Source organism: Convolutriloba macropyga, chromosome 9 (genome assembly GCF_964194025.1).
Source record: "Convolutriloba macropyga chromosome 9, txConMacr16.3, whole genome shotgun sequence".
NCBI lineage: Eukaryota > Metazoa > Xenacoelomorpha > Acoela > Convolutidae > Convolutriloba > Convolutriloba macropyga.
Window position 1 is genome coordinate 14,649,960 of NC_134476.1, and position 64,729 is coordinate 14,714,688.

General features: G+C 36.2%; 1 protein-coding gene across 1 annotated transcript; it reads right to left on the bottom strand.

Moving 5' to 3' along the window:
* Nucleotides 1-31,156: 31,156 nt before the first annotated feature.
* On the bottom strand, nt 31,157-41,518 carry LOC142345627 (cohesin subunit SA-1-like). Its single transcript, XM_075397775.1, has 2 exons — nt 38,323-41,518; nt 31,157-31,742 (listed from the first exon to the last, which is right to left on the bottom strand). Exons 1-2 carry the CDS (start codon nt 41,468-41,470, stop codon nt 31,438-31,440), a joined length of 3,453 nt encoding a protein of 1,150 aa, XP_075253890.1. The 5' UTR covers nt 41,471-41,518; the 3' UTR covers nt 31,157-31,437.
* Nucleotides 41,519-64,729: the final 23,211 nt, after the last annotated feature.

Genomic DNA, 64,729 nt, shown 5'->3' on the forward strand with positions numbered 1-64,729 from the left:
CAAAAGGGGAATATTAACAAGAAGGCTCGACAAAATAACCAAAAATACGCCAGAATAATTAAATTTAATGGGAATTCCAATAATAAAATTAAAAAATTAATAAAATTAAACAACAATTGACGATATTTTGGCCCAAATATAAGCAAAAAATTACCACTAAATAAACACAAATTATTCATTTTCTATAACTTTCAATGTACTAAAAGCAATGTTATAAAACTTTCACACATTTATAAAATTTTACAGAAACACTATAAAAAATTAGATTAACCGTTTTTTGCATGACTTATATACAGAAGGAAGTGGGTCATTTGAACATTAAAATTAAAGAAAACAATAATATTGGTAAAGTTTCCGTTTATATAACTAGTCTTAATAAAACATACTTAGCTATATTCTTCCAATTTCCTAACGATACTAGACAGCGTATTTATTTAACATTTAAACATTCAAATTCTAATTTCAGTGAAGTTTTGTATGCTTTAGAAAACCAAAACACATTAACAGAAATACCTAACTCTGTAAACGTGTATGAATAACTAAAAGAAATTACTACCTTTTGCACTAAAAAATCTCAATTTTTAAAAGCCAAAATTTTACGACACATGCTTTGATCAACCTGAAGACTTACTGGATCAACCCGAAGACTTAACAAATTTGCTACAATTAATAATAAAGAGAAAGTGATACAAATAAAGTTTAGCAGTATTCAAGATTATTTGCATTATTGTATTGAGATTGAACACTCGGACACTACATATCCTTGGTTATTGAAATACACGGTTGAACAAACTGATAGCCATTCTTGGGTAGAAATTTTTGGCACAGATAAAGGAAAACATTTCGATAAGTACTTACAAGTACAGATAAGTACTTAGTGTAGTAATATTATATAAAGTAAAACATAAAAATGGCAAACTTTGTAGCCTACCCGGACATAGCATTAGCAAAATTTACGGCACTCGGTCCGTCAGAGGACGCCCAAGAATTCTTTATTTTAATACACAGAAAAATACAATTTTCACTTGGCACAAGAGATCCAGCAGACGCAGGCCTCCAAGCAACGTACGATGCGCGAAGATATCAGCTATTCGATGAGTAGTGAATTCACCGGTACCTCATCCAACGGTATAGATAACAAGTTAGAAATTCAAGAAATAAGACAAGAACTTAAAGAACTCAGCAGCCTTCTGAAAGATCACAAAATAAACGCCACGTACAACAATAATAACCAGACAGAGAATCCCAGGTTCAAACAAAATCAAACTAGGTTTTGCAAATTTTGTAAACGTTCCGGACACACCATTGCGTATTGTTTTAAGTATAAAGATTTCAAGAACGAAAATCATTCACCACCTCAATATCGGAAAAAATTTACTGACAATTATAGAAGAAATCGAAGTCAATCACCCGGCCAAAACCGACAAAAACCCTATAAAGAAAACAGAAATCAAAATTTCCAGGAATCTAACAATAACTATTCTAATCAAAATCAATCATCTAGAAAATATCAAAATAATTACTCCACGCGTAGTAGACATCAGTCTCCACACCAGCAAGCCAGTTTAATCAATCTAGAGTTTACCATAATTAGAGTCGGTCACAAGATAGACCAAATAATGATAGATACAATAGCAATTACCAAACTAACAGGCCCCGTAGTCACGAAAGGCAAATCAATAATAATCCACACTACGATAGATCACGGGAGAGAGACCAAAATCGTGATAGCCGCGATAGAACCCCAAACCGCTCAAGTGAACGAAATAAATCTAGGGACAGAAGCCGTGGACAAAGTCCCCGAGTACACTGTGAGCTGGACGCAGGGATGATACTATGTTGACAAAAATAACGAGATATTTTTAAAATAAATACGTCTCCGTCGATAAATACTACTAATACCAATACTAAAGACACTTATTCACATATTTATATTAATTTATACCAATCCGTCGGAGACTCAAATAAAAATAACGGTTTAGAAACTCAATTCTTATTAGACACAGGAGCATCAAGTTCAATTATTAACTACCATACTTATTTTGAACTCTCCAAAACACAAAAACTTGAACTAAAAAATTCCAAAACCAATACTCTTGCAGTCAACGGCGCAAAGTTACATCTACTTGGTCAAACAACATTTCAAACCTCTTTAGAAGGCAGATATTAGGTATCTCTCTCCGCGTGGGTATCGGCTAAAGATCGTTGCAAACCAAATCTACTGGGAATGGATTTTATTGAAAATACCTTAAAATCAATTGATATTGTCTCCCCAAAAACTGAACTAAAAACTTTCACCGAAGTCTGTCTTACTTTCTCGATTCCAAACAAAAAGCTACCCTTACATAAGTAAATACAAATTTGTAACTCTTGAAAAACCATTAACCTTAGCACCAAAATTTACACGCATCATTTCCATCCGACCCCCAAACGAATTTTTCCGAAAAGGGAAATCATTCATAATAGGAAATAATCTTCAGGACAAAGGTATTTACACAAACAATGTCCAGTGTTTCAGGAAAGAAAAAACTTCCGATTATGCTAAATAACCCAAATAATAGCAAGGTTGTTATTAGAGAAGGACCAATTGGTCACACGTTAGAAGTGAAGCAAGAACCTGAATTCTCGGTTGTTGATAACATTGCTTTTGTCAATCACTTAATGAATAGTGATACAAACTGGGATCAAATATTTCATGTAAGCAAGAAACAAAATGCAAAGGTGAAATCAAAATTGGATTTCACGCAACTATCAAAAAGGAACGAAAAGCTTAAGAAAACTGAAAAACGGAAACGCCAATAGGATTTTACAGATCAGTATGAACTTGAAACAGATTCTAGCAATGATCTGAAACACCTGCAACCACAATTCGAAAAAACTGATGAAAACATTCGCCCAATCGACCTACCAAAAGAACACCTTAGGGGTTTTAATAAAGACGACCAAACATTCCTAAAAAAATTTGACTTCAGCGAGTCAGATATTAGTGATGAAAAACTACTTCAGTTAATGAAAACACTAATCAATAACAAAGACGTGTACTCACAGCGCAAGTACGATGTGGAAAAAAAAACAAAAATTTCATGTCAAGCTTCTACCAAATTCAACTCTTGCCAAACAGAGACCCCCTAAGGTACCTTTACATTACCAAGAAAAGTTAGAAAACCTACTGGAACAATTATGTAAATCAGGTATCATTCGGGAAATGGGTAATGATAAAGAAATGGGATCAGAATTCATTAATCCAATTATTATCCTACCCAAAGGTAACACAGTTAAATTAGTGATAGACGCTAGGTATTTAAATCCAATCACAGACTTAAGTAGAAATTCCTGGCCTCTAGAAATCATCGGAACTTTGCTTACTAGATTAAAAGGAAACTTTACTACGAGTGATTTTTGTTCAGCTTAAAATCAAGTACCCCTTACAGAGGAAACCAAACAACTTGTAAGCTTTCTAATTGGACCAAAGCAGTTCACATTTGAACGAGGATTCTACGGTCAATGCGGACTCCCTGACTTCTTTAGTAGAATAATGACTATTCATTTCGCACCACTAATTAGGAACAAACAAGCAATCACATACATTGATGACACAATCATGCAATCACAAAGTGAAACAGAAATGTTTGAAAATATTAAAAAGCACCATCACCTACTAAAAAAAATCAGGATTAAAATCACAACCTGAGAAAACAAAATTCTTTCTAAGAAAGGTACAATTTCTTGGACATGTAGTAGGAAAAGATGGAAATCAACCAGTGAAAAAACGTGTTGCAGATCTTAAAGCATTATTCACCAGAAAGCAAGCGTGATGTTATGAGAATTTTAGGGTGTTTAGGATTCTATAGCATGTAAATCAAAAACTTACATGTAGATTGTGAGCCATTTTACGAATTAACACGATCTGAAACCAAATTTGCTTGGACACCAGAACACGAAAAAGTTTAATTATATTAAAAACAGAATTAGCGAAGATACTATCCTAGCAATACCTGATACTAAGTACCCATTTCATGTGCATGTAGACGCATCATCGATAGGCGTAGGATCATTATTGGCAAGAACTCCCCGAAGGGAAAAGAAGTGTCATTCAATTCCAGAATTTACAATAAGGAAGAACAGAAAATGAGCACAACAGCACGTGAACTTTGTGGTGTAATATCAGCATTGCAAACCTACGAACATTACTTAATTGGGTCGCCCCATCCTGTTTACGTCTATACCGAACATAAACCTTTAATGTATCTATGGGTCAGGCGAGGAAAACTCTCACACAGATTTTTTTGATATCAATTAGTAATATCTCAATTCCAAAAATTGAAAATAATCTGGACTGAAGGTAAAAACTTAGCTTTTCCAGATATTCAAAGTCGGAATGTCAAAATCAAAGACTTAGATAGATACCAACTCAAACAAGAAAATTCCAAAAGATATCAGTTTTTACGATCAAAATGGCTAGGAGGAAAAATACTTTATTCTACGAGATACGTGAAAAAGGCCCCCCAGACGATTTTTTCCCAATCCCTAAACAAAGCAAAAAAGGAATAGACAAATACATCTTCAAAAACGATAAAATGATTAGACAACACTACAATCCGAACCAAAACAAACTTTGTTCATTAAACAACGTTTCAGGAAACTTTGCTTATGGCCCATCTATAAACCACTATAGAGGCCATCAAAACCACTACATAATACCAGTAAACGAAGAAGACGAATCTGATAATTCGGACCACTACACTGAGATTCGGTTTGATGATGAAAAAGAAAGCGACCAAGAAATGGATTTCAGAAAAGAGTTTTAACTATTTAATGAAGATTCCACTCCTCAAACTGAACACCCATCAGAGCAGATGGAAGAAGTATCAGCAGAAGATGATTCTTATTCACCTGTTGAATATGATAAAATCTTCCTTGCAAAAAGTCCCTGATGAGACTGGAAATATCAAAAAATTACCAGACCCATCAAAAATAAAAGACGCAAAAGAACTAAATGAAAAACTTACAACTTTTTCTAATGAAGTGAATTTAAACACCGAAGTAATCTTAGGAACAATTAAAGGATCCTGTCTTCAAACAAATTCGACACATTTTCGATCCGAAAACAACAAGAATGAGAAAAACATTGAATTCCGTCAATCAAAAGCAATAATGGCTTACATTAACAAGTTTGAAAAATTGTGTTTTGTAGGCAATCTATTATGTATAAAAGAACATTCAGAAGACCCACACATTGAATATCTAAAAATTTGCGTTCCATTATCCCTGTTTGTCAAAGTTTTTTCGTTGGGACATTGCGAATTATCAGGACATGTAGGACTCGACAAAACACTTGCAAATATAAAACGATTTTTTACTGGCCTGGTTTTTACAAGTGGATAGAGAATCTAATTGCTGATTGTTTAGAGTGTCAAAGAAACAAACAAACGCAAAAGTCTATATGAAGCACCATTAGAAAAATGGACTGATACGGTACCTTTCCCATTCCATACGGTACACATTGATCATAAAGGACCATTAAATCCCCCATCAAACGGAAAAAAACATTGCTTAATTATTGTAGACTCCTTTTCTCGATTTATTCAAGTTTACCCAGTGCGTTCAACCGACGCTGTTGATACCATCCGAGCACTTGAAAAATTTATTCTCGAATTTGGAATACCACAAAAACTAGTCTACGATGAGGGTTCCGCATTCATGAACCAAGATTTTACTAGTTACACCCATGAACTAGGGATAACTCATGCCTCCAGAACAGCCTTCTCTCCATGGACAAATGGAAAGGTTGAAGTACAAAACAAACAATTAGGTGCTCATTTTAGAATTTTTCTAGACCAAGCTCAGGGTCGATGGGATGAGTTACCGCCAAAATTTGCATTCGCCCACAATACAATACCTAATGCAAGCACAGGTATTTCTCCCTATGAGATTGTGTTTGGACAAAAACGGCAAATTCCACTTTCTCTAAAACTTGGATTATAAAGAGACTCTAAACTAACCTGTAATTCAGAGTGCTTTAAAGGCCTTCCATTGCATAGACACACCCTTCAGACTTCGAAAAACAAAGTATTGATAAATTACTAAAGCCAACAATAAATAATTCTCTTGCAGCGAGAGAACCGCTTCAAACAAATTTAAAACAACGCCTACAAACAAAGCTTAGAAAGCAATAACAGAGCCCATAAATACCGAAATAAACATAAATTGGGTAAAACACTGGAAATTGGTCAAAAGGTACTTATGGAAAATCATCAAACTGATTTGGGTAAATCCAAAAAGTTACAAGAATTAAGATCTGGACCATACACAGTAACAAATAAAATCACCAATGTAAATTATGAAGTAACTTTGGATAGCAACACTTCCCTGATAAAAATGGCACATAGGAACCACTTATTTGAGTATTACCCTGCTGAGGAGACTATACCAGAACTTACTTTAGAATATGGAATTGACAGCAATAATTCTGACATCTTTTATAAAAACTTAATGACCAGTCAAATATCTAAATTGAATAGTCCTTTGACTAAACATTCCTTCCAAAACCCGTGTGTTACAGAATATTTGCCAGTAGAGAGAATATCACCAAAAGTTCAAAATCTCGACAAGGAAGCCGATTCACATAGAACACCTAGCAAGTCCGATTCAGATTTCAAAGAAAGTGTCCAAAGTGGCCCTACCTTCACATCCGGAAACAATAGGATTTTAGTAGAAACTCATTCGAGTACTCCAACTCCCTTGAATCAGAGCTCTCTAAGGCGACCTGACTATCTGAATTTAAGTCCTATACATCGCTTCCAATCAAATAATAATCAAAACTTTCAAAACCAAAATCCTCAAAACACTCAAACAGATAATCATACAAACGTTAGATCTTCTAACCGCTCAAAAAAAGCCCCCTCCCGCTATCAGGCCGGATTTACTTAACTTTGTTTTAGGTACCAATAAACCCAGACGAGTAACTGGACGAACCTATCACTATCCAAACTTAGGAAACCTCTGCCAGCAAGGTAGCTGACAAAAACAGGATTAACAGAAATCCTCGTTATAACAAACTTAGCTTTATTTTTTTAATGTCATCAATTTATATTTTCTTACCTTATTTAGTTCCAGCAGAGCAAATCTTATTCCTTCTGACGATTTAAACGATGTATCTGACAAGTTAAGAGTTATTCATTACGAATGCTCCCAACCAGGAGAAAATAACATGTATGCCTTAAGTAAAGTTGCGCCTTAAAATTACCCCTGAAAAAAATCAAATGGTAGATACACAAGTTACACTCTATCAAAGATCTCATCGAACGTTTGTAAAAGCACTAATGTGTAGAGCTAAAGCAATGGTCTTACGTTACAATTGTGGTATGTGGTCACATTCATCAATAGTACACAATGCTCCAGTCATTACTTATGATCTTATTCTGTATCCCGAACAATGCTTACAAGCTAACAAAACAGGAAAATTAAAAGTTACAGAATTTTGTGACGAAATAGATGTCGATATAAAAGACGAAGTAAGTAAGGTGACCTACCACAACAGAGGAACAAAATTCGATAATGAATCCCCAACATCGTGTGATGATCGTGGACAAATAAAACATTTTTCCTATGAGACTTTGATGCATCAGGGTATATTGGACATTGACATAAAAGATAGATCCATTTACAACAGTCAAGGACAAAAACTTCCTTGTGCTCTATCAGAAAATGGTTGTTCTTCAACATCACTCGACCCCTTTGCTTATAATTAGGAGGCACCGGAAAATTGTATAGTTACCGAAAGACTTTCACAAAATGCTAAAATGCTAAAACATGAAAACGAACCTGGTAACGTACAGTATTTCGTAGTGAGTGATGAAAAACCCGAGACACCATATGAAGGCCCAGGAACGTATTCTCCTGCTGAAATGGATATCAAACTTAGAATAGTTGATGAAAAGGAAAAGGTGTGTGGAAAACCTGAATCTATATAGAACCAATTTAGATTCTTTATATGCTTCTTATACTGGCGGATTTAATATGAAGACTGGCGTACCAAATAAAAAATTTGTACAACAATTTTTCCATAAACTTCGTGTTGAACCTGACAATACTTTAAGTGTTAATGGATTAAAAAGAGTGCCGTCTGCTGATTAAGATAATTCAGCCTCCTATAATGGTTTCCAACCTGCAAAACCCGTAGGAAAGGATAAACTGGATTATGACCTTAATCTCGCGGTAAAAATGGACATAATTTATCATAATTACTTGCAAATAAAACATGCATGGAAAAGTGGGGTCATGAATAAATGCGAGCTTGATCGCACTCAAAAACAAATGACACTTATGTTGGCCACTCAAAATAATCGTTTGGCTGGATTCATGCTAACCGGCAACCGCTCGATGTTTTTCGACACTGATGGTAGCATAGGTTGGTTATACCAGTGTTATACCAGTGCATAGGTTGGTTATACCAGTGTTATACACCACTTAAATTTCTTGATCAGTGTTATGATAGAATCCCTATCCATTATAATGACAGGACTATGTTTGTCAATCCAATTACCAAGCAAACTTATCCTGCAGCTAATGAAGTAAAATGAGTTGGGGACTACAAAAACGCTTACCAACTTGATATTGATGATTCTTGGTACCATTTAATGCCAGCACCTGTTCCTTTGCAACCGCCTAGAATATTTGCACCAAAACTTATAGGTTCTACACCAAAATTTACCGGATACGAATCAGAACGAGCCGGTATTTACACACCTATTCAACTAAAAGCATTTTGGGAAAGCATTTTGGGAAAACATTTTACACTCAGACGCATCAAAGGCAGTTCTGACAAAAATTTCTAGGGAAGTCTTAATGGGTAGACATATTGATCACACACAAAATGACATTTTTGCTTCCGCAATGGGGATTAATAGACAAATTTATCTTGATTCCTTGTTATCTCAATTCTTCTCAAATAGTTTCAAGCGCACTTTCGGCACAATAACTTACTATCTTGAAAAAATTGGAATGTACTTTGCATGTTTTCCTTGTTTAAAATTTATTACAGACATAGTAGTTGCAATAGTTAGAGCATTTGAACTTCATACGATCTCCAACAAAACTTTAGGATTTTGGAAAATTATGTTAGGAGCAATATACAATCTATTCATTTTATCCCTTTTACACCAGTTTTTTCAAATGAAGAAAGACCCAGTGCTCCTATTACGCAAAATGCAAATCAAGAAAATTACCACACGTATAGAACAATAGAAAAACAAAATAAGTGTACTAATAAACCCATTGTTGAGGAAAACAAAAAGGAAGAAAATCAAATGTATCCTCAATTACAAAACGCAAACAATCAGAACCAAATCCTACCCCCCTAAAAGGCATAAAATAATTTTTTTTTTATTTTAGGTATGAAAATTTGAGATTTGGTTATGGACAAGAAATTTATCAAACAACCCAACGTCTTGTTTATTCAATTTGGTGACCATACTGGACAAATATTTGCTTCGAGTATCTCTTGCAGAGACAAAAAATATTTTGATTAAAGTTGCTTCTATTTACTATGCTGATATACTCGAGTTAGTTATACCACCAGAAAATTACAATTTTTTCCTTCTATTACGATCACTAGTTGACGAAAAAATAAGCATTGTAAATCTAGGTAGTAACTTCGAACCTACCCAAAATCCGACTTTTTAAATTCCTAATTAGTTTTTAACAAAAATTACTAGCAATATAATTATTCTTACTTTACATTATTAGGCCAAACCAATACTTACAGTTTGGTATGTACTTTCTCTTCAAGGATCGTCTAGTTTCGATCTATCAAAAATGAAAAACTTTTGAACAAGAACAAAATTTTATAACCCGGCTATCGGTTTGACTTTGAATTTTGGGATACTTGAGAAACTTGCAGTTTAGCAATAACACCTGAATGCCCCTATTGGAAATATTTTGCGTATTTAGCGCTATTTAAGCTGAACACTCTGCCAACTGATTTAAGCTCTCAACAATGATTCATTAATAGAAAGGAATTTATCCATAAAATTCGATAATCAAGAATTCTCGCTATTAGCAATACAACACGTTGACACACATATGGTAATTTTGTTTGTAATACTTCCAAATAGCATTCTTCACAAAACACTAGCAGTAATGATAAGTAACCCCAAGTCTCTGGATTTCGTTTTTTTTTCTTATCTACCAGACAAAACAGTACTTTCAAACTCCCTCAACCGGTCTAAATTTTCTAAACAATATGATCTTTTCTTATAAAGACTGTCTTATACAAATACAATTTTTTGAAAAATCCTTCATAACAACAGAAAACGATCAAATCATTCCTTTATTGATTTTGCATTTTGAATACTTAGAAACTTGGACTGATGATTCCATTACATTATCACCAGCTTCTACAAATCGATGTGACACTTTGGATGTAACGAATCCTATTCCTTTTGATTTAGATCTGCTATAATGCTCTTCCATTTCAATGAGCGCTTGGTTGACGTCACCGAATTTAAAAAAATCCTTCGCTACCAACCCAGCTGGAGAAGTTAAACCGTGTATTATCATTCACTAATCCGATTGGGAAAATGGTAGAACATACACTACCCAAGTTACGATGGGAATGAAATATTGAGACTTCTTCTTGACTATCATCGATCTAGAGGAGCCATTTCCCAGCCAGCTGAACACATTCCTCTAAAAAGTATACCTTTCACCATGATTTTGAACCATTTATTTGACAAAAATCAAAAAATTAAATTAATAAAAAGTACAACGCTGGTTTGAACAAAAACAAAACGGTCAACTGGCACCTTGTTTAAGAAAACTACTTCTCTATTTGAGCAATGGAGTGACTGATAGTTTTGTCGTTTATCCAGCTGACGTTAACTTCAAATTTTTCCCTGATATTTCCGAAACAAGTACCACAATACAAAGCATCATCCAATAAAATTAGATTTTTTGCCTCTCCAAAACGAAATTTTGCCCTATTCCCTCTTCTTTTTCTTCCGTCAAAGTAGCGGTATCGAACCAAATAAACTGAAATCAGCAAAATGTTTCCTCATTTCAATAATAACTTGGTAAAGATTACGCTAGTTGAACGGGACTTTACGATGACAAACTTCGGATTTATACCATATATAAAGATTCATTATTGTAAAATTACCACCAAAAAATGTAAAACTATAACAATAGAACTAGATCACCCCCATTGGGAATTTTTCTTCAAAATATTAGACTTAAAATCACCACTTCCAACTACATTAAACCATTGGTAAAACAATTTCTCTTTTCAAAAAAACCTACATGGGAAACGTATTCATCACTTTTCAAGCACCCCAAATTGACAAAACCCCCAAGGTCGAATGCCCTATTTGCTATTTACCCTGCAGAACTTTCAAAAAAAAAATTACAGAAACCCTCAAAAATCAACCTCCTCATTTCGCATGTATCCCCTGCAGAAATCAATTATTTTATTATTGGGAAAAACCAAATTGCCCCATTTGTGTCACCCCTATTTATACTTTGAGTAACTGACACTATTTTCAATGCGATAGTTGCCAACAAATAAAAAAGTATAAAATAGCCCATAGTCATTTCCCAAACATGCACCCTAATGAACTTATATGTTGCGACTGTCTGCCATTCGACATTACCAAATACCCCTTGTGCAAGGAAGCGATTGACCCAAAAAATCCTTGGTAAGAGCATCCCTTAAATTAATGTCCCCGTAGTACAAAAATTTTTTTCATTACCTTTCTTCGATTTAATTTCATTATAACGCTTCCTGAAACTTTATACACTTTCCTCATTGATATTTTTTTAATAACCTTAGCTTGCTACAGTGGTATTTTAATCTTCTTCCCTGTCGTCATTAGTCTCCCTTTTACCCATCTTCTCCTCCTCATTGCCATCCAAGCTCCACAATTCCCGCAAGAACGACGAGCAATAACCTAGAAATAAAAAATCCTTACAATTTTCAAACATGAGTACCCAACACCTCCAAATAAAAAACCAAAACCCATACAGGGACCACTTCAATGTTTGCTTTGTCATGAAGTAACCGTTTTCAAAAATTACATGCAGAAGATGAAAATGAACAACCACATGTATCGTGCTAATATGTTACAAACATGTAATTACAGATATGGGATATGATATGTGCCCAAAATTTACAAAATTCAACATCATTTTCTCAATCTTCCTATGGTTCCAGTGTGGATCCTGCAAAGCAATAAAATTAGTACTCCATTGCAAAAGTCCTTCATATTTCAACGCATAGTCCAGTTAACTACTACAAAAGTTGTGCTAATGATTACTCAGCCTGTACAATATGCGCTAAAACATTAAACATCTAAAAGATACTAACTTCCCATAAAAATTTCCAGACCAAAAAAACCCCAACGTCTTGTTTATTCAATTTGGTGACCATACTGGACAAATATTTGCTTCGAGTATCTCTTGCAGAGACAAAAAATATTTTGATTAAAGTTGCTTCTATTTACTATGCTGATATACTCGAGTTAGTTATACCACCAGAAAATTACAATTTTTTCCTTCTATTACGATCACTAGTTGACGAAAAAATAAGCATTGTAAATCTAGGTAGTAACTTCGAACCTACCCAAAATCCGACTTTTTAAATTCCTAATTAGTTTTTAACAAAAATTACTAGCAATATAATTATTCTTACTTTACATTATTAGGCCAAACCAATACTTACAGTTTGGTATGTACTTTCTCTTCAAGGATCGTCTAGTTTCGATCTATCAAAAATGAAAAACTTTTGAACAAGAACAAAATTTTATAACCCGGCTATCGGTTTTAGACTTTGAATTTTGGGATACTTGAGAAACTTGCAGTTTAGCAATAACACCTGAATGCCCCTATTGGAAATATTTTGCGTATTTAGCGCTATTTAAGCTGAACACTCTGCCAACTGATTTAAGCTCTCAACAATGATTCATTAATAGAAAGGAATTTATCCATAAAATTCGATAATCAAGAATTCTCGCTATTAGCAATACAACACGTTGACACACATATGGTAATTTTGTTTGTAATACTTCCAAATAGCATTCTTCACAAAACACTAGCAGTAATGATAAGTAACCCCAAGTCTCTGGATTTCGTTTTTTTTTCTTATCTACCAGACAAAACAGTACTTTCAAACTCCCTCAACCGGTCTAATTTTTCTAAACAATATGATCTTTTCTTATAAAGACTGTCTTATACAAATACAATTTTTTGAAAAATCCTTCATAACAACAGAAAACGATCAAATCATTCCTTTATTGATTTTGCATTTTGAATACTTAGAAACTTGGACTGATGATTCCATTACATTATCACCAGCTTCTAAAAATCGATGTGACACTTTGGATGTAACGAATCCTATTCCTTTTGATTTAGATCTCCTATAATGCTCTTCCATTTCAATGAGCGCTTGGTTGACATCAGCGAATTAAAAAAAATCCTTCGCTACCACCCCAACTGGAGAAGTTAAACCGTGTATTATCATTCACTAATCCGATTGGGAAAATGGTAGAACATACACTACCCAAGTTACGATGGGAATGAAATATTGGGACTTCTTCTTGACTATCATCGATCTAGAGGAGCCATTTCCCAGCCAGCTGAACACATTCCTCTAAAAAGTAAACATTTCACCATGATTTTGAACCATTTATTTGACAATAATCAAAAAATTAAATTAATAAAAAGTACAACGCTGGTTTGAACAAAAACAAAACGGTCAACTGGCACCTTGTTTAAGAATACTACTTCTCTATTTGAGCAGTGGAGTGACTGCTGGTTTTGTCGTTTATCCAGCTGACGTTAACTTCAAATTTTTCCCTGATATTTCCGAAAAAAGTACCACAATACAAAGCATCATCCAAAAAATTTAGATTTTTTGCCTCTCCAAAACGAAATTTTGCCCTATTCCCTCTTCTTTTTTCTTCCGTCAAAGTAGCGGTATCGAACCAAATAAACTGAAATCAGCAAAATGTTTCTTCATTTCAATAATAACTTGGTAAAGATTACGCTAGTATAACGGAACTTTACGATGACAAACTTCGGATTTATACCATATATAAAGATTCATTATTGTAAAACTACCACCAAAAAATGTAAAACTATAACAATAGAACTAGATCACCCGCATTGGGAATTTTTCTTCAAAATATTAGACTTAAAGTCACCACTTCCAACTACATTAAACCATTGGTAATACAATTTCTCTTTTCAAAAAAACCTACATGGGAAACGTATTCATCACTTTTCAAGCACCCCAAATTGACACAACCCCCAAGGTCAAATGCCCTATTTGCTATTTACCCTGCAGAACTTTCAAAAAATTACAGAAACCCTCAAAAATCAACCTCCTCATTTCGCATGTATCCCCTGCAGAAATCAATTATTTTATTATTGGGAAAAACCAAATTGCCCCATTTGTGTCACCCCTATTTATACTTTGAGTAACTGACACTATTTTCAATGCGATAGTTGCCAACAAATAAAAAAGTATAAAATAGCCCATAGTCATTTCCCAAACATGCACCCTAATGAACTTATATGTTGCGACTGTCTGCCATTCGACATTACCAAATGCCCCTTGTGCAAGGAAGCGATTGACCCAAAAAATCCTTGGTAAGAGCACCCCTTAAATTATTGTCCCCGTAGTACAAAAATTTTTTTCATTACCTTTCTTCGAATTAATTTCATTATAATGCTTCCTGAAACTTTATACACTTTCCTCATTGAGATTTTTTTAATAACCTTAGCTGGCTACAGTGGTATTTTAATCTTCTTCCTTGTCGTCATTAGTCTCCCTTTTACCCATCTTCTCCTCCTCATTGCCATCCAAGCTCCACAATTCCCGCAAGAACGACGAGCAATAACCTAGAAATAAAAAATCCTTACAATTTTTAAACATGAGTACCCAAAACCTCCAAATAAAAAACCAAAACCCATACAGAGACCACTTCAATGTTTGCTTCGTCATGAAGTAACCGTTTTCAAAAATTACATGCAGAAGATGAAAATGAACAACCACATGTAGCGTGCTAATATGTTACAAACATGTAATTACAGATATGGGATATGATATGTGCCCAAAATTTACAAAATTCAACATCATTTTTTCAATCTTCCTATGGTTCCAGTGTGGATCCTGCAAAGCAATAAAATTACAGTACTCCATTGCAAAAGTCCTTCATATTTCAACGCATAGTCCAGTTAACTACTGCAAAAGTTGTGCTAATGATTACTCAGCCTGTACAATATGCGCTAAAACATTAAACATCTAAAAGATACAAACTTCCCATAAAAATTTCCAGACCAAAAAATTCCGATAAAATTTATAAACATAATTTAGAATGTTTAACCAAAATTTCATCCATTTAATCACCTCCTTCATGGCTATTTCCACGACTATCCTAATTTTTTGCGCCATATTTCAATTTCTTTTTCCCTTCCTTGAAGAGGGACTAAATTCATCTTATGGGCTTATATCTACGGTGGTTCACTAACACGATAAAAATCCCGAACAAATTCCTTCTTTCAGCTCAGCAAGGTTGTCTCCCCAGCTGCACGGGTCGTTGCAGCAGTGTATAGTGTGACACACTCCCTAAGTTCACACCTACGGGCAGCGGAGAAAGACGTACTTGTGTCAGGGCTGCCCGCCTGACATAAGTATAATATTTTTTTTGACTCCCCCTTTTTAATCAAAACTTGCAAAGTTTTCAAAAAGCCCTTATCTCAAAAATGGAAATATCCCCTTCATCCTTCCAAATACCCCGTTGGCTTACTCATAAATCAAAAATTAAATGTCCTAATTGCTCTCAAGATTGCGCAAAATTTGAGAAAATACATAAACCCGTACCAAATGAGAACCCGCACTACATATGCATGCCATGCAAAGACGCCCTCTATAAAAATATCCAAACCCAAAATGCCCAGTCTGTTTAAAACCATGTTTGGCATTCACAATCACATAATATTTTAAACTAACAGTTCAAACTAAATAGTTCAAAAAACAATTGAAATATTTACAAATTTTTTACATTACTTTTTACTCTCATTAGCAAGATAATTGCAAGCAATTATAAAATGCCATAATATGTGATATTGATGACACAGGCTAACCAAAATCAAAACATTTTAGATCATTAACAAGGAAACACTCACAATGACTGCCAGACCCACACTCGCAAGCGTGGTAATCCCCAGTCAACATCAACAAATGACAACACAACAGGAACAAATGCAAATCCATTCTTCTCAGCCTCCTATTTTCTCAAAGCCTCCATTTAAATCTCAGAACACACAGCAAGTTACTACAACCATTGCACCTCCATCAACTTCCAGTCAATATGATCCGCAAAACAATTGGATAGTCAATCGCAAGAGACCAGCTCTAGGAAATCATCGAACCGGTCACGCTGAAAAAGTCAAGAAAATGTCAAATATTGACGATCTGTTAACGGAAGATGATAGAAATAACATCGCTCATTGCCTAGACATACAGAAAACAAGAGAAGCGAAAATGAACACTGAAAACCCCAGGTTTGTTACAAACCTCAAATATGCGCTTAAAACTGAGTATAATAAATTCGCCGTATCCGAAAGAGTTAAAGTTAGCAATATCATTACAGAAGAAGACCTCTTCATGAAAGCAAGCGAACTGCCAATTCTAAAAGTCTGCTCTTTGAGCAACAACCAAAAATTATGGAGGATTAAAAACCGAAATCCGACCACCAAACTGTATAATATTACGAACAATCAGCTGGACATTTACGCTAATGTACCATATGCGGCTATAAATGATTTCCTTTCAACTAATGAACAGAACGAAATCACGAGAGAATCCTTAATTTCGGAAAATACGAGATTCAGACAGGAATTGTTCATCAAAGAGACGGAATTGCAGGAACTGCAAATAAAATTCGAAAGTCTGCAAATGAACAATACAGAGAAAGAAAAAACAACAAATGATGACTACTGGAGAAGGCAGTACATTCTAACAAAACAGTTACAGAAAACAGAAGAAAGCAACCTGAAGCAAATTAACAAAGCATTTGCTCAGAAGCATCTTGAAATAAGGTCGGCTAACAAAAAGTTAGGAATGCCAAACAAGAAACTAGGTGAACAAATCAAACAATTGACCTGCAAGTTAGAAAAAGAAAAAAAGAACAGGCAGAAACAAAAAAAGCTAAGAAAGTCACAGATCTCTCAGCACGAGAAGACCCCAGAGTCATACGATGACAGTCAAGATGTCCAGGAAGCCCATATCCTTGACAATGAATAGATGTGGACCAAGAGTAACTTTAGTCAGATGACGCTAACGTGAACCTTTAACTGTTAAAACTCATCTATCCTGAAGCCGATCCATTTTCAATATAGAAACTTAAAATTTTATACTCCGACTTGCAAATCGCCTTTTGCGATTCACTTTTTACAACCACCGTTCATCGCCTTTTGCAATCAAATTTTTTCTATCGCGCCTACCAATGTGGTCATTTGTGTGTACCCAGTTTAACAATACCCAGTTTAACAGTATTGACCATCTGGCCGCCTTCGTTTTCGAGAACCACTCTCCAACAACAACAAATTCAACTCTACTCGGCAACGATGCCAGTCATTGTACAGCACCAATGTACCAAAGACTGCGAATAAAAGAGAAAATAAACCCTTCTTTAACCCCCTACATGAAATAAAATTATATACGATGCAGTATGTTTCTTATTTTTATTCAAATTTTTCTTGAGCTGTAGTATTAGAGCCGCTATATTAAGAGCGGTTAATTAAACAACCCGGCGTATTAAACGCATACTTTAAAGCGTTAACTACCACTACTTTGAACACCCGCCTAACAAATCAACGCGCGTTTAGGCTAACAATATATTAACATTTGAGCCTTTAATTTCTAATTACTAAACGAGCCTCAACTTAGGCCTGGATTATCCAGGACCAAATTCAAACTGGAACTTGAATTAAATTTAAGTAGGCGCCGATAATACTGCTCACTTCCCCTGCCTTTTGAGTGACATTTGCAACTCAGGGAAATTGCTAAGAACGATGCAGGTGGATCAGGGGAAAAGCAATAGTTCACCCAACAGAAACCTCCCTTTCATCTGGTTTTTTAATAAGCAGAAGGGAAGATATCACGCGCCTACGCAAGGATGAAACAGGCTCAAAGGCTCCCGCTTTTTTAATATTTTTTAAAGGAAAAAGCAATAATAATTTCATGAGATGAGCAGAGTTAATTCTCTCAATTTCTCGGCCAATAGGAACATTAGGAAACCGTTTCCATATGAACGTGAACCTGGTTTTTCCGCCCCCTATCGGCCCAATGCTTCACCGAAATCATTGAGGAAAAGAAGCAGGATAAGAATTATTATCGAACTCACAGAAAGCAGCAGACAATGGCTCCTTTTTCTTAACAGAAATTTTCAACTAGAACATCTTCGAATATATACTGTTTAAACAGTAAACAAATTATACAATAACCAACAATTATTTCAGTAAATTTTTCTAAGTTTTTTAAACCGATTTATTAATTCTCCAACAACACAAGAAGGTTGATAAAAATCGTCATTCAGCTCATCCCTGTAATACTACAACGCAACTGGCAATTAGTAAGATGTACTTTTATATTATTCTTTAACTCTTTCAGCCCCCAACTTAAAATTGAGACTTATAGCACTCGACAGGTCTTAGGCATATATTCTTGCCTTCGATTTGTCTTTTATCAGACTAGACTACCCTGCATAAGACGGACTGCATATCTCGCGATCTAGCAAGTTTTTTCAACCGGTCTAGTTTGATAATATGAAACTCTCACAACAGAAAAATATCAGGACCAAAAATTAATTCTATAATGGGGTTTATTTCCATGGGTTATTTCCGTGGGGGTTCATTTCCTATACCCTCTATACCCTTTCACAAGAAAAAATCGGAAAGTTACAATACCGCCTTTGTCTTTTCAATGCAAACAGTTTCAGAAAAGCTGACGGTTTGCAGCAACAATAGAATACCGGTTTCTGGCGCAGACAGTATATAAACTCATGTAGTCAACGTTCTTATATTAATGACACGTTCCATAGACAACTTTAAAGAAAGGCAGTATTGAGGCTGTCTCGAAATGTTTTGAAAGCGTATCGCTTTGTAAAATTAATGGAACTTAATTAGTTCGTAATAGAATAGAGGAGACAATTAGTTCTGTCCAGAGCGCTCAAAGAATTTTTTGGTCACCAAAGATACCAGTGAATATTATCGACACAATCTGTTCAATCGAGCTCTAATTGACAAGTTGGTAGCAATATTGAATCCTGAAAACTAATTCAAAGGGGGCGAGCAGTAGTCAAACACTGATCTGAGCTCACTTTGGTAAAAAAAAAGAACAACATTCAAAGTACGTACATCAATTGATGTCTAGAAGTCATCCACCTATACTAATAGCTTTAGTTCCTTCTGAGAAATACTTAGAACATACATGGAACCTTAGGTTCATTCCTTCAGTGTCATCAGAATTATTTACAAACAATGCCTGCAACGGCTTTCAAACTTACTCCTGATTAAAACATTTGGGAAAGTACAACCCTAAGTGAAGTACTATCTACAGGCGCAAGGTCGGTTATCACGTTTAAAAATTCAAAACACCAACCCAGCCAACCATCAGAGTCATATTACAGAGTATCCTTTTGCCAATTTGATTATTTGCAATAGAGAAATTGAAAACTCAGCAATTTGCAAAAGATTGCATTATCAAAAAAGGGTTACAAAAAGAGCACGATGAGTTCAACTTTTGCAAGCTAGCGTGTCATTCTGACCGATTTCCCTTCATTGGGCAAAACAAATTCAACCTCGAATTACCAAACAAACAGATGGTTTTGGGGAGAAATGGCTCTTGATTGCAGGCAACAATGGGTAATAACATTTCTACAAAACCATAAAACAAAACCGGCATGAATCTACAGTATTTGCAAGACACCTAAACTGCTCTACAAGAGTAAGACAAAAAACCGTTAAATTCATTGGTCGTTTAAACAGCTTACAACCAGTGAATTGTGTCCTTGTTTACACCCTGCTCATGTCAAATTACGATGCAAACTTTTCCCCTCTCCATTAGGACTAATTAGTATGCAGAAAATTTTCTCTTACCCAAAAATCAGATGATTTCCTGTGCAGGCTTGAAATTCTTCTTATTCTGTGATCCATAGGTATTACATCGAAAAACTGATGCCAATAACAATGAACAAACAAAATTTCTAAAAATCTAGAAATCAACGAATTCAATACATAGCTTGGAGATTGCCAGAAAACAGCCTCAATAGCTTCGTACATCTGCAGTCTCAAAAAAAAAATCAGTAAAAAGACAGACCAAAAAATTTGTCTTTTCATTGAAGGCTGATATGTTATATTTTGATTAAAAATCTGTAAGTTTTTGCTGCCTCCATTATCTGCACTCTAAAAACCTTCATTTAGAGTGAAACACACCCATTTGAGCTTATCTCGTTAAATTAAAAAAAACAAAAGTCAATTTCAAAGTGAGGAAGTCATTTTTGTGAGTGAATTAAGTCAAGTGTGACCAAAAATTTAATCAAGCAAATGAACAAAAAATTAGCTCAACTAACACCGAAAAATGACGTCACGCACGCAATTCAGTTGAAATTGTATGAACTAATGAACAAAAAGCAGATCTGAAGTGGTTCTGACGTCATATGGTCGTAACAAAACTCGCGACGACGAAAAAAAAAAACCAAGAGAAGGCCAATAATAGCCCCAGCTATCGCTGTGCGGCTATTAATAACAACTCTCCAGCTCAATGAATACCCTCACATTTCAGATCGGAACAGTTAAGATTAGCAAGGACACCTTAATAAATTATTCTCAGACTACAACGAAAGCGACATTACGTGGATACAGGAGCAAATTTGCCTCCGATTTTGAATCAGGTCAGCAGCAGTTGCAGTATCATTAACAAGAGGAACACAAGTATGAATTAGTTAAATAGATAGGACAATTTGCCAGACTGTGCGATGAAAGTCCAATCGGTGAAGTGACAGATTACTTGGTATTGTAGAAACTCAATACCGAGGATTTTTGAATCTCCATGTCATTTTATTTGTGCAAAGCGCACCGAACCTGACATCCGCTTACATTCAACTGCTAGGGTAGAAAATTATTTTGGTCGCTGCATAAGGATTTCGTTGAAGATGCCTGAAATTGGGGGAGTTGAGCTAACTGAAGAAAATCAAATTCCCCAAAAATATCAATTACACCTCATATAAAACATTGCGCTGGAAAAATTAAGAACTGCCGGTACGGGTTTCAAAAGTTCCAGAAGAATTACACTACAGTTCGTCCCCACTTCCAAAAGATACGAAAGACAAACGTTTGAAAACGCTGAGAGATAATACGAGCACGCTCTCGTGATTATTAAAGGTTTACCAAGATGAAACACGTGTGCCCACATTTTTCAAGATTTTCTTGATTTGCGTGGTCTAATATTGCAACAAAACATTCTCGTTTTAATGATCAGCATTGAAAAGTCGACTTTTCAAGACCGTTTATCAAATGCAGTAATGGTTAATACCTACAATCCGCTCATTTTTCTCATGTGGAGCGTACATGAAAAAGCCAAATAAAGATGTCAGGCAGCGCACCAAAAAATGAAGAAACTTGTCTGCTGTTCCCACCAAACAAAGATCAAAAAAAATGAGATAGCTCGATGATGCTTTTATTCGCCTTCATGAAATAGGCATTTAGGAGTTTGGTAGCCTGCACCTTCGACAACACTTTGTCATCGACAGCGAATTAGAAACTGGTTCAGTTTTCTTCATTAATACCAGTCGCCCCAATAAACGGAATTACCTTTTAAATTATTGGAGGAAAGTGAACAAATTTTGATCCAGAAAAGCAAAGAGATGACATACACTCTAGTTTAATGGCGGAAAACAAAATTCTACACGCAAAACGAAACACTGCAAATCTTCATAGTGCAAGCAGAATTTAGACTGACGTTGCTGAACCTTCAGTTACACTCGAAGATGAAAAATCAGTCAGAGAAATTGAAAAATCCGAGAATCGTAGAATCATTCGATATAATGGATTTGGAATCAGAGGGACAAAGAAACTCAATTCCTAGAGCAGCTTCATCCCTAGTATCCCTATTGAAACGTTTGTGATGAGCCGCTGCTTGGAAATTGCAGCACCTTCGAGCAAGGCAACAATTAAGTAAAGGCTACTGTAGACCAAATTATCACATTTTTCAGCCTTTCAGGGACGCAATCGAGTGCACAACTTGTACTCGACTCGTTAAATGGGACACTAGATGCGACTGCCGCAGCCCCTAACCTGCAATTAACGAATGATCAAGATGTTTTGCAAGATCTAGACAAAGAGGAAAAAGTTATCTCCAATTTTCCACCATAGACGACCTCGGTTCCAGAGACAACTCCCAGATTTATGGAGCAACATGAATGTAATGCTTAACGAAGAGCAAGAATGTTCAGAAAAGATGTTGACCGGAAAATAAGTTAACCGGAAAAGATGTTGACCGGTCTTACCCTTCAAGAAACGATGTTGAACGGCTAAACCCTTTCCTTTCAGGTGGCGGAGGTAGAAGAAAGCTTGCTGATCAGATGTCTATTAATTCGCGCTACGATTTGTTTAAAAACTCAAAATAGAAAAAAGCACACGCTTCTTTCAGTCTCGTCAGATTTTGATCGTGTAGTATCTATGCGTGCCGATACGTAATCCCGTCTGAGAATTAATATTGATGAATTGTGAAGTCTCAATAAAAAATCTTTAGTTGGAAGCTGTTTTGTTGATCAGCGATTGCGCCGAATCATGGGTATGATAAACCGTTTAACGAAGTGACAGTCCCCTGCGTGGGAGCTCACCAACTGCCACATGTTAAGGACTCGCATATTTTTGCTCAATCGGAAAACATCGACTCCCGAGCGAAGGATTCACTTTGTTCCAGGCACCGTATACATGAATTGAAGAGAATAATGCGACAGGATGAAAAGCATTCCTTGGACCTTTTAAACCGCCTTGGTGAAGGAAATCCGAATAAGACGATTGGACCGTGTTGAAAAGCCTGACAACAGATGAACTCCCGATAGTTTCTTCAGAATGTTTCCTCAGGAAAAAAAGTCAAAACCAACAATTTGCAAGTCGCAGGCAACCATGAACAAAATTTAGGAGTATTGCGTATGATAGAGACAAAGATTTGAACAAAAAATCGTTCTTGCTCTCTCTCTCTCTCTCTCTCTCTCTCTCGCCTTCAACACGTACCATTGTTGCATACACGTGGCCAACGTTATCATCTCTGCGGTTGACAAACCGTAAAAGGTTACTCTCAATGTAAGCAAAGAAGACGCAAGAAATATTGGATGGCTAGGCGTTTTGCGTAAATAGTTGGCTGATCGGTGCCAACAACTCTGTTTCTACAATTTCCAGATATCGACGTCGGGAAGTTTCGAGGACGACACTATGAGCTGCAATACACTGAAGAGGTGACTAATAGATGGGTTCCTCTTAGAAAGCTCGTCAACAACTCAGTGCCCAGAGGGCGCGGCTCCACGATCAATTTCCAACCAAAATTTTTGCAGCTACAAAATGCAAGTTTCAGGGAAAAAATGTTATGTCCAAGTCTTCACTTGACGCTGTAAAACATAAAACGGAAACCCAAGTTACTTGTGGTATACAGCAAAAAAACGTTCAAGCGATAAGTGTAGATACATAAATGAGATCCATGAAAACCAACAGACATGGTTCTTCGCATTTGCTACCAAACTCATGCAAACTTTTTAATGTTGCCCATCACAATTTTCAGTCTCTGTTGCCACTATCCAATTGTTAAAACGTCTTTACAAAAACTCGACTTTTCTTGTGAGAAATCTAATTTAATGCGTCCGATGATTTCCGTACCTTCAAAATTCCAGAAATTGTATTGCAAGGATCAACCGACAGGTTCATGACAGCAGCATACTGGATATATTGCTTTTGTTCGCTCCACTATACGTTTTCCGACTAACGAGTCAATTTTTGTGGAAACTCAACACGGGGACCTTGTTTAAACACATTGCCTAATCGAGATATTAATTTAAACTTTGAAAGCCGTTGGTCAAGAGTTCCTTAAATTTTGTTTGAAGTCTCAAGCGAGTACTGTTTGCACACCATCGTACTCAGGTAAAATCCGAATAAATGCATTCTGCTATCAAGTAAATTCAGGCAGTCTGTCATAATAGGTCTTTTAGGCGTGTTTCTATCCCAACTTAATGTTGGATATTTTAATATTCAACTCAATGCTCCAAATTGGTTTTCAAGACTTCTGGGTTTTCACAATTTTATCAAAACTGTGAAGGAAACCAAAGGAAACAACTCCATAAGCCTTGGCGGCGTCTTCGCTTCAAAATAATTGCTAAATCACACACAAAAACGTTTACTCGATAAACTACTTAGCTTTTACTGCTATTTATCTTGTACTGTCAAATCAACATTCCTACTATAAGTTACTAACAACTAAAATTCAAACATGATAGAGTTGATACAAATAACATGGCGGACTTTACCAGCCAAGGAAGAAAGGGTACTGATCTTTTTAAAAATTTTGTGCTTTAAACTCTGAAATGTTATATCTGTTCATTTCATAACTTTTAATTGCATCTTCTTATATCATTTATCTTTGCTTTAGTTGCGCTGGTGTTGAATTTGTAATTTCATAACTGTTCAGTCTCAAAGTTTTTCTTTCGATTCAAGGCTTCCTCTGGAAAAAAGTTTAGACAAACTGTTAGAAAAGAACTGGTTGAATAATTAAAATTAAGATGGATGAAGCAAAATGTATAATCGAAGGTCAAAGTTTTGTTACTTTAAGCCAAGGTCTTCTCAGTCAAAATAGGTGGTGCAGAACAATTTCAACGACTTGAACAAAAATCATTCTCGGCCTCTGTCGCCTTCAGCACATACCATTGTTGCATACACGAGGCCAAAGTTATCGTCTCCGCGGTTGACAAACCGTAAATGGTTACTCTCAATGTAAGCAAAGAAGACGCTTTAAATAATGGATTGCTAGGCATTTTGTGCGTAAATAGTTTGCTGATCGGTGCCAACAACTCTGTTTCTACAATTTCCAGATGTCGACGTCGGGAAGTTTCGAGGACGACACTATGAGCTGCAAGACACTGACGAGGTGACTAATAAATGGGTCCCTCTTAGAAAGCTCGTCAACAACTCAGTGCCCAGAGGGCGCGGCTCCAAACCTACCTTTTCAGTAGAACACAATCAATTTCCAACCAAAATTTTTGCAGCTACAAAATTTTCAGGGAAAAACTGTTACCTCCAAGTCTTCACTTGTCTGTTTACGTATTCAAGGATGGTGCATATACAGCACTAATACGCTGTAAAACATACAACGGAAACCCAAGTTAATTGTGATATACAGCAAAAAACTTTTTTCAAGCGATAAGTGTAGATACATAAATGAGATCCATGAAAACCAACAGACATGGTTCCTCGCTTTTGCTACCAAACTCATACAAACTTTTCAATGTTGCCCATCACAATTTTCAGTCTCTGTTGCCACTTTCCAATGGTTAAAAATTCCTTACAAAAACTCTTGACTTTTCTTGTGAGAAATCTAATTTCATGCGTCTGATGATTTCCGTACCTTCAAAATTCAAGAAATTGTATTGCATGGATCATCCGACAGGTGAATGACAGCAGCATACTGGATATATTGCTTTTGTTCGCTACACTGTACGTTTTCCCACTATCGAGTCAATTTTTGTGGAAACTCGACAAGGGGACTTTGTTTAAACGCATTGCCTAATCGACATATTATTTTAAACTTTGAAAGCCGTTGGTCAAGAGTTCCTTAAATTTTGTTTTAAGTCTAAGGCGAGTACTGTTTGCACAACATCGTACTCAGGTAAAATCCGAATAAAGGCATTCTGCCGTCAAGTAAAATCAGGCACTCTGTCATAATAGGTTGTTTAGGCGTGTTTCTATCCCAACTTAATGTTGGATATTTTAATATTCAACTCATTGCTCCAAATTGGTTTTCAAGACTTCTGGGTTTTCACAATTTTATCAAAACTGTGAAGGAAACCAAAGGAAACAACTTCATAAGCCTTGGCGGCGTCTTCGCTTCAAAATAATTGCTAAATCACAAACAAAAACGTTTACTCGATAAACTACTTAGCTTTTACTGCTATTTATCTTGTACTGTCAAATCAACATTCTTACTATAAGTTACTAACAACTAAAATTCAAACATGATAGAGTTGATACAAATAACATGGCGGACTTTACCAGCCAAGGAAGAAGGGGTACTGATCTTTTTAAAAATTTTGTGCTTTAAACTCTGAAATGTTATATCTGTTCATTTCATAACTTTTAATTGCATCTTCTTATATCATTTATCTTTGCTTTAGTTGCGCTGGTGTTGAATTTGTAATTTCATAACTGTTCAGTCTCAAAGTTTTTCTTTCGATTCAAGGCTTCCTCTGGAAAAACGTTTAGACAAACTGTTAGAAAAGAACTGGTTGAATAATTAAAATTAAGATGGATGAAGCAAAATGTATAATCGAAGGTCAAAGTTTTGTTACTTTTAGCCAAGGTCTTCTCAGTCAAAATAGGTGGTGCAGAACAATTTCAACGACTTGAACAAAAATCATTCTCGGCCTCTGTCGCCTTCAGCACATACCATTGTTGCATACACGAGGCCAACGTTATCGTCTCCGCGGTTGACAAACCGTAAATGGTTGCTCTCAATGTAAGCAAAGAAGACGCTTTAAACAATGGATTGCTAGGCATTTTGTGCGTAAATAGTTTGCTGATCGGTGCCGACAACTCTGTTTCTACAATTTCCAGATGTCGACGTCGGGAAGTTTCGAGTACGACACTATGAGCTGCAAGACACTGACGAGGTGACTAATAAATGGGTCCCTCTTAGAAAGCTCGTCAACAACTCAGTGCCCAGAGGGCGCGGCTCCAAACCTACCTTTTCAGTAGAACACAATCAATTTCCAACCAAAATTTTTGCAGCTACAAAATTTTCAGGTAAAAACTGTTACCTCCAAGTCTTCACTTGTCTGTTTACGTATTCAAGGGTGGTGCATATACAGCACTAATACGCTGTAAAACATAAAACGGAAACCCAAGTTAATTGTGATATACAGCAAAAAACTTTTTTCAAGCGATAAGTGTAGATACATAAATGAGATCCATGAAAACCAACAGACATGGTTCCTCGCTTTTGCTACCAAACTCATACAAACTTTTCAATGTTGCCCATCACAATTTTCAGTCTCTGTTGCCACTTTCCAATGGTTAAAAATTCCTTACAAAAACTCTTGACTTTTCTTGTGAGAAATCTAATTTAATGCGTCTGATGATTTCCGTACCTTCAAAATTCAAGAAATTGTATTGCATGGATCATCCGACAGGTGAATGACAGCAGCATACTGGATATATTGCTTTTGTTCGCTACACTGTACGTTTTCCGACTATCGAGTCGATTTTTGTGGAAACTCGACAAGGGGACTTTGTTTAAACGCATTGCCTAATCGACATATTATTTTAAACTTTGAAAGCCGTTGGTCAAGAGTTCCTTAAATTTTGTTTTAAGTCTAAGGCGAGTACTGTTTGCACAACATCGTACTCAGGTAAAATCCGAATAAAGGCATTCTGCCATCAAGTAAAATCAGGCACTCTGTCATAATAGGTTGTTTAGGCGTGTTTCTATCCCATCTTAATGTTGGATATCTCAATATTCAACTCAATGCTCCAAATTGGTTTTCAAGACTTCTGGGTTTTTACAATTTTATCCAAACTGAGAAGGAAACCAAAATAAACAACTTCATAAGCCTTGGCGGCTTCTTCGCTTTAAAAATAATTGCTAAATCACACACAAAAACGCTTACTCGATAAACTACTTAGTTCAGAACAATTTTTTGAGAAGCTTATATATATTCAAAACTGAAAATGAAGGCCTTGTCTAAGAACAAACGCACCTAAGAATAGAGCTTTCCGCTACATAACGATGTCGTGATCTCAGTCATCAACTTTTGTTTGCCTCAATCAAGACAAATGGATGTTGTCGATCAATTGCGTCTGCTTTCCGGTGTCAAAAAACAGCCACTATAGCTTGGTAGATCTGCAGTCTCAAACAGATAGTGAACGAAACATACCAAAAAAAACCTTATATAAAGCTGAGATGTCAAACTTTGATTACTGCTGTTTCCACTCGCTGCACCCAAATATAAAGAAAAAACCATTTCAGAGTGAGGAAGTCATTTTGAGTGACGGTCACGTGTGACCAAAAACAATCACGCGAATGAACACAAACTCTTTACAGAAAGAGTAAATATTTCGACACAATTCAGTCGAAAGTGAATGAATGAAAAGCAGATTTTAAGTGATTGTCACGTTATATGGTTGTAACGAAAATCTTCACGACGAAAAAACACCAAAGCAGAACGGGTCAAAATTGACACAAAACCAAACTTTAAATGACTTAACAGAAAAGGACCCAGAATTGCCTTCTAATGGATTGGAGAAAACTAATTAAAAACAAAAAAAGTAAAAATTAAAGTCAAAAGGCCGCATAAGATCAAAAACCACTAGCTAAAAAGCAAATTTTGTTCAAACACCTTTTCTCACTCCATTTTAAAATAAGAGCAATATAACTTCACGTCGCAAAACCACTAGCTTATTGCTCCACTTCCTGTTTCGGTGTGACCAAAATCATTACTTCTATTTGACTTCAAAAATCATTAATGTTTGAACAGATCTTAAAGAAAAGACAGCGCCTCAAAATATCTCAAAGAAGACCAATAATAGCCTCAGCTACAGCTGGCAGCTCTTAAGAAATGTAAAAATCAAAGATTTCTTTTGGAAAAAACTCACAAGCTCATTGAATACCTCCTATGATCAACACCAAACTAAGGAAACACAAGAGCAAGGAAAGAACTCGATACCGTTGACTAAGCTGTTTAATATATGAGGGTGACCATAACTGAAGCCCCGGAGCCGTAATGTCAGCGGCTAAGACGATATGAATATATAGCTATCGTAGTACTTCAATATTCCATTGTTCTTCGGTCGCCGAAACAGGAAGCTCCCAGAAAAAAGCAACTTGAGTCACATTACAAACTTAAGCAAACAATTGATGCAAATATCCCCAACCGCACTATGAGGAAAGTAAAGCTTAGGTGCCGATTCATTCGCCACCACAGTCATCGAGGCCACAAAGAAGCTTCGTTGAAAGGAGGCGAAATCGAGAAGACCGAGTCAGGCAATTGACAATTGCATCCGTTGAAAGAGTTAGCCCAAGACAATGGAACTACTGGTGAAGAAGTTCTCTGTAATTTTAACTTTTCCTCGAGCATGCACTGTATTAAGAGCAACATCCTCATAAGGTATGTTCTATTATTGAGAAAATTAAGAGGAGTTTTGACTGCCGCTCTAAGTAGACTGCACGTTTTATTGATGAGGCGTGGAACGCGAAGAGGTTCAGGACTAAGCATTATCACACAACGAGGGAAAACTAAAAACAGCTGTCGCGCACGGCCTGTATCGAGAGAGCCTTGAAGGCTACAACACATGTTTCTTTTATTTTTAGCTCTTTCAGCCTTAGGTAGTAATGATTTGCGTATTCGAGTAAGTTTTCAAAATATTGATATTTGCAAAAAACTACCGAATCAAATTGCAATCAAAATTGTCATTTAAAGACTTTCGGCAGTTCTTCATTGGCCTATGCGATATAATTCTGAGCCTGCTTACCGTTACTGCGTTCCAAAACTCTTCGAGCCTTCTCAAGGGCTGCAAAAAGAAGAAGCTTGAGTTCAGGAGTGAGGAATATCGAACAATCAAAAGTGACAAGTAAACAGTCATTGCAAGCTCTACTGAACAAAAGCACGCAAATCCGCTTGCAGGCTTTAAAATCAAGTCCACAAAATGACAAGAAAAACATGAATCCGTAAAATCACATTCATGGGAGTGCTCACGTTCTGGCCAGTAATCTATGATACATTTCTCTATTTTAAGCCACTCTTCATTTTAATTCTGAGTCAGTATTTGCTGAAATTGATCGAAAAAATTTTCGGCAGAATAGTGGATCACTGTAAAGTTGATGAGCATACCTAGTGCAAGCGTGCATCAAGAAACGCGAATCCTCCAGTTATGTTTTTTTTTCAAAGATGAAGTTTTCAAAATACTTTTTTAGTATTCTCATTATGGGGGCAGTTAGATAAGAGCCAAATGCTACTCAAGTTTACTGTGAAGTTGAGGGAAATTTGATATATTCAGATGCAGTTAATGATGCAATATATGGCAAAAATTGCTCCAAGACTATAGAGGCGCTAGCAAGAAAATCATCTAATATCAAAATTGGCGCTGTTTAAAGAACTTCGATTTCGACAGTACCGCCCCATTCGGACACAAAATGAGATTCTTCCAGGGCTGTATAAGGTCTAGTCGTTCGAGAACTCTCCCATCCTTCTCTGAGAACAAACAAAAATTTTGTAAAAATTGGGCTCAGGATTGAGAATATCAGTTCTTTACATGTGTTGTGAAGGCAAGCTAAGTCATTGCAAGCTTGTCGCTCTGTCCAGCGATAGGAGGCAGATATTGAAGCTCGCTTTCACAACATCGGATCAGCAAACAGACAAAAAATGTCAGTCTCAAGCCCCGTCTTGAGAGTGCAGACTTTCAGGCTTGTAGATTATATATTATTTCTATTTTATGATCGGTTCTTTTATTTTTGTGTAAATATTTTGAAATATTTTCCAGAAAAAGTTTTCCCGAAAAATTTTTAAGCAGCGAAAAAGTAAGTCAAATTGCATCACTGGTAATCGAGATTTGAATAAAACCCGCAGCCAAATCGATTTTCATACATATATGTCTGAACATGTTTCTGATAGTAGTCTGGTCTATCCAGCTTCGTTTCACTCGCAAGCCACCAGCACTACACAAAAGATAAAAAGACCACAATTTCGAAGGATAAAATGTGAACGAAACAAGAGCCGTAAGAACCCAGTCTTCACCCAATTTTCAACCCAGCCTCCTAACACCATCAAATAGAAAAACTAAAGTAAAGATTACTGAAATGTCGAAAAATATCTAATATCAAAATTGGCGCAGTTTGAAGAACTTCGATTTCGACAGTACCTCCCCATTATTAATTATCTACCAGAAAATTAACGAAATTGAAAACAAAGTTTGTTCAAGCCGATTTTCGCGGCTAAATCTATTACACTTGAGCATCAAAACAGCTCCCTCCTATTTATTGCACACAAATGCAGAACAACAATTTTCCCGTCGTGCCCTTGAAACCAAGATCACGTACTAAGAACTCCTGCAAATGTTTTGACAAAAAAGTTTTTGAATCGAACAAAAATTTCCGTCGTTTTGGACAGGTTCGTCGTAAGCTCAATCATTCTGATCACGAAGTTGGTTCCGATTTGCGGCTCGTTCAGCTCTGGTGGGCACTTGTGATCTGGGACCGCCGACAACACTTCCTGGGGTTCCGGGATAATCGCTGGAAAATGACTCATCCAGGTTTCTTTTCCTCGACCCGCTGGAGGAGGCAGCTGGGATCTTCTTAATGGCTGTGGCTGTTGGGGGTTGGGCAGCACCACCCGTTCGACCTTTGTGACCCATGTTTCGAGCATCATGGTCTGATGAAGCTAAGTTGCCTCTGTACAGTTGCAACGCATACCATGTATCGTCACGACCTGCAATTCAATTAAATTTAACGAATTCTACGAAAATACACGAATTTGAAAAGGTATGTATAAATGAAACCAAAATAAGAACTCATGGTCATTTAGAATTTAAATAGCACATCTTAGCACTCGAATCTTTTCATTTTGACAATGAAAGCGAAGATTCATTCCGTATAATTTGTAATTACTTTGAAAATGTTAAAATTCTGATGATGCTTAATTTAGCAAAAATTTTCGATTTAAAATTTACTTGATTTATATATTTTCACAATCATTTATACGTCTGAAGTAAGATGAACCGGCAAAAAGTCAAATCTAAGAAACAGCCAGAAAGAGCTGCGCTAAGGGACAGCAAAGATTCAAAATTTCAAAAACTGCCATTAAATCATGAATTTCAGTGCAGCAGTTTCAGTGCATCGTGCACTAGTATTGCTATATGAGCTTCACTCGTGCCTTAGCTGCTTCTTGGATGATCTCTTTTTTTGCTACAAAAACCGTCACATAACATCACATATAAAGGCCGACAGAACAAATACTAGCTATAAAAATAATACAATGTAATTAGAAGCACTATTAATTTTGAGGCGTTAATTTGAACTTTTGTTAAGCTCAAAAAGTTAAGAGTTGTCAAAAACATAGTCGTAATAGCCGCAAAATAGACCCGCTGAGTTTCGAATCCGCTGAGTTTAAGAAGAACAATCATGATCAAAAAAAGTGCAATTCAAATGAGATCCTGATTTCTATCCTTACTTTCAAATCAAATTTCAAATATCAATCTTTCAAGCAGTCAAACTTATAACTATCTATATTCAGTGACCTATGCTGCATTTAATTTAGAGTTTAAATTCTCTATTTAGATCAGTCAAGTGAGAAGAAGTGGTGAGAAGGAGTCATTTTGTTGAATAAAGTAAGTCAAGTACGCTCAAAACGTTTCACCACAAGATTTACCTAAAAACGAACAAAAACTGCATTGAAAAATGAGATCACGCACACAAATTCAGCTGCTGAGTGGTCGAAGTAATCAAAAAAAAGTCACTTGTTGATTTCCTTACGCGTGATCGAATGATCGTAATAAAACTAAGTAGAAGACAAATTTAAAAACAAACAGAACTCCGGAAACTCGAACTGGGGAACTCACCAAATTAACTGATGTCACCATTTGCTATTAACAGCCGATGCTATTACCAAATCATAGTCATCCCATATTACCAAATCGAAGCAGGAACGTAAGGAAAATTTTACAGCAATCCTTTTTGAGCACATAAAAAAAACAAAACAGGATTTTCCTAAAAATTAGTTAATCCTACTTTCAAAATTTAAAAATCAATTTATCGTTATCTGTTTTCATTGACATATTCAAAACTATTTTGATGTTTTTCGAGAATCATCATTAAAATTATGATTGAGATTGAATTTCGTGACACAAAAAAAGGATCGCTTAGACTGATGTGCAAAGGACAAATCCTGAAAAGAACAACACTGATGATCTAACAGCAAGAAAATCAAAAACGTAACTAAAACTAACAAAAGCTGCATCGAATGAACAGCACTGACGATCTGGCGGCGAGAATTACTTAAAAACCAAAATACAACTAAATAAACTTTCTTCAACTGTCTGATCAAAACGACAAAAACAATACGTCAAGTTAAAAAAGTCACTCCAAAGCAAAAGACTGCTCCTGAACAAAAGCGCAAAAACAGTCGAGCAAAATTGTTGCATCAGAAGAGACGAAGAGGTCTGCATTAATTGCTTCAAACTTCGTTTGAGAACCATTAAAAAATTTTTAAAATCCCTAAGTAATACCAATTATTTCGAAAACTTATATACATCTAAAAAAATTTGACATAAAGACAAATAAAAAACATACTCGCTATTCTATACCTCACGTTTGAAAAAATTAAGCTTACAAAAATTCCACACAACTGAATTAAGCAGATAAGCAATCAGCATTTAAACATAAGAACCACTATTTGGCTTCCATTGAAAAGAAAAAAAGAAAACGTCACAATAATTCAAGACAAACAATGAGAAATTGGCCGAAAACTAAGAAAATGTCATTTTTTTCTAAAAAAATAATTTTGTAAAACAGAACAGAGGAATCACAAAAAATATACTCGCCATTCAATCTCATTTGTATGCAAAAAAAAACGTAAGTATTGGCCTAACACTAATAAAAACGCGCCTAAAAGAACAGCTGAAAAATTAACTGGCAGATTGCCAAAAGGAAGCCGCAATGGCTACGTAAATGTGCAGTTTTAAAGAGATAAAAAACAACAAAAAAGAAATGTTTCTCATCTTAATAAATTGCTAAGATGTTAAATTTCGATTGGGAATCTGAAAAACTTCTTGATTCTTCAATTAGCTGCTTTCAAATAAGCTTCACTTACAGTGACACGTTCTCAGATGAGCTTATCTCTTTTCAACAAATTTTGATAGTGAGGAAAGTCATTTTTGAGAGTCAGGCACGTCGCGTGGGATCAAAGACTCGACCAACGTCTGACGAATTGTTCGACAGCCGGGGCAATTTAATTTATCGGGGCGTAATTTAGAAATGGTTTATGGGTTAAAAAAACGAACTCCTGGCCGGCAGTATGTCAGTCTGACATCTTAACCACTAAACTAAAGATGCTGTGATTCTCTTTCGACCTCAATGCAAATATAATAGCAACTTTATTTAAGAATGAGCAAAACTTGGATCACTTAAAAATAAGAATTCAAGCAAGAGAATAAGAACTCATAAAATAAGAACTCCCAAAAAGTCACTCAAGGAGTCAGAGAATGTCCCAGAACAAAAGCGCAAAAACGTCACGCACATAATTCAATTGAAATGACGTGGATGAATGAACAATAAGCAGAATTGCATTGATCGTGGCGTCCTATGGAATCTTGGACGCCACGATCGATGGACGTCTCAACCTACAGTTCAATTAATTTTCATTGACGAAACAAAAAACTGTACCTACAATAGACTATAAATGGATTGGAAAAACCACTGCAAAAATTCTGGGAAAAACAGTAAAAATCAGAGTCAAATTGCCGCATTTTAACGATTTTACTACTCTAAATAAATTTTACGCCGTAAAATCACTTGTTTATTCGCTTCACTGCTTGTTTTGGCGTGACCAAAATAATCACTTCAATTTGACTCCAAAAATAAGAAAATGCTTGAACAGATCTTCAAAAAAGACAGCGCCCCGAAACAATTCAAATTAAAAACAACAGAAGGCCAATAAAAACCCCTGGTTTCAACTAGAAAAACAAATCACAAAGCAACTAATAACAACAAACTGATGAAAGCTACCATGCCAACATATAACCCAGCCCAGAAGAACTACTTTGGCAAGAAAAAGCCAGCTGACACAAAAAATTTTAAGAGATTCTCACAGAGAGAAATATTTTTCACCTTTTTTTATCGCTCTACAAAAAATGCGACATCACATTTTTCACTCTGCTCCTCCATTTTTTCCCAACAACTTGACCCAAACTCTTTGTTTCACGCGCGGCAATTCAAATAATGATCGATCAAAAAATACGCTCAACCATATCTTTGGAGTCTATAACAAAACATGATGACACCGACACTATTCTCTCTGTTGCTACGGCGCCATTGCAAAATCAGAATAGCTTTGATATCAAACTGCAATCTGATAATCATCAAATAAAGTACCATTTTCTAGATGTGACAGCGTAAAGCTTTGATGACACTAAAAGTGCAGTCATGAAAACCACTGGTGATGCAAAGTTAATCAGACCATAGATAGTTTTCCTGCAAATCTGGGTGAATTCAATAAGCATGATATCGGGTATCTATCCAAATCTATCAAAGCTTCACGTCAGCAGACGAGACGTGGTTATTTAATCTTACGGGAAATGCCTGGGTAGGATAAACAACTGAGCGGCATAGCAGTAAACAAACGGGAAGTTATCCCTGGGATTTCTCCATTGCCGTTTCTATCTATTTCAAAACCAAGCTAGGATAAGTTTTTACACCAAGTGTACACTCAAAAGTTTAAAATGTAGCTAAGGCTTCTAGCCGACTGTCCTCGTAAACTGAAAAAATAGAATTTTAGCCGAATACTCATTTATGAATAATTCGGCCACCCACCCATTCGGCAACATTGGCGGTAAACATTGGCAACCTGGGGTAAAAAAAAGTATATCACTAATACAACAATAGGTATTTCTAACGCGGTCAAGAAAGTTACGGCGGGAAAAATCAGCAAATTATTCGCACCCAGCCTCATTTTGACCGTTTGAACCCATATCGTTATCCATATCTCAGCAAAAGTCATGAAGATGAGCTCCAGTGAAAAGGATGAAAGACTCTATTGAACCATAAAAGTAACTAAATGCGATGGGGAGAACGATGGAGACATAGTTCGACTCGTATTTTACAACACAACTGCCATAAAATCTATGTTACAAAAGTGGCGCATGAATTTTTTCCACATCGCGTTCAACCCGCAAATTAGTAGTCGACATGGCAAGCATGTTTTGTCATATTTAAGTGAATAATTTAATCCCATGTTCGGTTATGATAATTTCATCAAGTCGCACGAGGACTCGATCAAATGATTATTTCACTATTTTAATAGTACCAATTACATAAAGGATTAAAGTCGAAGCGAAATGATAGGGGTTAAATGTTAAAAAAAATTAAATTATGCGTAAACACGATTATCAGAAAATATGAAGTTGAAAAAAAAAAAATCCGGATACTGTCACTAAAAACGCCAAGACATCAGTAATCGTATTTGAAATCTCAGAAACGAAAGGTTCTTTTAAAAGAATTCGCCACATTTTGCTTCAATTTTGGCGCCGTCTTCAATTCGAAAGCAGCCAAATAAACCTGATCCAGTCGTCAAAACTTTAATGACTAGTAGGACTTGCTGTTATTATTGTTGTTATTATTATTGGTTTAAGCACTAAAATGCTGTACAATAGATTTCTTAAAACAAAAAAGATATTTGCTTCTTTCTGAAGGCGTTTTCGTTTGGTAAAAGTTTTATTTCAAAAGGAAGTCGATTCCATTCGTGAGGGACTGCAAAACTGAAAGATTTTATTTCCGAAAGCTGCCTTCAAAGCTATAGTTGTAAATATATTGAGAGCTTGTCACTTTGCTATTTCGAGATGCCAGCGGGTTAAGATAGTCTGGAACCCTCTTAATATAACATTCCTCAAACTGCAGCTTGAATTCTCTAAATCTAAAAGGTTTGATTTAATATGAAAAGCTTATAAATCGAGCTAATTTAATTCCGTTGAAAAACAGTATTTATATGCCTACATTAGACACTATGGTTGTTAAACAAGTAAATTTAACGCCAAAGAACCTAAGAGTTGGAGTTGACAGCTCATTATTTTCCAAATAAAAGTAACTTCGTCCCACTCTTAAATAAATTGAAAACAAAAAGGTTTAAAGCTTCAAAGATCTAGGTTTATTTTTTAATTTTCGGTTTGTGCTCATCTAAGATTTATCCAGCTAACTTACAATTCCTAAAATAATCTGGATATTATTAAGCTTTTGATACAAATTTGCTCTTACAAGTCATTGAATAGTTTGAAACTCAGAATAGGGTTGTAATTCTTGTACACTTCAATTCGGAAAACAGTTCAAGATTACCTTCAAAGAGGAATAAACTGCTATCTAACCAATTTGATTGATATTTGATGTTAGTTTCTTGTTGTTGAGCCACAAATACAAGTAATTGAAGCCAACCCAAAATGTGCTTAGTTTGCTTCTTACATTGAACGAACCCACTTCGCCGTACTATCAGAAAACAAGGCCATTTTTCTGCTCCTAATGCCCATTTAGCAAGCAATTCACAAATATTAAATTGAAGACAAAAATTGGTTTTTGCGGGACATATTTTATAGATAAAACAGTAACACCATCTGCCACTAACTATCAACATCTTTTGGCCTACAAAATCAAGGTAAAATCTTTCCAAAATTTTTTAGATGGAAACACTACTAAAACCATACCAACTTTAAAATGACACGTGTGACAGTCACAATTTATTGTCAAAACTATTCAAGCAATTCAGGCAGTAAATGCAAATTAGTTTCTATTAGAGAGCAATGGAGTTCAATTCAATTCTGATAATCGTAATTTGGCTGACGCAGAAGTAATTCACAGAGAAAAACGAATGCAAGAAACAAACATAAACCGACTAAAGTCGGACCAATTTCTCTCGCGCGGCAGGCAAGTCAATTTAATTCTGAGGGAAGTGTAGCCTGGAGAACTTTTGATGGTGCAAAACTAGCGACTAGGGAGGAATACGACCCCGCAATCTCCCAGATGCCCGTCGGAAACAATAACCACAAGGTCATCACAGCTGAATTATCCTCGCGAACAATCGAGACCGCGACTTTATTTCTGATTACGATCAATTTAGATCAAGCAAAAAAAATCGAGAAGTCAAGCCTGAAAAAGATAGACGAAAAATCAGAACGAAAGGATCTAGAACAAAGGCCTAAAAACGACCGAGCAAAAAGTTTGCTTTAATAACACACACTTTTACAATAATTGCTTCCAACTTTGTTCGAGACCAATTAAAAATACTTTCCCAAAATGAAGGAAAAACTTACTCATAATAGTGTTTGGTGGAAATACTTGATCCAAATACTCCAACACGATCTTCTTGTCCTGTTTCATCATCTTGCTCGTGAACTCGTTCACAATCTCCAGAAAATCGATGTTAGCGGGAGGAATATTTGGCGACCCTGAATCTGGCTGAGAAGCATAGAAAATTCCCTCTTTGTGGAGTGCCTGAATAGCTTCTCTGGACTTGATTTGATCCAGGGAGAAAATGAAGGAAAAGTTTTTGGCAAGATCTTTAATGTGGGCGAACTGTTCACAAGCTTTGTCGACCCTTGTTGGGCTTATATGTGGTACTGTATCCCATAAAATATGCAGCGACCGTAAAATAATTTTCGCGCACTCGGTACGATTGTAATCGTTCAATTTTGCCAATGTGTTTTTAATAATGTCTCCGTAATCGTTGTAGAATTTGAGGTAATGTTTAAATACATCAGCCGCGAAATTCATTTGTATGTTGTTTGAAATGATCAGCTTACAGAAACAGGCCAAAAGTTTTCGACGCTTGTGAAGTGCTTCGATTTTGACCGAAGGGTCATCATCCTCATCGTCCAAACCAGCCATGACATCTTCATCTTCATTTGTGAAAACGTGAACTTCGTTAAACTTTTTCAACTCCTCTTGAACACTCTCATTTGCAAGGTAAACTAAAGGCTTCAGGGCTTTGTTAAACCCTATTTGTTTACCATAAACAATAAGCAAATCGCAGATGTTCGTGTATGCATCCTCGATAACCTCAGCGGCATTTTGGCTGTAACACATCAGCTCAAAACTCAGCGACATTACTTCATTTAGGCGACGTTTAACCGTTTTCAACTCGTTTTTGTCCGGATTCTGGTCATCAATATCGGCTCTAGACCACATGAGTGAAAATTGCAATGAAGCTAAAGCATCGCAAACGATTGGGCTTTTAACTGGAACATTATCTGAGTAGCTTTTAGCAATTTTGTACAAACTATCAAACATTTCCCAAGCATTTAGGTTATGCGAGCAGTAAAACGCGCTGATTCTGCGCATGGCAGCAGTTAGATTGTAAATCTCGGTTTCTGAGAGGTCGTTCACATTTTCAAGGTAATCTTGCCAAGCTGCTTGGAAGGTCTGAGCCAAGTTATCTATCAGTGCCGATCTCGCGGTCTTGCATTTATTACTGATCGCATATGTATCATTGCAGAGAAATTCGAATGTCTTTGAGCAGTTGTGCAGGATTTGCTTATCAGCATGCTTCGTCACAATTTCAGTCAGTAGTTTTAGAAGCTGATCGAGGTACTGCTCTAAACGTCCAGACGTATACATGTCCAGATCAAAATATTGAGGAATTACAACAAGATCTGCAACCTTTTCAGGATCAATTCCATGCTTACTAAGTAACCTTGGCAATGTTTGAATAAAATGGTTTGTCAACCGATTTTTGTCATCTTGAACAATTTGACGTTCCTTTCCGGTCAGTTTTTTTGGTTGGGCGCGACCTACGGGGGGTTGGCCGTCTGATGCTTGTCTAGCACAGCAAGTCATAATATCTATCAAGTATGTCTCTTCTTTGTCATTCAGGGGTTCGTACCCACTCGAGATGTCATCGAGCAACATTTGAGTCATGCAATCCCAATCTTTAACCAGAGACGTGCTGTCCCACAAGCTATCAATCAGGTATGCCGCATGATCATGCAACTCGCTTTCAATAAAATATTGAACCAAATCCCGCATCGATCCAATATTAGGGCTCAAATTTTTCCCCTTCTTCTTTTGCATGTTTTTGTTTTGCTGCGATTGTTCATCTTCTTCTCGAGTAAGCAGTCGTTGGATCAAAAATTGAGCTGCTGCCTGCGCCACTGATCGATTGGACGAAAACACCAACTGATAAACAGCTTCACAATCAGTACTATCCAGTGCATCATCTTTCCAGACATTGATGCTTGTTACCAACTTAATAGCCTGAACTGATACGTCTATCTTCTTGTCTAGAGTCATGGCAACTATTCGATCTTTGAACCGGTTGGTGAACAATTCCAGACTCGATGCAAATTCTTCAGACGTGTAGAGGTTGCTCAATGCATGAACACATCGGAGCCGAACATCCCAATGTTTGTCGTGTAAATTCCATCCTATGTATCTCAAATAGCCATCATCGAGAAACATGGTCGGGTAATTTTTAATCCAAGTTCCAATTTCGCCCATACAAATAGCTCGAATTTCAGGGTGTGTGTCCCGGTAACGATGGACAAAAATTCCATTGAATATATTTCCCATCATCGTTTGCACTTCCTTAATATGCTCTTCAAACTCTTCGTTTTTAGCGCGAAGTAGATCCATTCTCTGAGAAGCGCGTCTCGCAGCATTTTTGGCCTTTTCAGCTTCAAATTGGCGCGAGATCTTATCATGTTGAACATTTAAGCTTGCAGCTACAGTTACAAATGCTGTCATCAATTTCATGGCCGCCAAAGTGCTGGTGTGTCTGAATGCACGAACCTGTGAGTCACAGAGCCCTGTAAGAAGACCAATTACATTTTCGAACAGATATTGATCAAAGATCAAGCTTGACTGGCATTGTCTCACTAGCACAACGATAAACTCTGTGAAGTTGGATTTGAATTTCTTCCAAGTTGGCCCACTTTGGATCAATGGGTATTCTCCTGAATCTTCGTCAAACTCTTCAGTCATTCGCTGAATAATTTCCGTCTGATCCAATGAAATGAACATTTCAGGTGTAACAGTACCTTTGCAGCCACAGGCATGGATTAAAAAGTTGATCAGATCTAGCAGAGCGCTGTCTTTGTCCTGTTTGTAAGTTTCAATCCAGTCATCCACAACACACTGCAATGCTTGACGTCCATTTCTGACAATTTGAAACAAAGTTTGCATGTTTGTGTCTTGATGTCCATCAGCATGTTGAGATCTTCGCTGCTTTTTTGTGGCAGGTGGACTAATGACAGCAGTGCTCGGTCCAGCAATCATTGAATGAACTTGAGGATTCTCCGTTGGATTTAAGAAACCACTTTCACTTACCATTGGCATGGGAACAGCCATGTTGTTCATGCCGCCTTGACCATTTATGAAATCTCCAAGCTCGGACGGGAAAATCATCTCAGGGTTTTGGTTTGCAAACAACGAGTTGTTTGCCATTAATCTGTAACATACTGGCATCAAGACTGATACAGCATTGACAACAGTTACGCTTGCTAAGCGGGGCTAGAGCCGACAGCCCCTTTACCAGAAAATGCCGCTGCTCTTTTGAACGCGAGATTGAGCGCGTTCAAAAGACAGGTACCAGTTGGATCCTAAACAACTGGGAACTGAATTACAAGAAGAGGTTTGGAAAACTCAATTTACTTCCTCTCTCCTTATATATAGAACTACACGATCTACTTCTCTTAATTGCTTTTCTCTCAGGAAATTACAATGTCAATATTATTCCGATCACTAAAAACCAAAACTGCGATGATCAACCAAATACCAGACAATTTGAGCTAATTAACATGAATCAAACAAGAACGAAAAAGGCAGATGAAAATTTCTGGAGGCGTTCTAGTCAACTTTTAAATATTATCTGTAAAATCACAAATTCAGCTACTGAAGGCTTAAACAAAAAACGATTACCCGAATTATACTGGAATCATTTCTCTAGACATTACTCTGAAGCCAATTCTTGTACGTGGACCTTTTTGTGCAACTACAATCCAGTACAGAAGGTCAAATTAGCCAACCAATAAGGGATGTCAACCCTAGTGCCGCGACACTGAAGCCTAAACTACTACTACTACCACTACAGATTGTACAGATTGACTGTTACTCTTTTCAGGAAAAACCATGTTACACTCAAGTGCACACTTTAAAATTCCGAGTCCGCAGTGACACAAGTTAAAACGTCAGAAGTTTCTCTGTACAAATTGACAGACAATTGCTTCCTTATACGTTCTTTTTTCAAAAATGCCAGTTTTGGATTTTACCCAACATTAATTGACGGTTTGTTTAGCAAGGTTACCTGAATGCATGGAAGATATGGCTTAAGAACTGAAACAGCTCCGCGGTTCACCACAAACGCAAAAGTTCTCAGTGATTTCAAACGGATGGAGTTATATAACCTAGACTTGAATGATTTCAGTTAATCAATTGACAAGCTTAAATCGCTTGCATAATACGATTCAAAAACTCAAACAAAGCAACGCAACGGTACGTTTGCTTCATTTTAGACTTAAAAGGATTCGGATTGCGAGATCCGGTACATTACTGGTTTCGTTTTGTTTTCTAGCCAGATTAATTTATTGGTTACATTGCTTATTATAAAAAAAATACCCTTCCATTCGTCTCATGGACAGGTCACGTATAATCTATTCAAATCGACGTAGGCGAACCTTTTCATAGCGAACTCACGAGCGAGATTAACATTACCAACATCAATATCTTGTCTGCTACCTGCAAATATCCAGCACATTTAAGATTCTCTTTCACATAAAAACACGACACCAAAACTCTGTTTTCATGTACAGTGGAAATCTGTTTAAAATTAAAATCAGTTCGAACATTCGGTCGTTTTTGGAATTGCTGACATCAACAGGATTATCACTGTTAAGAAGTCAAAATGCTTCATTTTGTAAATATTTTGTACCGAATTGGATGAAGATGAGCTAGTAGTATCTCTCGATGTTAAGCTTGTACATCAATGTACCGGTTGAGGAGGCAATTGAAATTGCGCTTAAAGAACTGTACTCCCGTGACGAGGTTCCTGAGATTCCGAGTTCAGCTATGAAGAGCCTTTTCGGACTAGCCGTGACGAAAGTTCACTTAAAGTGTAATAAAAAGCGGTACACTCAATTGTATAGTTTAGCAATGGGTGCTTGACTGGCAGTAAATAGGCCAAATATGTGGATGAAATCTTTTGAAAATTCCTTGCAGAAACCAATGAGGGAAGGTAGAAAACTCCTGAGATGAAGGGAATGTGCATTGATTGTAACCCACGCGTGACTTTCAGAGGGAAAAAGGGTCGATTGCGATTCATGAAAAACCTGGTTTCATGCAAAATGCCAAACAATCACTGACACGGAGTATAAGAACAAGCAGGAAATTGTATGGATTTAATCCTATGGAAACTATTCAAGAGTTATGTGGATGACATAGTGTGCACTGTCAAGAGGAACCCTCTACATTACCTTGGGTATGCTAATTCTCTTCACAAAAACTTAATTCTAAACATTATTAGGTCTAAACGTGAACGAAGATAGGAAAACTGGCTGCCATTGGTACCAAAAATCGACCCTTACAGGTATAAGCATTTCCGTAGCTGTGGACCTTTACAACATTAAAAAAAATGTGATTCAAGGGAATGTGCATAGGACTTTTAATGCAACCAGTGACTGACAATCATTTGATAGAGGTCTTAAGAAAAATCAAGAGGTCTGGACTGAAAATCAATATCCAACTGAGTGGTCATCCAGTATTGTCGATGAGACGTTGGAATGGTAAGGTTACAGAAAACCACCCTAATATGAACAAAATCTTAAAACAATAAAGGGTCTTAACAAAAATGGGATTAGATGGAGATTTTTTGTTCAATACAGGGGAAACATTTTTCGAAATTTTACAAGTAGACTGAAAAAAGTGTGTGATATTCAAATCGTTTTCACAACGAAAAAACTAAGAACTTGCTTGCCCACACTTAAATCATCTTTTGATAAGAATCTGAAATACCATGTGATACATATAGTTACAGGTAATGGATGCATTTCCATCTATGTTGGCCAAAACAGCCGACATATTACCACTAGAAATTCGACCATCAAAAGGCGGATTCCCCTGCGGGACAACACCTCATTGAAAGTTTTGGAACAGCGCATAATTTTAAATGGGAGAGTGTAGATGATTATCGCGGGTTTATGAATGTATGACATTAGACGCAATCTTAATCAAAAAAAGTGAAACCGCAAATAAAAACGCGCGATAAGTAACGGGGTGGAACTGACAATGAAGTATTAGTTCTAATACAAGAGCAAAATGACTTTTGAAATTCAAAAATTGTTTTTGTACCCGTTAATTCGAAATTTTGCAAACACCACAACAGGTAAAATATAACAACATATAAAAATGAAAATAAAAAAGTCCTTTTCAGAAATAGATAAAACAACCCGGATTTATAAAATCTCCGGAATAAAGAATGACTTAGTATTATGGTAATAAGTGTAAACAAAATGTTGTATATGTGATTTTAACTGTAAATAATTTCAAGAGTTTGTTGTCATTTTACTTAAATTCTTAAAATTAGAGTCAAAAGGAGGCTTATATTCTTTGTAAATGACTTCAAACCTGACGATGAACGCAATGTTCGCAGGCGTTCTTTTTTTAAAATCAATTTAAGGTTGATTGGACAATTTCTTTTTCTCCGCATTTACAAAAAGTTTAACTACACTAATTTTGAGAAGTAAACAGAATTTGCAATTTCAAGTAATCACTATTTTTTTTAAAAAAACAAAAATATAAATTCAGGTCAGATTTTCTGGTTGACAGGCGTTGCCTCTGGAACAAACTCCATCGTCGCATTCCACATCTCAAAAAACTGTATGTAGGTCAGCCCAGTGCCTGTCTAATCTTCTTTTGAAGATGTTTAGAATGGGGCTGTGCTTAACTTCTTCTGGGGAATTGTTGCAGTCTTTAGCCGCTCAGGTTATTCTGCTTTCGTCTCTTGTTTTCTTCGACATCACCTTCTTCTAGTTCCCTCTGGAGACTCTGGCGTTGGCTCAAGTAATCTGTCACTTTCACTGTTGTTGTTTTTGATGGGAATTTTCAGGTTGTTCTGAAGGGATATCTCTGTTGTTGGATTAGAATCTTTACCACTGATCTAGGCACAGGAGGCAATCACATGCTAGCTGCCAAGAACGCACGTCTCGAGAAGTTATTTAGATGTTTTTCTTAAGTTTTAAAATTTGTGTTTTTGAACCAATCGGATTGAAAGAATCCACTTCTTTTCTAGTAATATTGACAGCCAGCTCATTCGGTTGAAGAACTCATGTCAGGTTCTTTCAGTTCTCACCCTTTAAGGTTAAAGAATAGATTTTTCTATTTTCTGCGTCACGCGGAATTGGAACGGGACACAAATAGAACTTCTGTTTGAGCAAACTTGAAAAAAAGATAGGCTGTTCAATTGCAGATACAAAGCGAGAAGCAGTAGGTCCACCCGCAACAGAAGCTCTTCGTAGTTAAGTTTGAACTTGTCCGTTATGCACTTCTGTACTCTTTCGGAACTTCTCTAGTTTCTGCAATTCCAAGCGAGACATGTGAATCAAATGAGCTCCAAACATCACAATCGGCTGTAGCAGTGATTTGTAGAGACACGTCTTGCTTTTCGCGTTCACTTTTTTTGACAGATTTCTTCTCAAATACAAAAGTACCTTGTTGGTCTTTTTTTTCTTTTTTCCAAAAGATCAGACCATCTTAGGGACGTATTGAAAACTGCACCAAGTTCTGTTACCAAGTTTGATTACTCTAGAGGACCTCCGGCAAGTCAAAAAATGAGAACAAGTCCTTTAACGACTAATTGAGATGACTTAATTAGGACCAACTCCATCTTGTTTTTTTTCATCCATCGTGCAACTTGTTCGAGGTCAGATTGAATCTCTGTCTCAAGATTTCCGTGCGCCTAGAAATTGAAGCCATCTGCAAACAGAGAAAGATCGCAAAACTTGACGACAGCTGGAATATCATTCACAAAAAAGCAAAAAAGTAGCGCCCCAAGAGAGAACCTTGGGGAACGCCCCTGGTTATGTCCAACGTCTCGGAGAAGACGTTGAATACTTCCACAACTGCCTGCGTCTATCAATTTAGTTCGCCAGCACTTCTAGTAGTCAACCTCCGACTCCAATATCAGCAATTTTCTTCTTCAGCTCAAGATGAGGAAACCTATCGAAGGCTTTTGAGAAATTGGTGTAGAAAGCAACAATTTAATCATTTCAGTTATCATCTAACGCTGGACAGGTTTTCTGTAGAAAACCAACCACGTTGGTAGCGACAGATCTTTCTTTCACAAAACAATGTTGACAGGTTGACAAGTGCTTACGGAAATGATCCATTAATGGCTCGTACAAGCATTTCTCGAACACTTTGCTTGCTATGTTTAGTAGTGACTGAACTTGAAAACTGCTTATTTGGTTTTTATGTCCATTTTTGAGGATCAATGAATATGGCACGATATTCCACTGGTTTGGTATCTTTGGTAACCTCTTGACGTTCTTGAGTTTTTTGGAAAATTTCGCTACTCCAAAAAAATAGATGCGAAATTAAAAAATGTTGATGGTAAACCATCTGGCCCACTTGTCTTGCTACTATGAAGTGAGAGAAAGATCTCTGAAATTTTGCTGCCTGAAACAGAGAAATTCGTCAGAAGAGGACTCTGGCACCTTATTTCCTTAAAGTTCATCCCTCATGTCGGAGAAAATACCGAATGGAAAAATTCTTTTAAAACACCGGCTTTTTGTTGGTTATCCTTGCAAGTTCTTTCATAACAAGCGAGTTCCACAGGTAAAGTTTGAGACCCGTTTAAAGATGTCAAGTTTTTCAAGACAGCATCGATGTTTCTAGTGCTCATCAATGCTTCTTGATGCGCCTTTCGATCCTTTTCAGATCCTTCTGCCACACTATTCTCTAACTGTGTCACCGGCAGTTTCCGATATCCAGTCTCTTTTTGTGCCGGGATGCCCTTTTGCGACTTCAAACATTCCAAGAGATTTGAATTTGACGATATTATCCCGGAACACAATATTTGCCGATGTCTGGATTTGAGCGAGACATGCTCAACGAATAATTGATCCACGTTGTTGTAGAACTCGTGGCACATTTTGTATATTTTCGTGAACCAAACAGCCTCAACTCTCCTTTTATTCATAGTGTTTTCCACCCCTGCGTTGCCCACAGACCCGAAACTCCTGAAATTTTTAAGGAGAGTTTTTGATACCACAACAGAACAATCAACTGACAATATGATTGCTGCATGATCAGAACAGTCACAGACTTCGTTTAAATTTTCAACCACTTCAGCAGAGAGCAATATTTTGGCAAAAAACGACATCCAATGTGTTGGGTGAGCTGTTCGGAAACTTTGTCTTTCTGAAAAAAATTAGAAACCAGTAGATCAATGATTCGACTTTCTCTGTTGCTCAACAAAGTATAACAGTTTGTGGACGGAAAGTTGAGGTCTCCGCATAAGGTACCATCGTCTTCCTTATTGGGTATAGAGCTCAATATACGTTCAAGGTAGTTGATGTCGTACCGATACTGACTGCCCTAAAAAACCACTGCTATCGTAAAATTAGTTGGGTAGCTTGTACATTTTGATCATGAAGCCTTTTTTCCGTCTGTATGCAAGGTTTGGAAGGTTCAGTTTTGATTCAAAGTCCCTCTGTTTTGATTCATAATCCAAATTTCTCAATTGGTTGACTAACCTGGTGGCTCTCCTTTCGATCTTTTTGATCAGGTTGACATGTTCTTTTATGTGCGAGTTCCAAACTTGACTGCAATACTCAAGATTGGGAGATTGGGTCATATGACCGATTTGTAAATACAGCTGAAAATCTTTACTGTAATGTTGCAAAAGCATTTCTGCCTGAGCTCAAGGATCTTATTGGCTGTGTTAACCTTGGTAATGATATGCTTGTCAAAATCTAGTTTGTTCTCTATCAAGACACCAAGATCCTTGTCCGCGTTGGCTACTTTCAAACTAACATCATTTAGGGCTTCCTCTGTTGTTGGAAAATTTTTGCGCTGGTGATAGACTAATCTTTCTGTTTGTGAAATTCTTTTTGTGAAATTGCAGTAGAGTTTATCTCGACCAGTTTTCTGTTTGTGAAATTCTTTTTGTGAAATTGCAGTAGAATTTATCTCGACCAGTTTTCAAGGCGTTGAGAACCTCTTGTAGAACTGTTTTGTCGACCGTTGTGGCAATCCTAAGCTAGAGCTTTGCGTCGGCGACGAAGAGTAGTATATTTGATTTGAGATTCTCTCCAATGATGTTTGTATGCATGATGAACAATATCTGCCCTAGAACGGATTCTTGCGGGATACCACTTAAAACGTCACACCAAGTCGTCACATTGACGACAACTCTCTGTTTACTTCCCGTTAGGAAATATTGGATCCAGTTGAATGTGTTTTCAGAGAAGCCAATTGCTTTCATTACAGCGTGAAGTCGTCTATGAGGGACACTTTCAATTTTTTTTCTGAAGTCTAGGTAAGTCACAACAGTGTCTTTCCCTTGGTCCATATTATCAGTCCATTGGTCAGTTGTGTTGAACAGTTGGAGTTGTGTCAATTTGCTGGGTAAAAATCCAAGCTGCCTCTTATCGAGGATTTGACGTTGGCTGAGGTATGACATAATTTCCTCATGGATTATTCCCTTCATGATCTTATAGCTCACTGATGTCAGGCTTACAGGCCGGATTTGCCAGGGTTAAACCTTTTTTCCCGTAGATGGCCGATATATCCGCTTCTATCCATTCATTATGTTTTTGCCTGTGTCCCATGGGAGCTCAAATACATGAGACAGTGTTTCCTCAATGCAACTCCTGTCTTCATAAAAGATTCGTGGCAGTATCAAGTCTGGACCTCCAGATTTAGCTACAATGAGATTGTCCAATTCCTTTCTCACTCTTTCAGTCGAAAAGCTTATGTCATTTAGAAAGGTCATGACTAGAGTGGCAACTGGTTCGGGTGCTTTGTCGAACGAAGTGATCGTGAAATCTGATGCAAAAAAATCTAATAGCGTTTCCGCTCTTTTTTTGTTACTTGCGGTAAGTGCTAAATCAGGTTTTGGCTGGTTTGGCATTGCTTCCTTGAACGTCCGCCTCTTGTTTATGTGGTTCAAAATCTTTACGAGAGTTTTTCTAGCTTCCAGCGACACCTCGATTTCTTGGCGAATGGCCGCTGCACTGGTCGACTCCCTGAACTTGTTTCTGTTTTGGGTATACATTTCGTATCTGGCCCCCGATTTGTCTTTCAAGTAGTTTCTACACACCCCCTTTGTGTGTTGTTTTAGAGACAGTGTTCTGGGTTCCAAGAGAGGCCGGAATTTGCGCCGTTTGCTTTAACACTTGACACGAAGAGTTTAATATGAGCAACTCGGTTTTGAAAAAACACCGAACAAGGTACAAATCACTTTTGCGCAAAGGATTGCTATTTAAAAGGATACTCGGAGTCGATGTTACATCACAGAGAAGGAGGTCTAGTAAAAAAAGTTTTCTCAGTTTTGTTACTGGGGTATGCTTGTTGATATTTTGGGTGAGGTATCAATTTTGCAGTTTTCCAAGAAGCTGTTCTCTTTCCTTTTTCTTCCGCTGTCATGATTTATTCGTCCCCGTTTAACTTCGGATAATTAAAGTCGCTTTAGATTATGAGATTTCTTTTCAAAGAGATTTCTTCTCTTTAAAAGTGGTTAACAGTCGATTTAAGCTCCCGTTATCCATCTTGGAGCAAATAGGCTTCTGTTTAATAATGCGAATATTAGGCTGCTTCCAAATATTTGAATCTTGTCAGCCTGCCAATCCGTGAAATTTGATTTTACATCTATGGGTCCCTTGTCAAGTGTGAAACTTAGGTACATAAGCAACCCTCTACCTGGGTTGTTTGTTTTATGCTGCTTCCCTCAAAGCTGTAATCATATATTTTCTGCCAAAATTTCTTCCAAGGGACTTTAACGTTTTTCAGCCTTGCTTCATGAATCATGATTGTATCTGGTTTTTGTTCCGCCTCGTAGATAGCCGTTTTCACTTCCATATGTTTATCTTGAGTTAATGTGTCGGCATTAGCAAATCAAAGCTTCAGTGGAAGCTTCCGCTTTCGTTTGCTTAGCCCTGATTTGATTTGATCCGGATGATTTGGTTGCCCCTCACGAAGTTTATGTACGTTCCGTCCTGCTTGACCGGGGTTATCGATTCATTCAGGTTTTTCTCCCCAGCCTTACTAGTTTTTTTACATTTGCATCCAACTTCTCAGTCTCAACCAAAAACTTCAGATTTAAGTCCTCATCTTGATTGAGTTGTTCTTCCAATGGGAGCTTTGGATCCTCATTGGCTATGAAGGTAATCACGTTTTTGCGCCTTTGCATTTCTTCCTCTTGTTCTCCTTTTTTTTTCTTCATTTGCCTCAAGGAGAAATTCCTTGAGCAGTTTCACCTGACTTTTTCCAGATCAGTCCACGCCAATCCTCTCGACGTTTTTTCTCTTCCAGTTGGTTCATTAAAAGGAAGCGGTCCCGCAATGAAATTGTAAAATCCGTCATCATTGTTTAGATCATGCCCATCATCATCTGAGGTCTTTCCTTATTTGTTGTGAGAAGGAATCACTAACGGTTTTTGCCTTCTTTGCGTCAATCAGTTCTGTTACTGCCTTGGTATAGATATCACAGCACCAAAGCACCGAAGACTGCGTCATGTACTACTAGACTGCATCATTCATTTCAAGACATTGAGCACACCAGTGTTTTCTAAATCTGTCACATTCTTTCAATTGGACATCGGGATGAGCGAAAGCCTTTTTGCACTGTTCGCAGGTCCAAACGTTAGCTCCTTTTTTGTCTCAGACTTTTGGATTTCTCTATCTTTTGGTAAAAAGTTCGATCCGGCCAAGCGCTCGAAAATAAAGTCTCGAGGCTAGGATGAATTTTATAACCGACCACCACTGGTGGCGCTTTTGCTTTATTTATTCGCTTCTTGTGCTTTTTCCTCGCTTGTTCGCTGCTCTCTTTGGTTCCGGGTCGTTTCTCGTTCACAGATGTGCAAAATTGATGTCGATTTGTCTATACTGTTTTTTCAGTTCGGTGTTCTGAGGTTACTGTCGGGTGAATTTGGCGGAATCGTTGACTTCATTGGTGTTTTTGTGTTTTCTCTTGAAAATAAGCTTTTCTTTGACGTCAATGATGGTAATTTCAAGTCCTCTCAGCTGAATAAACTTGTCGGCCGATACAATTCGTTTCAATAACAGGATAGCAGATAATCAGTGCTGGATTGTCTTTAGAAGCTTGAGCAGCTTCCACGTGTGGCAGGGTTTGGGTTCTTTATGCGTTTGTATGATTCAGTGTTGTGCCACAAGAAGATGTTTTTCCGGCCTTTCAAGCAGCCCTGGTTGGGTCAACAAGTAGAAAAGAGTGCTTTCCAATCTCTTTCTGCCTGTGAAATATATCGTTGTCACTGTTTCGTGGGTTGAAAGCGTTCCGTAAGTATGAGGCATCAATAAAATACACCATGAAGGGAAGCTTTCAACTGTTCTAACCTAGAGGGACGATTCCTGATGTGTGCGGTCATGTCAGTACTCAAGCTCAATTCAATCTAGAAACAAATCAAATTGAAAAGGGGAAAAGTTAAGCTACTTAATAAGTTCGTCACAACAATTAGGCTAAATTCTCATCGGGCTAAACTCTCATTTGGCCAAACTCGTATTCAAAATCTCATTAACATGACAAACAATTGACTAAACGTCCATATTTTTACAAATTCTATTATAAATATAGCAGTAGTCCTCAAATGACTAGCTGAATTAAGTTTTTAAGACCTTGCAAATTTCTCTTGGAGTACGACTGAGATGATTTTGTTTGATCAAATGTACTGTAGGTAGTGTTTTATCTCTTAAAAGAAGATCTCTTGCTTCATCCAACTTTTTACGTAGGTTGATCTATTTGCAGCCACCAATCTCAGCAACTTTGCTTTTATAAAAAGTTCAATTTATTTGCAGTCATCAAGCTCAGATAACAAAAAGACAATTGATCTTTCGTTCGGTGTTAGTTCTATTACAATACAATTACTCGATTCATGACTGATCTTTTTTTGAAAAAACAATAGGTTCGGTTCTATCTCTCTATTCAATGTTAACAAATTCTGCCTCATATAGTAGTATGCCGACGATGAAAAGTGTAGCATGCCACAAAAAAAACCTGAAAAGCTTGTTAGCAAAAAAAGATTAGGAAGCCATTAACAATAGCCTACTCAGTAGTTGACACTGCCTATAAAAATTTGGTTTTATTGTTTCTTCTTTTTTACAAGATCTAAACTTGAACTAAAAGTAAGCTCATTTTTGTACAAAAAGTAATCGGACATCGGACTGAAAAAATTCAAGCTGTTTTGCATCTCAGTTTGGTTCAGAACTTAAGAGTAGAAAGAATTTCTCAATGCACAGCCAAGTTTTTTGGTCATTTGATAAAGACGAAACATTGATAAACAGATATATTTGAATTATGTTTTTAAAATCGATCGGTTCCCTTTCCTTAACCATAGAATGTTCAAGTTTTTTCTAATCGTTTGAAGATGTGAGTATTTTTATTAAAAAAAAACAATATAAAGTGTTTATAAACTGGTCCCGAAATGTTTTCATCCTCGCTCACAAAAAATTTACCAATTACTAAATAGATCAAACCTAACTGGCTGAAACTGACTGGCAGTTTGTTTCCAAAATGCACCTCGTGCTTTTCAAACAGATATTTTTTTCTGTAAGATACTGGTTGGGTTGTCTACAAGGGGTAGATTCCAGCCAAAGATCAGGCGAGCAGTAATTTCAACAATAAGGCAGCGATCTAAGCTTTTTTAAACAATGATTCCTCAGGATTACAATACGGGTTGATAATAAAAGATAATAAACGCAATTTCCGGGCATTAAAGTCGTGATAAGAAGTCAGTAGAAAGTGGCCAACAAAATCAAGATTGTCCTACTATCGTTACCACTGCAATGATCAACTCAGTACAAAAATTTAAAAAGCTACAAAAGACCATTTCGTCAATAGTTGTTTTGTCGTTCGCAGTACACAAAACATACGAAACAGTTGAAACCTGGCTCGCAAAAAAAATTGTCTGTTTAAGAAATGCGCTGGCTGTGGGTTCGTTGTTTATATTGCAGTACATTTTACAGATATCTCCAAGAAACTATTCGGTGGAGAACCTTTTTAGCTCTTTGCACTTCGAAATCTATAGACTGGAACAAATAGATTTTAAGGCGAGTTCTCTATGCTTTGTTGTTTTAATTTTTTTAGCCTTTCTAGCTGCTCTGCACGGAATGGTGACCGTTCCACTCTTCAGGCGGGCTGGTGCACGCTTGTCCAATAATAAAATCCCACAAAAGATTCTTACCTGTCTTCCATGTTACAAAACTCAATATGTTTTCGAAAGCATCGTGATCGCCCGTGACAAAGATTTCTGAAAAATCAGGCGAGGGAGCATTTATTTTCAGTCGCACTGGGTGCTTTTCCAACAGCTTCCAGTGATTGCTTGTGTTTTATGGGCAAGCATGTCGTCAGAGCAAACCCAGCGGATGCCGGTTCGTATGTTGCCCCCCTCAAATGTCAATGACATCAATTTCGCAAACTGTTCAATATCTTTAAATTTGTTGTTCGCATTATAATTTCTACAACCAAACCCGGGGATTATGACCTTGCTAGCTCTTTTCCTCTGATGAACAATTGAGCTCAAGCCAGCCGTATCCTTCGTAGCCCTGTCCGCCGTATCCTTCGTAAGGATGCCTAAGAAGACACATATTTGTAGCAAAGAACACATGCAGTTCTGAGCAATGTAAGCCTCACTTATTACCTTGTATGTTCTGTTCATGAGACAATTCGCCAATTGCACACGTGCGTCTTTAGGAACGCGCTTGAGAAAATAGGAAAAGGATGATTTAACAAGCTTATCGAGGTTGAATCTGTTATTTTAATGATCCTTCTAACAAAAAAAGCTTTCCATTTATGCATTTTGGACATATAAAAACTTCACATTTTTCAGAAATGTTTAAGCTAACGCAAAAAATATGATACCAAAAATGCAACAATCACCTTGTATTCAGTACATGAGTCCTGAAAATTTTGAAAAATTTTCTGCGTTAAGTAACATATTATAAATTTTGGGCGCCTAATTGTAAAATGAAATATTGCATTGGTGGAAAGTGTACCAGCGCAGAAATGGCTGGTCGAAGAAACAACTAAAAGTACTGAACTGATGAAAATGAGTTAAAAATGAGGAAACACTAAGAAAAAGTGAATTAAAGAAAGGAGCTAACCGGAAACCAACTGTTGGCCCTATGGTCCTGAAGTCTCATTTGAAATCGAATCATGGGTCGAAGTTCAACACTTAGCCAAATTGTGCAGTGAAACATATGTCACCAATTAATGAGTTTATCTCAACAATTAGTCTAATAACAGATATTCGATTTATTAGAGGTAACATTTTTTGGATCGTAGTTGCCCTAAAAACAGCTGCCAATTGTTGATTTATGAAAGTAAAATTAATTTATGAAGAGTCAGGCTCAATTAAACTTGACTTTGAATCTTTGGCAAAAAAATTGCCATAAAGTTTTCAGATCAGCAGCGTTTTTTGAAATTATTCTTTATGTTGAACAATTAATTTTAGTTGAAACCGCATTTGTCAGATATTACAAGTCTTCAGTATACATCCTTGAGCAACTGCTTCGCGTCTACGCCTTGTTTTTTCGCAACATTAACCATTCCGAAAAAAAAAACTTCCTTTACTATGCTGCAACTGTCTACTAAAACCAAGTACTTGGAAAAAGCAAAGGAAGAAGGAACAAAAGATTGGCAACTCTTTGTTATTAGAAATTGTAACAATTTTTTTTCCAAAATCAGATAAGTTGAATTTGGCATAACTGTAATTAGATTGTTTCTGTATTCCTTCAACCTGGATGATAACTCAGCACAAAATTTCTAATGTGGATATAGAAACAGCAGGGGCAGCCATAATAAATGTAGCAAATTTTATCGAGAAAAGCAAATAAGAGCAATCCTAATAAAATAGAGCAGCAGTAAACATTCTTTTCGAGGACATTTATTAGGTCTCTGAAATGAATAAAGAATATTCCGCTAGAAGAATTTTAAAAAAGCCTCTGTTTTTGATCTATACATAATTGAGCTCCTGAAGGTAATAACTAAGCGTTTGAGAAAAGAACAGTCTCGAGAAAAAAACAAACTATATTAACAGATTGAGAATTATCAAGATCGATTGATAAAATAGGTGGACTAAAACCATACCGCCTCACAGAAAATAATCGACATTGTTTGAAAATTGGAGGAGAGCAAAAACTATACATTATATAGAGATGTTGACATAAACCAGAGAAGAAAAATGCATTTCCGTTTATGTTTGAAACTTTCCTAATTCTGTCGGAAAATTTATCATGAACAAAATTGAAAACATAAGTGACTATGAAAACAGCATTCTAATTGAATCTGTAATTTCTTTTTTGATAACAGTAATATTGATTACTAATTGCAAACAGATTTGAGGGGACTTCAATCTGTTAATATAGTTTGTTTTTTTTTTCTCGAGACTGTTCTTTTCTCAAACGCTTAGTTATTACCTTCAGGAGCTCAATTATGTGTAGATCAAAAAGAGGCTTTTTTAAAATTCTTTTGGCGGAATATTCCTAATTCATTTCAGCGAGTCCCCCTAAATCTGTTTGCAATTAGTAATCAATAGTACTGTTATCAAAATAGAAATTAGAGATTCAATTAGAATGCTGTTTTCGTAGTCACTTAATGTTTCAATTTTTTAAATTTTTCTGGCCTCTTTGTCATCGCTTAGAAATTAGCATAGTTTTCGCTTATTAAGCATTATTATAGCCACTGCTCAAATATCCAATGCTTTCAAACTTTAGATGAATTTGTCCCATTACCAGTGTTATGATTTTAATAATACTTTTAAAACTGTGGCTGTTAGTTCCGATAGATAAAAAAGGACTCGAACGCTCCTGTTTGTCTGTTTACGGTTATTTTTTGTTTGCTGAGAAACAAAAATTTGATTAAACATTTCTAAAACAAGTTTTTGCTGCTTAGATTTTATTTTGAAGACGGCATTTTGTTCAACTTTTGAACGGTTTTTAGGATCTAAATTTTGTTACTCCACTTCGTTTTTTTAACATAGTATAATTTTTTTCTCATTATATCTCAGTGTCATATACCTGTTTTATGTTTCTTTAACCTTGTTTTTGAGATAGGCACAACGGCTGGCAAAACACGTTTTAAAAAATGAAGACCAGTATAGTTGTCAAAATTGTGATGAAAATAAAAAATTTTGTTTCCTCAATTAATTTGTCTATTTATGCGTTTCTATTGGATTAACATTTTGACTGAAAAAGACATTACAAAACACAAGAGAACTGAAAAAAGCCATTTCCTAAATGTGAAGGAATTTTAGTTACATATACGAAAAACAGATTACAGTAGCCATTTTATTCAAAACTGAGGTTGATATTTTCAAAGCGACCTACTGCTTGAATATTATAGGTTTCGGTTTCTAGATAAAGTTTTCCCTATTTATTTGAAATCATTTAAGTCACTCGTTTTTTCGTGAAAACTTCTATCAACAAGTTCTACTTACAGCAAAACCCGAATTGCAGTAGATTTGCCATAATACTAAAGTGCATCATTCAATTCAAGACATTGAGCACACCAGTGTTTTCTAAATATGTCACATTCCTTTAATTGGGGATCGGGACGAGCAAAAGACGTTTTGCACTGTTCACAGGTCCAACCTTCATCGCTGACTGACTGCGAGTTTTTCCTTTTCTGTCTCAGAATTTTGGAGTTCCCTATCTTTAGGTAGTAAGTTCGATCCGGCCGTGCGCTCTAAAATAATGAAGTCTCGAGGCTAGAATAAACTTTATTACCGACCACTGTTGGCGCTTTTGCACTATTTTGTTGGCTTCTTGTGCCTTTTCCTCGCTTGTTTGCTGCTCTCTTTGGTTCCGGTCGTTTCCTCTTCAAAGATTTGCAAAATTGATGTCGATTCGTCTAAAGGGTTTTTTCAATTCGCTGTTCTGAGATTACTGTCTGGTGAATTTGGCGGAGTTTTTGGCTTGAATGGGGTCTTTCTGTGTTCTCTTGGAAATAAGCGTTTCTTTGACCTCATTGATGGTAATTTCAAGTCCTCTCAGCTAAATAAATTTGTCGGCGATACAACTCTTCTGACTAACAGGATAGCAGATAATCAGTGCTGGATTCTCTTAAGAAGCTTGAGCAGCTTCCACATGTGGTTTGAGTTCTTTATGCGTTCGAACGATACAGTGTTGTGCCACAAGAAAATGTTTTTCAGGCCTTTCAAGCAGCCCTGGTTGATAAAAGTTCGAAGATTATTTTTCTTCTTGTTTTTTGCTCGTGGTTCAAGTTTAGGTCAACAAGTACTAAAGAGTGCTTTTGTGAAAAAACAATAGGTTTAGTTCTATCTCTGTTCAATGTTAACAAAATCTGCCTCATATAATAGCATGCAGACGATGAAAAACGTAGCATGCCCCAATAAAATTCAAAAAGACTGTTAGCAAAAAAGATTAGGAGGCCATTAATAGTAGCCTACTCAGTAGTTGACCCTGCCTATAACAATTCGATTTTGTTGTTTCTTTTTTATTTTACATGATCTATATTTGAACTAAAAGTCAGCGCATTTTTGTACGAAAATTAATTGGACTGAAAAAATTCAATTTGTTTCGCATCTCAAATTAGTTAAGAACTTAAGAATAGAAAGAAATTTTCAAGGCACAACCAAGTTTTTTGGTCATGCAATCAAGACCCAATTTTGATAGACAGAGATAATTGATTTATATTTTTAAGTTCGATCGGTTCCCTTTCCTTATCCATATTTTTCAAGTTTTTTCTAATCGTTCGAAGATTTGAGGATTTTTAAAAAACAACAAAAAATAAGTTATTAAACACTGGTCCCGAAATTTGTTCAACCTAACCCACAAAAAAATTCACCAGTGACTAAAGTGATCAAATCAGACTGGCTGAAATTGACTGGCAATTTGTTTCCAAAAACGCACCTCGTGTATTTCACACCAATATTTTTCTGTAAGATAGTGATTTGGTTGTCTAGAGGATATAGGTTCCAGTCAAAGATCAGGCAAGCAATATTTACAATGATAAGGCAGCAATCTAAGCACTTTTTTAAACAACGATTTATAAGGGATGCAATACGGGTTGATAATTGAAATAATAAAAGTAATTTCCAGGCTTTAGAGTCGTGTAAGAAGACAGTAAAAAGTAGCCAACAAAATCAAGATTGTCCAAGATCGTCCTACTATCATTAACACTGCAAAGGTCACCTCAGTACAGAAATTGAAAAAGCTACAAAAGACCATCTCGTCAAAAATTGTTTTGTCGTTCACACTACAGAAAACATACGAAATATTTGAAATCTGGCTCGCAAAAAAAGATTGTCTGTTTATGAAGGGCGCTGGCTGTGGGTTCGTTGTCTACATTGCAGAAGATTTTACAGGAAACGATTCGGGGAGAACCTTTTAGCTCATTGCACTTCAAAATCTCTAGGCTGGAACAAATAGAATATACCGCGAGTTCTCTAAGCTTTGTTATTTTAACTTTTTTAGCCTTTGCAGCTGCTCTGCACTGGATGGCGACCGTTCCATTCTTAAAGAGGTCAGGTGCAAGCTTGTCCAATACTAAAATCCCACAAAATATTCTTACCTGTCTTCCATTTTACAAACTCATTATGTTTTTGAAAGCATCGTGATTGCCAGTGATGAAAACTTCTGAAAAATCAGGCGAGGGAGTATTTATTTTCAGCCGCACTGGAAGCTCTTCCGACAGCTTCCAGTGATTGCCTGTGTTTTATGGGCAAACATGTCGTCAGAGCACGCCCAGAGGATGCTGGTTCGTATGTTGCCCTCCTCAAATGCCAATCACATCAATTTCGCAAACTGTTCAATATTTTTAAATTTGTTGTTTGCGTTACATTTTTTACAACCAAATCCGGGGATTAAGAACTTAATGGCTCTTTTCCTATGATGTACGATTGAGCTCCAAGCTATCCGTATCATTCGTAGCCCTCTCGGGATGGCTTAGAAGACACATAATTGTCGCAAAGAACAAAAACCAGTTCTGAGCAATGTAAAGCTCACTTAATAACTCGTAAATTTTGTTCATGAGACAGTTCGCTAATTGAAAAGGTTCGTTTTTAGGAACGCGCTTGAGAAAACAGGCCTTGGATGATTTAACAATCTCATCGAGGCTGAAGATGTTATTTTAATGATAACCAAAAAGCTTTACATTTATGCATTTCGTCAAACAAACCCTTCACATTTTTTAAGAAATTAAGAAATGTTTTGGGTTAGGCCATCGCAATAAAAATAATACCAGAGTTTACAACAATCACCTTGTATTCAGTAGGTGAGTCTTGGAGGGTATGAACAATTTTTTTCGTTCAGTAACTTAATAAAGGTTTTGGGTGCATAATTGTTAAATTAAATATTGCATTGAGAGAAAGTGTAACCGCGCAGAAACGGCTAGTCGAAGAAACCACTAAAGAATTAGAACTGGTGAAAACAAGTTAAAAATGAGGAAACACTAAATAAACATGAATTAGAGAAACGAGCTAATTGGAAACCAACTGATGGCCCTATGGTCCTGAAGTCTCATTTGAAATCGAATCCTGAATCGAAACTCAACATTTATCCACATTATGCAGCAAAAGATATGACAAATAATTAATGAGTTTATCCCAACAATATGTCTGAAAACAGATATTCGACTTATTAAAGGTAATATTTTTTGGATAGTTGTTGCTCTAAAAACAGCCGCCAGTTACTTATGAAAGTAAAAATAATTTATGAAGAGTCAGGCTAAATTAAACTTGAATTTGAATCTTTGGCAAAAAAAATGCCATAAAGTCTTGAGATCAGCAGCGTTGTTTCAAATTATTCTTTGTGTTGAAAGTCTAGACAGATAATTTTAATTGAAACCACTTTTTTCAGATATAATAAGCCTTCAGTATATATACTTGAGCAACTGCTTCCAGTCCACGCATTGTTTTTCGCAACCATAACCATTCGGAAAAAAAATTTTCGTTTACTAATATGCTGCAACTGTCTACTGAAAACAATTACTTGGAATGAGCAAAGGAAGAAGGAACAAAAGAGTGTGAAATTCTGTGTTATTAGAAATAATTTTTTTCCAAAATCAGATAAGTTGAGTTTGGCATAACTGTATTTAGATTGTTTCTGTATTCCTTCAACCTGGATGTTAACTCAGCACAAAATTTCTAATGTAGATATAGAAACAGCAGGGGCAGCCATAATAAATGTAGCAAATTTTATCGAGAAAAGCAAATAAGAGCAATCCTAATGAAATAGAGCAGCAGTAAACATTCTTTTCGAGGTCATTTATTAGATCTCTGAAAAGAATTAAGAATCTTCCGCTAAAAGAATTTCAAAAAAGCCTCTGTTTTTGATCTACACATAATTGAGCTCCTGGAGGTAATAACTAAGCGTTTGAGAAACGAACAGTCTCGAGAAAAAAAACAAACTATATAACAGATTGAGAATTATCAAGATCGATTGATAAAATAGGTGGACAAAAACCATACCGCCTGACAGAAAATAATCGACATTGTTTGAAAATTGGAGGAGAGCAAAAACTATAAATTATATAGAGATGTTGACATAAACCAGAGAAGAAAAATGCATTTCCGTTTATGTTTGAACCTTTCCTAATTCTGTCGGAAAATTTATCATGAACAAAATTGAAAACATAAGTGACTATGAAAACAGCATTCTAATTGAATCTGTAATTTCTTTTTTGATAACAGTAATATTGATTACTAATTGCAAACAGATTTGAGGGGACTTCAATCTGTTAATATAGTTTGTTTTTTTCTCGAGACTGTTCTTTTCTCAAACGCTTAGTTATTACCTTCAGGAGCTCAATTATGTGTAGATCAAAAGGAGGCTTTTTTAAAATTCTCTTGGCGGAGTATTCTTAATTCATTTCAGAGAGTCCCCCTAAATCTGTTTGCAATGAGTAATCAATAGTACTGTTATCAAAAAAGAAATTAGAGATTCAATTAGAATGCTGTTTTCGTAGTCACTTATGTTTTCAGTTTTTTAAATTTTTCTGGCCTCTTTGTCATCGCTTAGAAATTAGCATAGTTTTCGCTTATTAAGCATTATTTTAGCCACTGCTCAAATATCCAATGCTTTCAAACTTTAGATGAGTTTGTCCCATTACCAGTGTTATGATTTTAATAATACTTTTAAAACTGTGGCTGTTAGTTCCGGTAGATAAAAAAGGATTCGAACGCTCCTGTTTGTCTGTTTACGGTTATTTTTTGTGTGCTGAGGAACAAAAATTTGATTAAAAATTTCTAAAACAAGTTTTTGCTGCTTAGATTTTATTTTGAAGACGGCATTTTGTTCAACTTTTGAACGGTTTTTAGGATCTAAATTTTGTTAATCCACTTCGTTTTTTTAACATAGTATAATTTTTTTTTGTTATATCTCAATGTGTCATATACCTGTTTGATGTTTCTTTAACCTTGTTTTTGAGATAGGCACATCGGCTGGCAAAACACGTTTTAAAAAATGAAGACCAGTATAGTTGTCAAAATTGAGATGAAAATAACAAATTTTTTTCCTCAATTAATTTGTCTATTTATGCGTTTCTATTGGATTAACATTTTGACTGAAAAAGACATTAGAAAACACAAGAGAACTGAAAAAAACCATTTCCTAAATGTGAAGGAATTTTAGTTACAAATACGAAAAACAGATTACAGTAGCCATTTTAATCAAAAATGAGGTTGAGATTTTCAAAGCGACCTACTGCATAAATATTATAGGTTTCGGTTTCTAGATAAAGTTTTCCCTATTTATTTGAAATCATTTAAGTCACTCGTTTTTTTGTGAAAACTTCTATCAACAAGTTCTACTTCGTTTATACTTCGTTTACTAATACTTCGTTTACTTTACACTTCGTTTACTTAATACTTCGTTTCTACTTCGTTTACTAATATGCTGCAACTGTCTATTGAAAACAATTGCTTGGAATGAGCAAAGGAAGAAGGAACAAAAGAGTGTGAAATTCTGTGGTATTAGAAATAATTTTTTTTTCCAAAATCACATAAGTTGAGTTTGGCATAACTGTAATTAGATTGTTTCTGTATTACTTCAACCTGGATGATAACTCAGCACAAAATTTCTAATGTGGATATAGAAACTGCAGGGGCAGCCATAATAAATGTAGCAAATTTTATCGAGAAAAGCAAATAAGAGCAATCCTAATGAAATAGAGCAGCAGTAAACATTCTTTTCGAGGTCATTTATTAGATCTCTGAAAAGAATTAAGAATCTTCCGCTAAAAGAATTTCAAAAAAGCCTCTGTTTTTGATCTACACATAATTGAGCTCCTGGAGGTAATAACTAAGCCTTTGAGAAACGAACAGTCTCGAGAAAAAAAACAAACTATATAACAGATTGAGAATTATCAAGATCGATTGATAAAATAGGTGGACAAAAACCATACCGCCTGACAGAAAATAATCGACATTGTTTGAAAATTGGAGGAGAGCAAAAACTATAAATTATATAGAGATGTTGACATAAACCAGAGAAGAAAAATGCATTTCCGTTTATGTTTGAACCTTTCCTAATTCTGTCGGAAAATTTATCATGAACAAAATTGAAAACATAAGTGACTATGAAAACAGCATTCTAATTGAATCTGTAATTTTTTTTTGATAACAGTAATAATGATTACTAATTGCAAACAGATTTGAGGGGACTTCAATCTGTTAATATAGTTTGTTTTTTTTCTCGAGACTGTTCTTTTCTCAAACGCTTAGTTATTACCTTCAGGAGCTCAATTATGTGTAGATCAAAAAGAGGCTTTTTTAAAATTCTTTTGGCGGAGTATTCTTAATTCATTTCAGAGAGTCCCCCTAAATCTGTTTGCAATGAGTAATCAATAGTACTGTTATCAAAAAAGAAATTAGAGATTCAATTAGAATGCTGTTTTCGTAGTCACTTATGTTTTCAGTTTTTTAAATTTTTCTGGCCTCTTTGTCATCGCTTAGAAATTAGCATAGTTTTCGCTTATTAAGCATTATTTTAGCCACTGCTCAAATATCCAATGCTTTCAAACTTTAGATGAGTTTGTCCCATTACCAGTGTTATGATTTTAATAATACTTTTAAAACTGTGGCTGTTAGTTCCGGTAGATAAAAAAGGATTCGAACGCTCCTGTTTGTCTGTTTACGGTTATTTTTTGTGTGCTGAGGAACAAAAATTTGATTAAAAATTTCTAAAACAAGTTTTTGCTGCTTAGATTTTATTTTGAAGACGGCATTTTGTTCAACTTTTGAACGGTTTTTAGGATCTAAATTTTGTTAATCCACTTCGTTTTTTTAACATAGTATAATTTTTTTTTGTTATATCTCAATGTGTCATATACCTGTTTGATGTTTCTTTAACCTTGTTTTTGAGATAGGCACATCGGCTGGCAAAACACGTTTTAAAAAATGAAGACCAGTATAGTTGTCAAAATTGTGATGAAAATAACAAATTTTTTTCCTCAATTAATTTGTCTATTTATGCGTTTCTATTGGATTAACATTTTGACTGAAAAAGACATTAGAAAACACAAGAGAACTGAAAAAAGCCATTTCCTAAATGTGAAGGAATTTTAGTTACAAATACGAAAAACAGATTACAGTAGCCATTTTATTCAAAACTGAGGTTGAGATTTTCAAAGCGACCTACTGCATAAATATTATAGGTTTTGGTTTCTAGATAAAGTTTTCCCTATTTATTTGAAATCATTTAAGTCACTCGTTTTTTTTGAAAACTTCTGTCAACAAGTTCTACTTACAGCAAACACCGAATTGCAGTAGATTTGCCATAATATCCCCCCGGAATGCTTACGGTTTTTACCAAATCCTTCCAAAAATAATTTGTCCCTTCTTGTCCTTCAATTTGACCTTCAAAAATATTGAGTCCCCGGTATCAGAGAATCTGTTGTTTTCAATAACGGAGTTCATTAATCCGTCCAACTACTGAGAGAGAGAGAAAGATAGGAAGAGAGAGAGAGAGAGAGAGAGAGAGAGAGAGAGAACGAGAGAGAAAAGAGAGGGAAAAAGAGATCTTCGTTCAATGCCACTGAATCTAGGAGGATTGAATACGTTGCTGCCCGATGAATATCTCCGTGCAACTCCTTGAGCAACTGAAAAGTGTCAGGTTAGTAATGACTTAGGTGCAATGGGAGACAGAACAAAACAGCTATTTCGGCCAATCGCAGAAAGGTATCAACTAAACTGCTCGGCCTGGGTTATCGATTTTGCCTAGTTTTCTCCCCAGCATTACTTGTTTTTTACAATTCCATCCAACTTCTCAGTCTGAAAAAAGAAATTCAGGATTAAGTCCTCATCTTGCTTCATTGCTCTTCTATTGGGAGTTTTGGATCCTCATTGGCTCTAAAGGTAATCCCCTTTTTCCGCCTCTGCATTTCTTCCTGTTCTTCTCGTTTTTGTCTTCATTTTCCTCAAGGATAAATTCCTTGGGCGGTTTAACCTGAATTTTTCCACATCAGTCCCTGCCAATCCACTTGACGTTGTCTCTTTTCATTAAAATGTAGTTCCACTCTTCATGTAAACCACTCGACGTT

Coding starts and splice junctions, on each gene's coding strand:
- LOC142345627 (XM_075397775.1), bottom strand. CDS start 41,470: ATGCCAGTATGTTACAGATTAATGGCAAACAACTCGTTGTTTGCAAAC. Junction 31,743..38,322: donor TCCACCAAACACTATTATGA/GTAAGTTTTTCC, acceptor ATTGAATTGCAG/GTCGTGACGATACATGGTAT.